Source organism: Triplophysa rosa, linkage group LG15 (genome assembly GCF_024868665.1).
Source record: "Triplophysa rosa linkage group LG15, Trosa_1v2, whole genome shotgun sequence".
In the NCBI taxonomy this organism is placed as follows: domain Eukaryota; kingdom Metazoa; phylum Chordata; class Actinopteri; order Cypriniformes; family Nemacheilidae; genus Triplophysa; species Triplophysa rosa.
This window is the reverse complement of record NC_079904.1, coordinates 6182011-6242958: the sequence shown is the minus strand read 5'-3', so window position 1 is coordinate 6242958 and position 60948 is coordinate 6182011. Positions and strand designations below refer to the sequence as shown.

Below are 60948 nucleotides of genomic sequence, written 5' to 3'. Positions count from 1 at the left end.
AAACTGGTGTCTTAGTTGGCGACAGATTAATGCCCGTTTCACACGGCGCGCATAGCAACAGAAATGTAACGGCGCTTTCACATCAACGGCTATTCTGCAGTGAAATTAAAGTCGTTTCTGGGTTCCAGCATTGAGTGTTTTCTTTAATACCCATCATAAAATATAAGATGGTTATCAGGAGTGGGCCATTGAGAATTATTACAAACTTAATCGTGGAAGAATTTAATTTGTACATGAGGAAGGGACCCACATTTACATTCAGATGGTAATTAATCCACATGAATGGAACACAAACCACAAAGTGTAGCTATAAACTGCTCTGGATGTATTGAGGAAGTGCTGTTTGCATGTCTGTCACAGCGAACTTGCATCAAGCAAAACAGCCTTACATACTCTCCATTATTACGTTGCGTTTTAAAAACTTATAATGCAAAACGTTTCGTAGATAAATACTTTGAAACCACTTTGGTGAGTTCAGCACACTACCTGCAGCAAACACAAGCTTCATATGAGCTGTGAAATAAATACACCCTGCTTATGTATGCCACGTGAAACAGGTGTTACACTTTTCCTGTGCTTTGAAACTGACATTATAAAAAGTACGAATGCTATTGCCATGGATGTATAGCCCTACCTAAAAAAGGTGGCAAAGACTGTTGTGTTTGAAAAATGGATGTGAGAAAAAACAATATGAACTTTGCAGCACATTATTGCTCTGTATGGGTGACCTGAACATGACAAATACTACATACTAGTGTTAAAAAGCAGGTGCAAAGCCACACAGTAAAATCGCCAGTGTTAAAAAAGGGTCAAATTAACACTCACGGTGTAGCCTATATATAATCCACACTCTCAAAGTGTGGATTATACAAACACTGTGAGAGTTAATTTGACCCTTTTTAACACTGGCGATTTTGCTGTGAGACACAGTGACAGGTTTAACGTTGAATAAATGTTAAATTGGTTATTTGCAACACTGATTCAACATTAAATCAATAAATGGGAAACTTCGCTCAAAAATGAAAATTCTGTCATTTACTCACCCTCAGGTTTACTGCCATAGTAGGGAAAATAAATACTATGGGAGTCAATGGGGCATGGGATGTGACATTCTATTCAAATATCGTCGCTGTCGGGCGGAAACCTCCTATGTCCAAATTTGGTCAATTTCATATTTTTTCACAAATCGATGGGTCTGTTATTTTTACAAATTATTAACCAATCTAAAGTGTTGAAAATAGCTTGAGAGCAAATCTCTTAACTCCATTGGACACTTCAACTGTCTGAGAAGTCTCGTAACTCCACCTCTTCTTCACTCCGCAGGAGCCTCTCGGCATTACGTCTCCTGATTGAAAGTTTTTTAGACAATAACGAGTGAAAATAGTTATGTTAGATACATTTGAGTAGGCCTGTTTTGTTAAAAATCGATAGCTGTAATGCTTTGGTGCAGAAGGAAGCCGTGAGCCACGAAGGTAAGTTTGCGAGCAGATTCGGCTAATTTCCGCCTATTAGACAGCCTAGTCAGCTCATCGTTTTTTGTATTACATCACTTATAGTTCTTAAACCTTTAAAATAGAGTTTAGGAAGATGTATGTAAGTACAGTCGTTAGCTTTGGTTAACGATTGAACCCTTTTCTCTTGTCAAGAGGCTCAACGCGACCGCCGACTTAATTTGCGTGCAGATTAATTTCCGCCTATATTAGACAGCCTGTTTAACGTTTTATTTTGGTATTACATCACTCATAGCTCTAACGTTTAAAATAGAGTTTAGGAAGATGTATGTAACCACAATCGTTAGCTTTCATTAGCTCTTAAAGCCTCGTCTCTTGTCAAAAGACTCAATGTGACGGCAGACTTTGATGAACACTGCTGGCAGCAGCGACGTCTGTGTCCGTACCATTCTTATCAATAACAGCGTAATCTCGTATCTCCCAAGTCATAAACCTTGTATCTCCGATTAAACATGGTTTTGGGGAAATGTTGTGTTAATGTTGGTACACAACAGTATATGATAGCAATATAAGGTATAATACCAACTTTAACGATACAATGTTTAATAACTCAAAAAATATGCAGTTTTTTAATTTCTTGAAAAATAATGGTTTTGGAGATACGAGGATTCCGCCCGACAGCGACGATATCTTCCTGCGTGTTCAGCAGAACAGATCTGAGGGTGAGCAAATGATGACAGAATTTTAATTTTTTGGTGAAGTACCCCTTTAAATGTTGAATATTATCTGACAGATGAGTGAGTTCCATTTAAAAATGTATATTGCATTGACCTCATCCGTGGCAACGCAGTTTCTTAAAATACAGTTTACACAAGTCAATAGAAAGGCAGAGATGTATACTGTTATTTGTATATGAAAGCAAACGCTTACATGACAAAACAGCAGCTAACTGGGACAAAAAATGTATTTGGACACTTAGACCACAGTTAAAAATGCTTCAACTTGTGATGTGTGACAAAAAAAAAAACAAGCAAGAAAGATTTTAACAAAACAATAGATATATTGTTCAAAACTAAGTATTTGTACAATTTATGGTTTTCAAACATAATGGTCACATCATCTGATGTCAGACACTTGCTTTTATGTTATTATAACGTGTGAAATTCATGTATGTGACTTCAGTGTCTAACAATGTGGACGTTTTGGTGCCAATGTTTATCGAACAGTCTTCAAATACAGTTTGATGCTTTGCTGTACAGGGTGACTGTCACTTTCACCTGTATCAGTGAATGAATGTTCCAGGGTCCACAGAGCAATGAACAATCTCATGTTTGACCTCTGACACTGCATTTAACATGTGGCCCTAAACAAATTTGTACCCTGTGATGAAAATGATTCACATATATTCCTTTCATGTTCAATCATTACACGTTTATCAGATCACAGTCTCAGCTGGTGAAATCTAAGATCACACGCTTGTGTCATAGCAATTTGAGCCCCAAAAGTGCATATTTGATTTATGGTCATCAGAAAACATAGCCGCTTGCCTGAAGTCAGTAGTTTCTTTGAAAACGGCAGTGACTTTGCATTGACTTTGATTTGTGGGCCACTTTAAAGTTAAATAAAGCAGATAATAAGGATGTCGACTTGGTGATTTATGGCCTGATCCAAGAACATGCATCACAACAAAAACAACAGTATACAGATTTTCATCTATGCAGCTTTAACTCTAAAGATATAACCAGCGGTTTAGTAGATACAATACTGTTGGGTTACGTGATTAAAACTGAATTGACAACATAGTTATTTGGTGTTTTAATAGCTTTATCATTGTATAGTTAGCAAACTCTACACCTATGATTACGTTGCATTATAATTAGATTTCTAATTAAGATTCAGTATTGGCCACCTATGAAGAAATAGATTATAAGTGTCGGAAAGCCGCATAGCAGGAAGAAATGTCATCTCCGGTAAAATCACATTACTATGGTTTTATATAGGCTACTATTGTAGATATGTTGAATTGACAGTGAAGCAACTATTATATTATAGTGAGAAAAGAACTGATTCGCTGAGGATGCAGCAACACATTCCATAAATTATTACCGGCATACTGAGCTTAGAATTTATCTGGGTTTTTTTTCTTTATTGCTTTTTATAATAATATGACTCATCTTAAAAATGTTTTCTTTAAAAAATTAGAAAATTCTATACATTTATTTTACAATTCAATATTTTTCCACTGGCTTAGCATAACCGAAAAATTATTAAAACACGAATGACTAAAGATGGAATCAAGTATGCATAAACCCAAACGTCTTCTACAGGTCTCAAAAAGTCAAAGTAAATTACGCACACTAACCAAACACATGCATACAGTACATACAACACATGCATACACAGTAATTCTGGGAAATATATGATTTTCATCATTTTCATTATGCATCTCCTACCTATTTTTAATTTTCATGCCCTCTTCCAACACAAATATTTATGTATGCCTGTCTTACAAAATGTGGGGAAGACAACACGCTCAAATGTTTTACTGACTTTTAGTTACGAAACCTGTTTGGGTTGGAATGTTGCGTCTAACAAAGTGGCCATTTAATAGAGGTGCCCGATATCTGTAACAATTTGTCTTTAAACAGCCTACAAGAACATCAGCTCACCAAGCGTTAATGAAGCGTTTTCCATTTGTGGTTTGTAATGGATTCCGTCTCTTCTTCCCATGCTAATCTGCTTCAAGACCACGCCAAACATTTGGTCCATTTATCTCAACCTTTCGAGTAAACTCTGGTTACCTTCAATAAAAGACCCTTTGCCTTTGGAATGACTCTACAATGAAGCCAGTGATTTTACTGGATCAATAAGGCATGTCATGGGCTAACAAACAAAAGTTTAGCACAGTCCAACGATTATGAACTGCGTACAATATACAGTACATGCCAGGGACAAAGCATTTTTTTAAACATTTTAAGAAAATAATATTTGGGGTTTCTCACAAATACTAAAAATGTTTGGCCAGTAGTGGGTTGAGGCATGTTCAACGACTGACCTGCAGATTAATCCCTCATGAACCGATGACAACATGAAAGGCACAAACCAGTTGTGCTGCATGAAACCTTTACACTGTTGATTCTGACGCGTTAAATAGGACAATTAGAGGTTGATTACAGATTTATATTAAATATTTTTAATCTGTGATTATCAGAACATTTAACAAGAGAGTTCAGGATCCAGGGGGTCAACATCTGCAAACGTTCTCCATCTCTTCACTATTGAACTCATTTAGCTGTGCGTAATCATTCAAGAAGCATAACATTTTTCAACATTACCATTTGTGGTGCAGTTGGTGCAATATGTCCCATTTCTGTTTTAACAGCTAATTCTAGTATTTACCACACATACTGTAGAATAACCCATAGAGCAAAACTGTGACACACAACATTGCGAAATGTGATGTCATACATGCCTGCGAACAAGAGGATCGACACTTCTAACATAACAGACACACTCCTTCCACCAGTGTCTCTATTTCTTTATGTTGATTTGTGCAAGATATTTTCTTCAGCGTGAACACAGTGTATATCATCTGCACTGCTTATCCCCACAAAAACACACAAATACAGACGCAACACATGCTACATTGAAAGAAAACCAATACCTCCCGTGTGACATATATTGTTAGACAACAACCATCAGTGAATGGGTATCTTTTCCCGCTGTGCAAAATAAAAAAGCAAAATGTTTTAGTCTCGTCATTTTTTTACTTTTATGTTTCAGTTAGGGGAGGTGTATGATTTTGTAACCAACAAACAAGCAAACAAACAAACAAACTACAGAACAGACCATATCAATGCAGCGTTAAAACATGCTACAGTTTTTTCTCATGAATGAGAAGCTCGGGTGTTTTAGTAAATCTTTTTTTTTTCAAATGGGATATACACTTTAATATTATGAGTAAAACATTTTAGTGGTGTCATATTGGCGGCCTTTACACAAAGTACCTTTTATCAACACAACCCTGTTTGTTTACTCTGAAGAGAAAAATAAAACGATCTGAACATCAGCTAAATACTTTTGTTGAATATTAACAAACCAATTAAAGCAAAAAGTCGTTAGAATGAATTCTATGTTAATGCTTTGCCTGTCTGAGGATATTTTTCACATATTATTATATTTAATTTTAGTAGGTTAATACTTCTACCTACCTCTAACTGCTACTGGAGAAATGGCAAACATACTAATAGATTTTGCTACAGGATATTTGTGATAAATGCATGCCAGCTGTTATTTGTAGGAGAGCGTTGCATAATTTGATAGACGCTGAAAACCGCTACTTCCGATTGCTACACGTTTTTCTTTAAACAGAATCGGTCTTGATTTATAATGCAAGCGCAGGGCGGACAGAAAAACACAGATCAAAAGGAATCATGTTGTTGCTAAATAAGAGCAAATGAACCAGGTTTTCATATCTGCTCTTACAAAACACGCATGAACACCTTTGGGAGAACCACTAAAGATATGCATACTACCTCCTTGCATCAAAAACATGGCGTGGATCTAAAAATAACGTAGGAAACAACCTACTTCATGCTAGAATTTTTGGAGTGAAACATTTTAGGTCTTCGCGTATCTGAACAACCTTCTCGTGTAAACTGTTTTCTAAGCCTTTCACATCAATGGCCAACATACGCTAGCAGCTGCAGATGTTATACACTGTTCTGGATGAAGAGTGAGGAGGATCTTTTTTAACTCTGGACAGCACATCTGTTGATCGCCGGGGTCGCCCCAGCAGAAAGAGAGAGCGTCACAGCTCGGACACCTTTCGGGCCTGTGCTGCGTGCCGTCGCCCCCTTGTGGACAGGACCTGCCCTCTTAGTACCTGCACTCACACGTGCCTTTCAAACGTTGGTCACGTGGTCGGGGTTTTCCCTGACTTCGATGCACTCGATTTCCTCTCTCTCCCTCTCCCGTTCGCGCTCTTTCCGTTTGGCTCGTTTCTTTTTCTTGTGCCGTTTTTTTGAGGGTGGGAAAAACGTCAAAAACACAGGCAGGATGACGAAACAGTGCAGCACTGTGCATCCGACAGTGAGCAGGGAGCATTTGAACAGTGTGTAGGTCAGGTTAGAAGGCACAAAGAGAAGGGGCATTATCCCGATCACAAAACACGAGGTGTTCTGCAAAATGGCCGCCCCGTGTTCCTCCAACGAAATTTTGATGCACTGAGTCCGCGTGTGCTCGGTGGCCAGTACGAACGTGTAGAGATGGGGGACACAGTGATCCATGGCAAAGTTGAGAGTATAAATAAGGCACAGGATAGAGATGCTGTCCATGTCTACATTCCAGAGCGTCATGAGACCCAGGACGCCCAGCTCCACAGAGGTGACGGTCAAGATCAACCAGAAGTTCCCCAGCGGGTTGATGACCAGGAAGAAGGTGAGGATGAGAATGGTCAGCACGCTGAAACCTGACGTGAGGATGGGGGAGATGATGGAGGAACTGTAGCGGTCCATGAACACGAAGGTGGGGTTGAAAACGATGAACTTAATGTTGTTGACCAGGGACAGAGGTCGAAGTTTTTCTAGCAGCTCCACGACCTCCTCCCTGGTCTTCTCGGTCGTCCTGGCGACCAAGTACAACTTGGACGCGATAATGTCGTACTCGTCTCCATTTTTCGAGAATATGATGTCGTCCACGAAGTGTTGATATTCGGGGCTTCTGAGAAACGAGGTTTTGAGGATGTTGATGAAATCACTTTTGGTTGACGCGCTCACGTTGACCACCTTCAGATAGTGAACGTAGTTATCGATCCACGAAATCGTATTGAAGCCTTTTTCCAGTGTCTTGAGTTGGTCGTGCACTGAGGAGTTCCAATACTCGATGGGTTCGTAGATGTAAAAGCCGATCACCGGGCTGTAGTTGCTGAAGTACTTCTGTTGTGTCAGAGCGAACGACACGCTGGGCGAATTACTAGCTAGCAGATTAATTATATTAGATCCGTCACTGATCTGTAAACATCCCATGAACGAAAAAGAGGCGTAAATCAGGTAAAGGATAACCACAAACGGCTTGACGTAGGTGTTGGTAATCCATTCTGTGTAGTGCTCCCGCAAGAAGTGCTGAATGAAGTGGTTCTGGTACGGCACGCTGTCGTGATGCGTGGAGAGGTCGTGACCGTCGCTCATCATGGTCTTAAACCAGGTGGGCTGGCGGTCGAGGTACTCCACGGACGGGATCTTACAGCAGAAGACGCTATGATAGCGATTCTGCTCCAACTGCCCGGCAAACACCAGGCAGGAACCGTAGAAGGAGAACACGTAGAAGTAGTTTACCAGTATTGCTACGCACATGCTCTGGCAGAAGACTTTCACGGATTCGATGTTGGTGAACGGACTGGCGCCCATACCGAATGTGATGATGTAGAGAGAGCTGGTCATGGTGTAACATACCATCACGTCGGCAAAGGCGTCTGCCACTCTCTCCTTGAAGGGCAAACTCTCTCGGGTTCTTCTCCAGCCTGCCAGAAGTTCAAAGACCCCTTTTGTTCCATGTCCTGCAAAGAACAGAAAAGACGATATTTTGGTTTCATAGAAAATTCACAGAGAAAAACGAGATTACACAGAATAATTGATCTCAGTATAAATATAAGAATTATTTATATACAGCAACTTTCTGTTGTCAAATTAAAAATATTACATAAATATCTTAAAAATATTAAATACATGATAAAAACTATTTGTTTTTTCTTTTATCAAATTCTTTTTGCATTATTTTACAAAACTTTATACATTATACTGTAATTAGTGTTCAATTAAATTAACTACAATAGTAGTTGGTAAGTAGGTGAAAAAATCGTTTTTGTTTTCATTACAAAACTTGTGTTTGAAAACAATGTTTTTGAAATGGATGGCTTAGACTGAATAATAAAGAAAATGCAGAATACATGGGAACTACTGTCTAAAAAGTCATCTCAGAGTTTACCCAAGTTTATTAATATTTGAAATTTGAAAAAATATATGTAAAGAATGAGTGCTTTAAAACTTTTGAACCGTTGTTCAAACTTCAAAAATAGAAAACCATATTCCTTTATTTTTGTATTTTGGAAACTTTAAAAGCCATTCTCTATAATTAAACAATTATTTTCTTTTCCCCAAAAGAAAGGTTACAAAAGTTCCAAATGTGACAGATACTAAATAAAGAGACAGACAGACAGACAGACAGCTTCAAATAATTGATAATTGAACAAAAACGATAAACAAACAAACAAATAAATAAATACGTTGAGAACCGCTTGCGTACACAAGAGCTTTGCTAGTCCTGAGGGACTGAAATTCAGCTTCTAAATGGCAGTTAAAACCGAAATTTCTAGTTTGCTACTAACAAGCCATTGAGGCATCTGAGTGCATACATGGGTCACTTCATGCCAAATCGTAGAGCAACAAAACCACCACATAGGGAATTTAATGTGTGCTAAGTAGTTGACCCGGTCATCTCCTGAATATCACTGCTGAAGCAATTCCTTTTATATCCACCAATTAAAAAGATGAATAAAATGCATGAAGTGAGTGCCACTTATTACTTGCAAGATCTCCAAAGAATGTTAACAGTGCCTCTGCATGGTAAATAAACTTTAACTTCATTTCTTGCATTATTCTTTACACTATTCACTCGGTTGTTCATCCGGCTAGTTCACCTTCAGATGATCCAGAGGCAAAGCTAATGCTTCAAGCTCCACTTGACTTCAGTCTCAAAGATCTCATCCACGAGAACCTGTGAACCTCACCTTGTGTAATGAAGATGTAAACACAGATAAAACTGCAGTGACGTCTTCTAAAGAATGCTTAGAATGCATAGCCTGTTGGCACCTTAATGATTTGATAAATATTTACAGAATAAAAAGTCTGATAATATTTGATAATAAATCAATTGAATGTGTGAGCTTCAAATGGTGTGCATTGAGTGTATCAGAGATCTAGGCACAAGAACATGTGCACAGTTCCAAAGAACACGTGAATAGCGCAATACTAACAAGTGCTGCCTATATTATTATAATATAATAGATATTATCATTTAAAAAATCTTGATACTGTAAATCTGTCATTCTAATTTTACATAATGTTCTACTATTCCTATTTAAAGAATACCTGAATTCTGCATTTTTCTGACAAGGATTATTTTTGTTTTTGAGCAGTGGCAATCCGAAAGCAAGCTTTCTCCTAAAATAACATCTAATGTACGATCACGTGATTCCGTTTCAAACAAGCACTGTCAAAGGGTTCCATCTATTGAAGGGTGTAAATTAAATTGGGACCACCCCAGGAGTGCATGTGATGTAAAAAACCCCAGCAAACTGACATCGCCGAAAAAGACTGACATTCTCTGCAGCATCAGCTGTGAAGTTTAAGGAGCGCAACATCAAACAGAGTGCATTAAAAACAGAGAGCACAAATGCGTGAGCTGGCATGAGGCGATGCCTCCTCCTGTCGCTTATAAATCACAGGCTGGGACAGAGATTATTGAGGCATTCGAAATAAAAACATTTCAACAACATCTGAGATCATTTCACTGGACCAGGCGCTTGTCTAATAGGGCCGCTGGGATCCCAAATGCCTCTGGACACACAGAGGGGGATGACCTGTGGCCGACTGCTGACTGTTTATGCAGGGTTATGTGCCATACAGACATGGACTGAGAATGCCTATTATATTCCAAGTCTTGAATCTAAACTGATGTAGTGAAGAGGATGCAGAATTTTTATTTAATTTTGGTAGAAATGCAATGAAATTCATCATTTTAAGCATGAAGCACGGGACAGTTCGCCCAAAAATAAAAAGGATAGCATCTATTGCATTTACTCACCGTCATGTCATCCCAAACCTTGACTTTCTTGTGCAGAACACAAGAGACGATATTTTGAAGGACGTTGGCAACCAAACAACATTGGCCGCCATTGACTTCCATTGTATGGACACAAAACCACAGAGATATTTCTCAAAATATATTTTCTCGAGTTCTGCAGAAGAAATAACGTTATAGGCTTGTTTAAGTTTTGGGTGGAAAAAAAACAATAGTATTAAACTTAAAAATAAATATGTCTGTCAATTCACTCATGAAAGACAGTCAATTCTGAATGCAAAAGGGAAGGTAGGCATACAAACACCCAATATAAACATATACTTTAATATTCTCCAACCATTATCAGAATAAAACCTACCAGCAAGATTCAAAACTCATTCTTCTATGCTTTTTCAAAGGTACACCCGGGGAATTTAAACTGCAATGTTCCCTGTGAGTCTCACAAGGGCTAAATCAGGAAATAAAGGGCTGTAGCTCATGTCTATGTGTGCTGGTGGACAGGTACAACATTCCACCTAACTTAAGAGGGCAGTTTGTCACAGGCCTCCTGTGAACAGTTTCAGCCGGCACAGACCGAAGGCACGCGGCTCTGAGGCAGTGCCTTCGATACAGAGAGCAGCATCACCTCTCTCACTGCAGTAAAGTGCGTCATTAAACAAAATTACTGCTTTAAAACTTCAGCAGCGTGCAGCCGCAAACATATCAATCACCTGCAGCAAAACATCCTGAGGACGCCACTCATAAAACATGTCCAGTTGTGACAGAAGATTAGAAAAATACTACGCCGATTTCCATACTGTGACAACGACACTATAATTCATACAATGACATGTGAAACTACAGTAAAAATCTTGGGTTGCAAAATGTCATTTAAAGGGATAGATACTCCACCCAAAAATGACAATTCTGTCATCATTTACTCACCCTCAAGTTGTTCCAAATCTGAATACATTTCTTCGTTCTGATGAACACACAAAAAGATATTTGGAAGAATGTTTGCAACTAACATTTCTGGGACATCACTGAATACCATAGTAGGAATTTTTTTGTAAATTATTGTTCCGGGGAACTTTCGACTACCATTTAGATTTTTCCTACTATGGTGGTCAATGATGTCCCAGAAATCTCAGTTGCTAACATTTTTCCAAATATCTTACTTTTTTATTTATACAGGTTTGGAACAACTTGGGGGAATTAATTCATGACAGAATTGTCCTTTTTTTGTCATTTACTCACGCTTCCGTTGTTTGAATCCACTATTGCTTTCTTTGTTCTACTAAACAAAAACCGAGATTTAAAAAACAGAGTTGTTTTGCTTTTTCTGTTTGCAATGGGAGTGGTTTATGACCCCTCTTCGCAAGCTTCACAAGGACACAAAAGCATTATCGAATAACTTCCCACGACTCGTGCCGTACTTTAAAAATGTTTCGAAGGCATGCAAATAAGATTTAGTGAAAAACAAACCAAAATCTTATCCATTATTTGATGAAAGTCTTGACCTGTTCCTCTCTCTCCGTGTGCATTCTCCGTCTAAACTGTGTATTGACGTTTATTTTTTAATAAGGTGTAACAACAGCGATATCCACAACAGGAGAAGAGAGGAGTGGACTGCAATGTTTGAGTACGCTCGCACACGCAGAGAAGAGAAACGGTCAAGACTTTCATAAGATAATCTATTATTTGTGTTTCAACAAACCATTTATATGCCTTCAAAACACGTGAAATAAACAGCACGAGCCACATGGAGTTATTTTATAATGATTTTGTGTCCTTTTGAAGCTTGATACAATCTACTACCTTTGAAAACAGAAAAAGTAAAAAAGATTCCGAAAAACAAATTAAGGGGGGGTTAGACAAACATGATGGTGAGTAAATAATGACAAAAATGTAAAAAAGTAAAGTAAACAAAGTAAACCTTTAAATAAAATAAAGTAAAAAAAAACCATGAAGCAACGTTTGCTGATGATGTAAAATGAAGAAGACCGATCGTGCATTCATAGGTCAATAATAAAATAAGCAAATTGGCGGCATAGATCACGTTCACTCCTTTGTACAAAAGGTCAGATTTCTTTGCTTCCATTGAAGCACGCATAACTCCAAATGTCAACAAAAATAGCTTGTTTTAATGTGCTGCAATCTGCGTCTGAATATTTTGTTTATTTACACATGCTGACTGAACACATTTCAGAAATTGTCTTAAACCTATGTCTTTATTTGTGACCCTGAACAACAAAACCAGTCTTATGGGTCAATTTTTCGAAATTGAGATTTTTACATAATCTGAAAGCTGAATAAATAAACTTTCTATAGATATATGAGTTGTTAGAATAGGACAATATCTGGCTGAGATACAACCGTTTAAAACTCTGGAATCTGAGAGCGCAAAAAAATCTAAATATTGAGAAAATTGCCTTTGAAGTTGTTAATCAGGGGCACTGTGGCAGACCATCCACTCACAAAAATAAAGTTTTTATATATTTAAGGTAGGAAATTTACAAAATATCTTCATGGAACATGATCTTTACTTAATATCCTAATGATTTTTGGCATAAAAGAAAAATCGATAATTTTGACCCACACAATGTATTTTTGTCTTTTACTAAAAATGTTCCCGTGCTACTTAAGACTGGTTTTGTGATCCAGGGTCACATTTGGTTGCATGACATTTTATCAACAAAAACTAGAGCCAGTGTTACTCAAAATAAAAAAACTTGTTAAAAACGCTGCATTTATAAAAGAGCCTAAAATTAGCATCTCCATTGACAGCGAACATGTTGTTATTTTACACACACACATCACAGCCTTGTTAATCCCCCAGCACAGGATTAGCTGTGCAATGCGCACAAAACTCTGCACAACACAACAGTATGTGTGTAGAAAGCGAGGTGTTTTTCAGAGCGGTCGAACGGTTGCAGACAAGAGATGTAGTGAGTGGTCTGACACTTCTGTCATAGTGAGAATGATCGTATTGAGAGGTTGTTTCTTCTTGTGGCGCCACATCTGCGGCTCGTAATGAAAAAGCCTGCGCTAATGCACCGCGTGTAAATCTCGCTCGAGTAGAGGGCTCGGGGTGCCCGCGTGTAATTTCATTAAAATGGACCTTATCAATCCTGCTGGTGACTATGAACAATCCTGAAGTGATGCGTGGAGATTGTAGAAGTTTGACTTTCTCTTTTCACGATTGAATTAGATCAGAATCATTTCAAATGAATTGATTTTTGTTAGGGTTGTTTAGATTTATAATGTGATGTTGGGGAGAACATACTGTATGATTATTGCATTTACTGTATTCTATCAAATATTTTTATACCAAATAAAAATGAAGAAATAATTGTTCCGTTCCAAAACTTCGTGAGCTGCCTACAAATGTAACATTTTTAACATGTGCTCCAGACCCACCGATTGTCCAGGGGATTGTAAATATTTATTCTTCAATACTACATAGTAAAATGTAAAAAAAAAAAAAAACAGATAAGCTAAGATTTAAAAATGATAGACGAGCGAGTCACCTCACTAGGTTTTGGAACAGAGCTTATTAAAGGCCTATGATAAAGTTTGTAAAGAGTTTGCAGTATGAAGAACCTAAAAAAGAATCTAAAAAAAGACAAGAGAATCTAGCTACAAACAAAAGACAGCACAGTACATTAAAAGCAAGCTAATAAAAGCATTTGGACTTTCTATCCGTCTCATTTGAATACTTCAAACTTTAAGATCTTTCTTATGGCCTACTTTACTGCTGAGAAGTCTAAAATGGGCTGAACGAAACGGCCTGCATCTATTGTGCCACAGGCTGCACAGTAAAATGAGTAAACGCTGCTCTGACTTCATCTCATGACTTCAACCCAACAATACTTGAAAGACAATATAACTGTGTTTATTTAGATTATATCAAAGTTGCCTCTGTTGTCTGATAGTAATGAGCTCAGGTGCATAATATAATGTGAATCCAACTCATAATCTTAAGCAATATCAGGGAATTTAAACAATATTTTAGTCTTCAAAGGTAGAGTGTGTAATTTTTGGGAGGGCCTATTCACAGAAATGCGATATAACTATGTCTTCAGAGGTGTATAAAGACCTTACATAATGAAGCGTTATGTTTTTATTACCTTAGAATGAGCTATTTCTATCTACATACACCGCGGGTCCCCTAACACGGAAGTCGCCATGTTGTTTCTACAGTAGCCCTAAACGGACAAACTGCTCAGAGCGCTTTTCATAAATACTTTATCTCCTTCGGCAAAGAAGCGAAAATGTGACAACATCTTAGTTCTGTGCCAGCCACCGTAGTCCTTTGAAAAGGAAGATTGAAGTGAGCCGCTGGTTGCAATTCGCAACCTCACCGCTAGATGCCGCTAAATCTCAAACACTGGACCTTTGATGGAAAGAATTTACAGTACACATAACTGTCAGTTCCACTGGAATTGGGTGAATAGCTCTCGATCGTCCATTGCTGTCACTCATTTTCTATATGCTTCGGCTTCAGTCATGAGAACTCATGGGAGAATATACCTTACCATCAATCACGCCATATTTCATGGTATTGTAAAGTTCAAGGTCTTCACCACAGACACTCCTAACAACTGCATTTCCACACCAAAACCCTTTTTCAAGCATTTTTATTACCATAAAATAAGAAATGAATCTGTAATTATTTAATAAAAGTCCAAGCAATATCCTGTAAACTAACCACAAAATTATGCAATCTATCCTTATATCATTTTTTATCTTTCGTACATTTCAATCAGAAAACCTGCGACCCATAAATCGCAAAACTAGACTTTCTTCTTATTTCTATCCATCCGTACACCTTGGCAATGTTCTCATGGCACGCCTGACCAAAGTACACTATGCAAATTACATTTTCCCCCTAGCTTAGGATGTCCACCACACCGCTTGAGCACCCCCATCCTGATTCTTCCTCCTGACAATGGCAAATTATCCAGCCACGGGCCTAATGGCATGTAACGTGTGACGCTTGAAGACATCTGTGATAAGTAGTTCGTTGGTAAGACCCCTAATCTCTTCCCCAGGACTTCCCTTTGCCTTCTGGCACAGTGGCTAATCAATGGCATTCAATATGGCCACACTTCAATCTTCCAACACCCCATCATCTATATTTTCCAGTGGGAGACAGCGAAAGGTGGCCGGGTCTAAACGTCGGCTTTGTGTACGTGTTTGCTCGCGGAATGGATGCTTGAGACGGGATACTGCTTCCCGGGCGCCATATGTGCATTAGCCGTGACCAGACACAATCATGCCTGTGTGGAGAGAATTGCAGAGAGACGGCCTGAATCTCAGGGCACATGCTCTTCCACAGTCTGTGGCCCTAAATGAGCTCGATCAATAGGACTGACGTGCCGGGGAGAGACTGCGCCATTGCGCACATACATAAATACAAGCTTACGGTACGCTCGGAGCAGACGCACGCACAGGGGTTGGATTGGGGGTTTGGAGGTGGGAAACCCAAAATATTTGCCAATTCAACACAATGAGAGACAAGTTCATGACATTAAACCACTGTGAACTATAAAAAGAGTAGGTCCCTGTGAGTTTAGCTTTGCTTACTGGAATGTATAGCGTTTAAAGGGACAGTTCACCCAAAAATAAAAAATCTGTCTTCAACACTCTTGAGCTGTTCCAAATCTGTATACATTTCGTTGTTCTGATTAACAAAGAGAAAGATATTTGGAAAAATGCTTGTAACCAAACAGCTCTGACTACCATAGTAGGAAAATACCAAGGGTAGTCAAAGTGCCACAGAACTGTTTGCTGACCTACATTCTTTAAAATAAGATACAATAAACACATACTGTTGAACTTATAAATAGATAAATACTGTACAGCGTGTACTGTAGAATAAATGTAAAAATAATTTAATAAAGTAGAATTTATATATCATGTCTGTGACAGAGTAAAGCAATGCTTTTTATAAACACTGTTCAAGAAAATCATGAAAATCGTTACAACACCAAATAGCTTTACGTACACTGAGATCAGGAGGTGAGTGAGTAATCTGACATTGATTTCCCATCCTGTCCCACAAGAACAAAGCATTCGCCACTCCGCCTCTAAGACGCGTGGCAGAAACCATGTCCTTCTATAAATAGGTCCTATGCTGTATGTGTCTGAATAAAAATAACCATCAAACTTATACTGAAGGTGTATACTGCTGTCCATTTACTGTCTCAGGCAGCGGTATTAAACATTGATTTCTGCTAAGCATCCATCTATGCTTTGGAGCTTAAAGGGATAGTTCACCGAAAATGAAAATTCTGTCATCCTTTACTCACTCTCTTGTCATGTCAAACCTGTATGACTTACTTTCTTCTGCAGAACACAAACGAAGATATTTTGAAGAATATTGGTAACCGAACAATGGTGGTGGTACCCATTAACTTTAATTATGACACGAAACCAGTGTAAGTCAATGGGTACTGCCATTGTTTTGTTACCAAAATTCTTTAAAATACAGTATCTTCTTTTGTGTTCTGCAGAAGAAAAAAAGTCATACAAGTCTTATGACTCATTCATTCATTCATGCTTCACTTCATTCCGTCAAGCCATCTTTACCTTTAGAAAAAAATCTCGCAGGTCAACCCGACAGAACCACCCTGAATCCCCGGGGACACCTGAGCACATTGTGGTACGCAGTGTAGTGTGTAGCCATTCATCTTTGCTGGCGGGACAAAATCTATTTTTCCAGATTGTCCTTCCTGTGAAACTCAAACTCGGAGTAAATCACAGGTCCGCCGGTATTCAGCACGGGGTTCAAAATCCACTGGTCAGGGAGCGATTAATCTTTCACGCTGGGCTAGCCCTACAATAAGAGCCAGGGTCTGTGGGGTTTACATCATTAGGGACACCATAAACGGCTGGCTGGAGCTTAAGAGGTGACTATACAACGCCGAGCAGTATTACCTTTGATCCACAAGCTCCACTAGGACATTCATGATCATAAAATCCAACAAGTGTTTACTTACAATACTAGTACTGTCTTTGTTAAACAGAGAAGTCATGCAGAATTGTTGCGCTTCAACAGAAACCAATCAAGAAATGCAGTGATTTCCTATTTACAGAGAACAGGAATGCTGTATGCGGTGATTCTCTGCAGGTTGTAATTGTGCGTTTGCACTCTGTATCCTTTGTTTTCGGGAATCCCGAATCTTCCTCCACAGGAGCAAACGAATCTACACGTTTTAAATTTGAAGTTAATTAGTTCCACTCAGTTGAGGGTTGCGACAGCCGTCACCGAAGGGCATCTAATGCAGCCTAGACAGGTGTAAAATCTAAGGGTGTTTTCACACCTGCGAGATGTGTTGATTCCGTGTTCGTTAAATTTCCAAGTTTGTTCGAGATCGCAAGATTCGATTCCCGGGGGTCCACAAAACAACAGAAAAACACACCGCCGTTGGAAATTAATGACTGTTCCATGTCATACGCTCAAAATGCACGAACGATAAAACTGAACCCTTTGAAAAGAAAAATTCAATAGTCTTAAATATTCCGTCACATTGTGTGTCAGTTTCACACTATAATTATCAATGACAGAGTTCAATGACAGGTTTTCACCTAAAAAAAATCTTGGATTTACATACTTTGATATACATACATAGATATGATTAGCTCTGGACTGAGGAAAAGAGAAGAGCTGAACTTGAGAGATGACAGACAAGCATTTAAAGGATGTTCATTTATTGTTTTTAATCATTTATTATATAATTAATTTATTGTTTTTGATGTAGTGAATGATCAGCGTTCTCCTCCACCTTCAATACCACAGCTGAGGAGAGACCCTTGAGCAAGGCACCGATCCCCCCAACTGCTCCCCGGGTGCCGCAGCAATGGCTGCTCACTGCTCTGGGCGTGTGTTCACGGTGTGTGTCACTCAATGCTGTGTGTGTGCACTTGGATGGGTTAAATGCAGAGCACAAATTCTGAGTATGGAACACCATTACTTGGACTCACATCACATCACTTTCAAAAGAAGATATTTTGAAGAACGCAGGAAACCAAACAACATCAGACATTGACTTCCACTGTATGGACACCAAACCACTGAGACATTTCTCAAAATATCCCTTTGGTGTTCTGCTGAAGAAATACATATACAGGTTTTGAACGATGACTGATGGAAGTTTTTTGGGGGGGAGTGAACTATCCCTTTAAAGTCACTATGAAACGGAAGTTGCGATTGACTTCTTTTCCGCATCGTGACGAATGTCCGAGTGAAATGGCTTCTGAAATTAGAAAAAAATGTAGGGCGGGACTTTATTTTGCCCTTCCCTTTTTGATTGGTTTGTTGTAAGGCCTGGAGGGGAGGGCTAAAAATGCCTGCCCATTGGACAGTCAGTATAGTCCTACCTCTTTTTTGTTGCTTATGTCATGTGGTGAAGCGTTATTGTTGAGAGGGGCAGAGGAGCTTAACGTTTTTGATTAAAGATTACAAGTGCAAATTAATTTAAAAAAAATTATGGTGTGCATAGATAAATCATTTATAACAACCGCTGCAACATTGTGTAAGACACTTAGAATTTTCCTCTTTGATTTCATGGTGACTTTAAGCTGTGTGTTATAGACATTTTGTCAAACCCATTTTTCTACCACAATAGAACAGTTTTCTATGTAAAAGTCCCATCAAGTTTCTCTGTTATTTATTACTTTATCATAAGCAACACACAATGTAAGCCACCAATCTGATCTACATGTTAAGTTATGCAACATTCATTTATATTCATACAAATTTGACATTTCTCCACACCGTAATCGCAGAATTGAGGCGAAGGTGCAATGATTTTTATTGTAGCACAATTATCTTCCAATTCCATTTACGGTATCAGAGATTCTCCGTTTGTAATAACAAAGCCCATTGCTGCACAAGCACTGACCTTGATGACTGCCGTAGAAAACAATTACACCCCCCCCCCCTTCGTCTGAGCAGTCACACAGCAATTACTGTAATCCCGCATACAATCACCATCGCTCTCTGCACACTTACCCATGGCGAAAAAGGGGATCCCGAGCAGCGTAGAGTTAAACTTCCCATCTGAGATGAAAAAAATCCCAGCTGCCGTCACGTTGGCGATGCAGATGGTAAGGACGCCCAACAGGCCCAGGAAGGGCTTTCCTCGCAAGCAGTCCCGCATGGAGCTGGAGATGGTCGCTGCCAGGAGGACCAGCACCAAGCTGACCAGCACCTCGCTCTTGGCCAGCACGCCCGTCTTGTGGAAGTCCCGCCATAAGCTGAAGGAAGTGAGCGAGTGAATGTGTAGCTCCTCGCTGTCCGTAGCCAGCTGGTGCACCAGCTTACAAAATTCGCTTTCCCACTTCTCAGCAATGATGTCCTGTACCACTGGGCCAAGGTTGCGGAGGTAGTAGGTGATCTGGATGGCGCGGGCAAATTTGACCTGTTGGTCGGAGTTTTTCGTGGACAGGGGCACGCCGCCCAGCTGATGGCCGATGAAGGACACTCTACCATTCTGGAAGAAAAACAAACCAGTTACTTGTTTGGTTTATTCATTAAGAGAAATGAGTGAAGTTGAATTTGAGCTTAACGTGAATGTAATCTGACAAGTGTACTTTGCAATCAGGGAAAATCAACTGAGGTCTGAAAATATGTTGAATAAAATAATTGGTACGTTTGGGACATCTGTGGAATATTACAGTTGGTTAACAAATGAGCTGAGATCTGAGATATGGGCTTCTGGTAGAAATGGGAATAGAAACCTGTGTTAAAATAGATGTCTAATAAAAATGCAGCAACCAAGCAAAAATTCTAAAACATTAAACAAACAGTGCCAACTTCCATAATGTCCTGTGTTATAGCTATAAATTCACAATCTTCAATATACATTTTTATGCTATACACTTGTACAGTACAATACAGTGTAGTTCAAGAACACTGAAATTACTGTAGCTTACACTCATTTTGATTTCTTCTGGCGATTGAATAAATTTCACACATTTTAACAAATGCATTAAAATAGCCATCCATAACAAGAAACTAGGCTTCAGCCAGCTAGGCTAAATTCCAGCATGCCAGACAATGAAGCAATTGTGTACTTTTAGCTAAATATCAGTCAGACAGACAAGCGAGAAGATTTTAAACCACGGCATAAAGCTTTCTAAATGTGTTAGAACAACCTCCGAAGTTGAACGGCATTGCTTTGACATTAAAACGATGTAGAATTAATAAAACAGAAGACAGACACGGGTAACAGCTTGGGAAAACAATATGATATTTGGCTTTGTGCGCTCTTGTTATGTTTAGTCTTTGGTCTGTGAGAGTTGCAGCATTAACCATTGTGCAATTGACCACACACACACACACACACACACATACAAGGTACATCCTTTAACATACCCCTGGCAAAACTATTCATAGAGTATGTGAACAAATCATCAGGGGTATGTAATAAATTCATATAATAAATCCATATCTTGAGGACCTATACAGGTATGCAGCTAATTCAGACAGACTACACACAGCAACAGCGGAGTCTATTCATAATTATGAGGGCTTACCCGGTATGAACGGGCGACATGAGCCGCGTCGCGACGCAAGCGTCATAACTGTTGTCGGGGGTTAGTGTCGCAATATACCGAGATGCTTGTGCAGTTTCATTGTTTCAACCTTAACTACAGATCCAGCCCATGCAAACCTCGATCTAAACGCTCCCGTGTCTAAACATCGCTAAACCGCTGCGCTCCAGCAGCAGCAGTCACTGCATATACAAAGAAAACATACGTGCACGAATGCGTATCTTACCTTTAACGTTGTATTCGGATAGCTCACAGGGACCTTGGCAAAAGTGCTGTTAGAGAGAACAGCCAAGCGAATGTCTTCAAATATCGTGATGATATCATCCAGAAGGCATCTCTTGTCCCGGTGACTCAGGACGCAGAGATGCGCGAAAGTGTAATTGAAGCCTTTGTAATTGACGCGCATATCCAGGACCTTCTTGTGCACCTGGAGCACCTGCTCGGCAAGTTCCAGTATATTTCCGGATTTGGCCAGCAGGATGAGTCTGCCATATCTGCCAGGGGTGTGCAGGTCCGAGTACAGCTTGTGTTTGGACTGGTCTATGGGGAAGAGACTGTTGGCGAGACTCCGCTCGATCTTCGCGAGGCTGTGCGTCGGGGCCACCAGGATCTCCAGGTCCGTTTCGGGCTTAAACCTGCTCAGCACCGTGGATCCGAAAATGATGGTCAGCACTGCGGGGACGGTGAGGAAGAAAACCGGATGCCTGCTCACGAACAAACCCAGCCAGTAGAAAGAAGCTTTCAGCCCTCTGTGTATCACTTGCCGCAGCATCCTCCTCCAGATCCGGCTTGCAGCAGACGATGCCCCGTTTCTTCCTAAGAAGCACATGTGACATGTGGCTCCAGTTCAGTCAATCCGTATGAGAATACTCGAGTCTACACCTGTGAAGCACTGCGGCGATTTGCAACAAGACGGTCAGATATTGATCACTATAGAGGCTTTTTGGTTGCATCTCGAGCCGTCCATCCCTCCCCCTTTCAAAGCACTGATATCTCTCGCATCCTTTGCTGCTGCAACAGCAGCCAACCCCGGTCTGATGTGCATGTGTGCTTCATTCCGACTATTAGATCGGAGGCGTCTGATTTATGGGCTTGATTGTAACCATGTGCTGCTGTGTGGATGGAGGGAGGCACGACGTGGAAATGCTGGGAGGGCGGGGGCTTCGGCTCGTGCGCTTCGGAGCCTTTAGTGATCGCGGACCCACCACTTGAAATAGCCACTCGATTACTAATGAATGAGGTTTTCCCATCAAACCTTTAAGACGACGGGCTGCGATACGCGCCCGCGAGGCCGATGCGTTTGCGACGCGGATTTGAACGCGTCCCAGAGTCCCAGAACTCGCTGCAGAGCGGGGGAGATAAGAGGCTTCAATAATGTTGAATAAAGTCCTCGAGAGTTTGCTGATGAAGTGACTGGGCACCCCTGGAGGGCAGGATGCTGCTTATTCAAGTGGGAGTGGATGGTGATGTGAACGAGATCGTGTCTATCCATGTCCTGACACGAAACTGCATAGAATAGATCATGTTGAACATTACATTGCACATACTGTACTACAAAATGTCATGTTTTCATACATTAAAATGTTAAATATCATTTTACCACAACATTTCCTAAAGAAAGCACACAGGCAGTGTTCTTTATAATGGAACACAATATCAGCCTTATTTAGCTAATACCTAATTTACTTAAAACGTTTTTTTTTTATGGCCAACCTGCATAAACAGACCATTATATCATCAGTTTTAATGGGTTGCTACACAAAACACTGACAGAACCAAAAATAGACTCTGTGACTTACAGTACAGATTCTTTGAGGTAACAATTTACCTTTCTTAGATGATGTAATCACAGGTTTTGCTTATTTTGGATTTAGATTCATGCTTAAGGAAATGCTTAATATCTTACTGTATGAGAAATGTTTCTAGGACAACACTATAAGGTGCCTCAAAGAAGCACATCTGACTTCAAACAGTGGCTTAAAATATCTCTTCCAGAGTCAAGAAATGCAACGTGCAAAAACTGGGACAATCCATAATAATTCATACTCTATAAAATAACTGGCAGCATGATGAACATTTGTTGGAAATGAATATAAGGTCAGTTATGGATATAATCTCTTGAGTTAGAAAATAAAGAATACATTTACAGTGACCTTTAGTCATGTTTTCTTAAAATGGCAGCTATCGAGGCAAAGTGAATCTATCGTTCTAAAAGGCCGCCTGTACTTTTAATAACCAAACACAGAGCAGCAACCCTTAGATTACTCACTACACATTGCTATTATTCTATACGTTGTGTTTTGTGCATTTATTTGAACTGAAGTCCCTGATAAAATAATGACCCGCTTCGCTGATCATGTGTAACCGAAGTGATGACGTGTAATCCTGTTTACATTACTTCTGTGGATGATGGTGAGTTTACAACTGCTGAATGTAATTCGGTGACTTGCTGAGAACAGCAAGAACTATACGACCTTTGAGCACAACTAGAACTTAAGAGATATGTTGGGACTTTTCAATTTAACAACAATAATTTGTTTGATAAGCTACTGTATATTAAACTGCACTATTGTGTGATATTGATGCTACACCCAAGGAAGTTAAAAATTCTGGAGAGCATTCCCAATAGTCTCAATAGCACTTTTTTGGAAACCAATCACCTGGGCCGTAAAGGTCATGTGACCTCTCCAAATAAAGGAGCAGTAAAGCATCAACATTGATATAGTGACATTTTGTGCTTTATATTGTAGTTAAATGTATTTCATAAAAAAATGCATGGGTGCTTTTAAATTGTCTTGAATAGGCACGTGGGTTGTGTGAATGTCTGAGAAACACCACACCTCCCATCTAATGTAAAACTGACATGGCAGAAAGCAGCGTGCTCCAATGGGATACGATGGAGAGTTAATATAACATGTCCTCACTGTAAAAAATGTCTGTAGATTTTACGGTGAAAAACTGCTAAACCATGACAGTAAAAGACCGTAAAACGATAAATGGTTTAATTCAGTTTTAGTAACAATGAAACACAGTAAATGTATATATCAGCCAAAGCAGTATTTTTTACAGTTTTTTGGGGGGGAAAATACATTACTCCACTGTAAAATGCACTGGCACCGTGTTTGTAACAAAAATATACCGTAATATATATACAAGCCATCATTGTGATTTTTGCATTTATTTTTTGTAAAAAATACATTTCCCCACTGTTAAATGTATTAAACACCGTATCTCTAACAAAATATACCGTAATATACATATAAGAGCCATCACTGTAATTCTTGCATTTAATTTTTGTAAAAAATACTTTTTCTCACTGTTAAACGTATTAATCACTATATATCTAACAAAAATATACCTTTCTTAGCAAGACATTTTAACCTAAATCGAGAAGCTCAGTTTTCTTCTCTAATTCTGATCATATCTCAGCTTTTGTAGTATAGCTTCAACTCACAGTTATGAGAATGGTCAATCTCCAAAAATGCTAAACATTTAAATTTAGAGATGTTTTCAATTGATTAAAATAAAATGATTACACCACTAATATATTTTTTCAATGAAAGTGACAAACAAAGGAACATTAAAAACATGTCAATAAATGAAAGTAAATGTTAGGTTTATAGAATGGCGCCTACAATTTTTTCATGACTGACATGTCGAGGGAAGTATATTTGTAATCTTTTTTTTTTCTTTTTTTTGAGAATGACGCAGTAAAAATAGACCTAAATCACCACAAGGGGTTTAAATAGGATGTGTAGTTTCTCAGCAAATCCATTTCTCGCCAGCACTGAACGATGGAGGCATACAGTATAGGCTCTGACAATGTAAGAGCAAGTACTATCCTACAGGCCACAGAGATGACTGGCGAGAAATACAGATAAAGTTGAAGAAGATGCTGGAAATAGAAAATGGGACAGGGTGTTGCGTGTTTGAGAGGAATCCCATATTTTTGCATCTCACTTCCTGCCAATCGCAGTGGCCAGGTGGTGGGCTCTTGAGAGAGTAGCAGGCCATACACACATACATTAAAACACCGCTGCCGAGGAAACACATTCTGAAACAGCCACAAAATGCAGAAATACATAACAGACACTACAATAAATTCAAATATGATCACAGTGTTAAAACTGTGTGAGTTTTACATGAGTCCTTTCTGCCACATGGCCATCACATGGGACGCTTCTACGGATGAGATGGGATAGCCCCCTAAATTCAAAAAGTTAACAGTGATAAATTGTTTGGCTCCTCTAATGCAGTTCTATTTAATGAAAGATATAAGCGCTGTTTCGGAAAATAGGTTCTATCAAAACAAGACGTAAATTAAGATTATTTCAATTATGCGACTTCACACCAGGGCTGGACTAGGAAGAAAATCTGCATCGGTTAATGGGTGCATGCATACGTGTCTTTTGCATTCGCGTTGCGTGCATTCGCATTTATAATACGTCCGTCTAAGCGGCCAACGCCTCCGTTACGGAGTACAGAGGTAACAGGCACATTTCTGCTTATACAGCAATGTAATATTGCAATAAAGTACAGCTTTTATTTCTCCAGAAATATAATTGTGGTCGCAATACAATTTTTTATTTACTTAAAAAAAAGACTTGGTTTTATATAGTCCTCTATATTCATCCTCTATTACTCTTAGTTTTACATGAAAAAATTGAATAACTGACTCTCATTAAGGTGAATACACACATGATGCCTGTATTTGCTCCAAGGGTTATGACCAGCAAAACAGAGCTGCTAAAATAATCTCATTACAAGTCTTTTGTGTTTGCCTTTACTTTCCCTTACCAAACATTCTCTGTGCAAAGCTTTGGCCAGCGGCCCATAAAGCATATACTGCAAGCGGACGCAAGGTCTCATCTTAGCATCCAAGAGAAAATGAATGACCCGGCGTAATTAATTACTTTCCATTAGAGAGGAGCCCTCATGATATCGGCTGCTGTCAATACATCCATTTCATGAGAATAAGTAATCCCATGCATTATAAATAGCTAAATGGGTTTAGAATCAGCCCCTGGGGCCTGGATAGTGGGATGGAGAGGTGTTATGTTCTGTAAAGTACATTACTGAATATAAAGATAAGCTATCTGCCAATCAAAATGACTGCAAGTGTTTCAAGATGGAGTGAGTTAGTCTTAAAAAACCTGTTCGGGTCATATCAATCCAACATTTAATGGAAGAAAATTATACATATAAATTATAATATAATTATTTTGCTTACAGAAAATAAAAGATCATGTTAGGACCATTGGGGTTCATTTTCACCATATAGTCCTCTGGGGCGATCACATAGAACGGCGCGCTGCTCTTGACTCTTTGAAAAGAGAAGCGCGCAGCATTTTTTATGTTGCTAGGTAACCACCAAAACAGCTGTCCTGTCAGTCAAGGATTATAGCGCGAACGCTCTAGTTGCTGTTGTCTTATTATCAGAAACTTAAAAAAGGTACAAGCAGAGGGCGTTTGCTCGGACCTTTCTCGGTTAACCCGTCAGTCAGCACAAGTTTCTCCTTCATCATTGCAGTCTCCGGACGTTTCAATCAACTGTAAAGTTCGGTCACCGCATCGGAAGGCCCGCCTCTCCACTCATTCGATTGGACAATGGAAAAAAGCGCTTTTCTATATATATAAATACATACATATACACTCACCTAAAGGATTATTAGGAACACCATACTAATACGGTGTTTGACCCCCTTTCGCCTTCAGAACTGCCTTAATTCTACGTGGCATTGATTCAACAAGGTGCTGAAAGCATTCTTTAGAAATGTTGGCCCATATTGATAGGATAGCATCTTGCAGTTGATGGAGATTTGTGGGATGCACATCCAGGGCACGAAGCTCCCGTTCCACCACATCCCAAAGATGTTCTATCGGGTTGAGATCTGGTGACTGTGGGGGCCATTCTAGTACAGTGAACTCATTGTCATGTTCAAGAAACCAATTTGAAATGATTCGAGCTTTGTGACATGGTGCATTATCCTGCTGGAAGTAGCCATTAGAGGATGGGTACATGGTGGTCATAAAGGGATGGACATGGTCAGAAACAATGCTCAGGTAGGCCGTGGCATTTAAACGATGCCCAATTGGCACTAAGGGGCCTAAAGTGTGCCAAGAAAACATCCCCCACACCATTACACCACCACCACCAGCCTGCACAGTGGTAACAAGGCATGATGGATCCATGTTCTCATTCTGTTTACGCCAAATTCTGACTCTACCATTTGAATGTCTCAACAGAAATCGAGACTCATCAGACCAGGCAACATTTTTCCAGTCTTCAACTGTCCAATTTTGGTGAGCTCGTGCAAATTGTAGCCTCTTTTTCCTATTTGTAGTGGAGATGAGTGGTACCCGGTGGGGTCTTCTGCTGTTGTAGCCCATCTGCCTCAAGGTTGTGCGTGTTGTGGCTTCACAAATGCTTTGCTGCATACCTCGGTTGTAACGAGTGGTTATTTCAGTCAAAGTTGCTCTTCTATCAGCTTGAATCAGTCGGCCCATTCTCCTCTGACCTCTAGCATCAACAAGGCATTTTCGCCCACAGGACTGCCGCATACTGGATGTTTTTCCCTTTTCACACCATTCTTTGTAAACCCTAGAAATGGTTGTGCGTGAAAATCCCAGTAACTGAGCAGATTGTGAAATACTCAGACCGGCCCGTCTGGCACCAACAACCATGCCACGCTCAAAATTGCTTAAATCACCTTTCTTTCCCATTCTGACATTCAGTTTGGAGTTCAGGAGATTGTCTTGACCAGGACCACACCCCTAAATGCATTGAAGCAACTGCCATGTGATTGGTTGATTAGATAATTGCATTAATGAGAAATTGAACAGGTGTTCCTAATAATCCTTTAGGTGAGTGTATATGCCTATAGATATAGTGGATATACTGTACAGTATTTACTGTATGTTGATTTTCAGTAAATTAATAAATAAAGTGTTTTAGTGCAGCAATAGAAAAAATGTCTGTATACATCAGTGAGGGTCATCATTGGAAATAATATTAATAGTAAAAGTGCAACAAGACAGGGCTCATACGAATCGGAGAGTGAAATATGCTTATTGTCCTAAAAACATGCATTTCAAACATCCGTGTGATATTCCCTGCCACCATGTTTACGCCTACATTTCTCTTCATATACTGTAAAAAAAACCCACACATGATGAACACCACGCACATCCCCAAACCTCAAAAAGACGAGCATCACGCTGCAGCCGACATCACCGAGTGTGAAGTCAGTTCCCGGCTGTGATAAATTAATCAAATCATAAACGACTGCTGAAAGAAATGGGGCTCCTCTCTGAGGTGACAGTGCGCTTTGCTATTGTTGTCAGTATTATGAATGGCCCTCATATGGTTCTGCTGCAGTATGTGCCTCGTGTCCAGCAGAGCCTGTTCAACCTTGAGTCATGAATGGCTTTGGCTCCCACTCAGAAAAACAGGAAGCACCACCTGCTGTTCAGATCTGATGTTAATTTCACTGAGTAAGACTTCATTGAAGAGGAGAGGCGGTAACCGACTGTAATGGTGAAAGACAGCATGGGCGTCCTCTCTGTCACTGCCGCTCTGTGTTATATGCAGGATTACTATTGCGTCAAAACTGAAACTGAACTTTCTACCAAGCCATATACTGTATACTAACTAACACTCATTTTACAGAATTTTCACATGTTTTTGAACTGCGGTGAAACACCTTCAAATTACAGAAACAGACAGCAAACTTGTCGGGTGTAGAATACCATGAAAAACATACTGTACATACATGTTATTTTACACTGTAAAAAGCCTGTAATTTTACTGAATTTTACAGATTTTTAACTTTTTTGATTACGGTCAAAAACTGCAACTTTACAAGAAAAACACGGGGAAACTGTAATTTTCAGAAAAAAAATGCAGTGCTTTTTTTCTGGTGCCCCAGCTGCTGGATTATTAACATTTAAAAAAATTAATAAAATATTGCAGTATACTTATTGCATACTATTCTATTAAATACAATAGTATGTGCTTCTATGCACTACTATGCTAAACTATCCTACACTACATAATACTGCACCATACTGTATATCATGCTGAACTGTTTTGTAATTAGGTCACTTTGTGCACAACCAACACAACTTTCCCAATATGAAAGCACCTTTTTTTTAAATTGTAACAGTAAATGCACTCCAAAGCACCCTCATCAAAAATATTAGCCCTTGTTAACTGTCTAAAATGGCCCTTCAAAGCTCATTAATCATTCCACTTGTCACAGTGTGTTTGCCACAATGCTGACATTGCTTTTCTGGGAATATACTACCTTCAGCCAAGGGATTTCACCCACAGCTCCTCCCTGCCTCGCTACACTGCCTCATGAGAGGCTGAATGTAATTCATTGGCACGGGTTTCATATTTTATTGCCCAGCATCTAACGCCACCAGTTAAATGTTGGTGCACTTGGCCCAACCCCATAAGAGAGTTCTGCTGTATGATGGTGACTCATCTGACTGATCCGCTTTTGTAGAACTGCTGAATCAATCGTTTTAGATGAAGGTCAAACAGACCCTTAAGGGCATGTGTTCCAGCCTTTAATGGTCTGGAGACTCCACGGCCCAAGATCTTCACACATCACTGTGACGCATTTGCTTTCGAACCCGAGGGGGAAATCTGGTGGCGATAAAGTTGTGGAAATCGGAACATGTTTGCAAAAATGTGAAGAGAGGAAATCTGTCAGTCTTTATCTGTCCTGTTAGAAAGCTATCAGAATGTGACCAAGATTAAAAAAGCACAAGGTCAAAAAGGCTTTGAGGTAAATTCAAGGAACTGAAGGAAATTACCTTCACAAGATTAACACGTACTGCTTTTCTCTACTTTTTTCTTTTTTTTTACAGCTGATTCAAAGTACTGCAAGTACACAAAATCTAATTTGGACGAAAACAAGGAGGACTTTCTGAAGTATTCATATTTTTTTCTTCTTCTGTTATCCAGTGATACATTAGCTGTCATGGTTCTGCCCCACCTTGTCTTGCTTTTCTTGGCCTAGTGGCAGAACCATGATAGAACCTCTTGTTTTATGTGGAGAGTGACGTTTTGTCCCTGTTGGTCTTCCACTCTCCGGTGTGGCGTCTTTTTTCATTCTGTCATGAACGGTGGGTGGTGAGAGACACAAAGACAAGGACAGAGGACCCAAGTGCAGACAGCGGGTAAGCGGTTAACAAGACATTTAATAAAATATAAATACAAAACAAAGACCCACGTGGGGGTAAAGTAACAAACATGGACACAGGAACAAGACTAACTAAACTAACAGGACTAGACTAAAACACATCACAACTACAAAATAAAATAAACTAACTCAAAGACAGGAACTCACCACATTACACAATCACGACAGTACAATGAACCAGCACGAGACAGAAGACACAAGGGCATTATAAAGGGGATAAATCAAGAGGGGACAGGTGCAGGACATGAACTAATTAACAAACAATAACGAGACGAAAGGGCGGGAACAGAGACGCCACACCGGAGAGTGGAAGACCACAGGGACAAAACGTCACTCTCCACATAAAACAAGAGGTTCTATCATGGTTCTGCCACTAGGTCAAGAAAGCAAGACAAGGTGGGGCAGAACCATGACAGAAGCCCCTCCTTAAGGAGCAGCATCCTGATGCTCCTCAAGGAACAAACAAGACTAGACAGACTGTGACAAAAAAACATTATACAAAACACGACCAAAAACGTGATACATAGAAAAAAAAGTCCAAACAAAGACATGGTGCCGGCACGAAGGCCGGCTGGACAACACATGGGCGCCGGCTGGAAGGGCCGGCTGGACAGGACATGGCGCCGGCTGGAAGGCCGGCTGGACAGGACATGGCGCCGGCTGGAAGGCCGGCTGGACAGGACATGGCGCCGGCTGGATGGCCGGCTGGACAGGACAGGCGCGGCTGGATGGCCGGCTGGACAGGACACGGCGCCGGCTGGATGGCCGACTGGGAGACCAGCTATCACCGGCTGGGCAGGCCTGGATGTCGACATGACGACAGGACAGGATGTCGGCGGCTGGGCAGCGCTCTCTGGCAGCTGGGCAGCATCTCGACGGCTGGGCAGCGCTCTCTGGCAGCTGGGCAGCAAACAAGAACAAACACACACAAACAGTCAACTCGACAGGCCTGGGCACCAGCTGGGAGGCCGGCAGGGATCTGCAGCGGGAACAGGACACCGGCGGCCTCAACCCTGGAGGGGAATCCGACGACCTCAACCCTGAAGGGAGCCCGGCGGTCTCGATCCTGGACGGGGTTCCGGCAGTCTCGACCCCGGAAGGGAGTCCGGCGGTCCCGACTCTGGACTGGAGCCCGGCGCCTCTACCCTCCAAGGGAGTCCGGCAGATTCAACCCTGGAAGGGAGTCCGGCGGCATCGACCCCTCCCGCTGAGATCCCTCTGTCTGCTGGGTCCAAAATGGCTGGTTCATTCTGTCATGAACGGTGGGTGGTGAGAGACACGAAGACAAGGACAGAGGACCCAAGTGCAGACAGCGGGTAAGCGGTTAACAAGACATTTAATAAAATATAAATACAAAACAAAGACCCACGTGGGGGTAAAGTAACAAACATGGACACAGGAACAAGACTAACTAAACTAACAGGACTAGACTAAAACACATCACAACTACAAAATAAACTAAACTAACTCAAAGACAGGAACTCACCACATTACACAATCACGACAGTACAATGAACCAGCACGAGACAGAAGACACAAGGGCATTATAAAGGGGATAACTCAAGAGGGGACAGGTGCAGGACATGAACTAATTAACAAACAATAACGAGGAGACGAAAGGGCGGGAAAAAAGACGCCACACCTGAGAGTGGAAGACCAACAGGGACAAAACGTCACTCTCCACATAAAACAAGAGGTTCTATCATGGTTCTGCCACTAGGCCAAGAAAAGCAAGACAAGGTGGGCAGAACCATGACATTAGCACTGAGAAAAAATAATTAAGACTACATTAGGGGCAATGTTAAAGTTTAGTGGAGTTCTCCTATTGAAATGTCTGGGTTTGGTTCAATTCTGTGGAATGGGAAATGAATAACTTTTGATCTTTCTAATGAGGTTTCATCAGCTGCAGTGTAAAATAGGGCATCATTTGCCCGTATGCAGTAACCCATGAATATTTATAGAAAAGTCTGAAGAAAAAGTTGAGGCGTGTTTTTGATAAAATGCCATTTCAAACGGATAACTAATGGCTACAATCAACAGATGCATAAAACCCTCAAATTCTTCCAAAACTACATAATCTGATCTGTGCAATGCACACTAACTAGTATATAGCTCTAGTCATAATCTTGTGTCAACAAATGTCTCACTATTTTATTACGAAACAAAGCATGAGGAAAGCTTGATGCTTGAAACCTAAATTGAGATATGAAAACATGAGACTGCCAGTCTCAGGTCTCTCAGTATTTGAGAAACCTCGGAGCAATAGAATAATTTCTTTTGGGAGGCATCTGTCGCTACAAATCTCACAGGCCACCTCGCAAGTACAACTGAATGTTAATGTTGGCTTAATTAACTGTAGTTTGGGCCTGTAATACAGAAATCACACTTAACAATGTAGCCTGCATTAAATTACCTCTTTCTTAAGATGATGCACATGACACTTAAGTTGAGAGGCACTTGTTAGAGGGCACAGCATCGCTGCGTCTTTTCAACTGACAATTAGAGAAGACTCGGTGTGTAGGAGCCGGAGAGAGATACAACACAGCAGATGCTACGAGGCCTCTTGAGAGAGCCTGCGTTTGCTGTGTGTGCGCATGTGGGAACATCTCCTCATCGCTTAGTAAAACAAAAATGTACTTTCAAGAGTAAATATATTTTACACTCATTGGTATTATTTGATCAGTGTTCTTATTCAAAAAGCAAACCACGAATAGACCTACGTATTTTAAACAAGGTTGCAACTCAGCATTTCTTCCTAGGTGGACATGAAGGCTGACCTATTTTTATTAGTACAGGGCATTAAAGGGATAGTTCACTCAAAAATGAAAATTCTGTCATCATTTTACCCTCAGGTTGTTTAAAACCTATATAAATCTCTTTGTTCTGTTAAACACAAAGAAAGATATTTGTAAGAATGTTAGCTATTTTCAGTTCTGTGACATCATCCACTACCATAGTAGGAAAAAAAATATTGCTTTTTTTTGTTCTGTTGAACATAAAGTGATATATTTAGAAGAATTTCGAAACACAAACAGTTCTGGGGCACCTTTGACTACCATTTAACGTCCCCTACTATGGCAGTCAATTAAACAAATTTCTAACATTCTTCCAAACATCTTTCTCTGTGTTCATCGGGACAAAGTAATTTATACAGGTATGAAATGACATGAGGATGAGCAAATGAGGACAGGATTTTCATTTTTGGGTGAACTATCACTTGAATGAGTGCTGCGTGCTTATCTCCGACTTTATTCTTGTGTCTGCAGAAAAGTATCTTTGCTCTGTTTTCATAAAAAGCTTACATTTTTAAATAAGTGTCTTTGTGCAATTGTTACCTGCACATTTCAGGTCTACCCTGCAGCTGGAGGGTATTGGTTCAGCTTCTGCAACTTTCAAGCGGAGTAGAGTCAGAAATTTTGTGCAAATGAACCGCATTTACCAGTGAGAGCTGTGGGGTCAAAAGGGGGTGTGGCCACTTGAATGATGACAGGAGCTCCTGTGCAGTGTGGCAATGAATCTCTGCATCTGAAATCACATGTGACAGTACATACTGAATTAAATTAAGTAACCACTTCAAGACAATTAAGTACATCATACATCTGCCATGTGTTCATTGTCATGTGACCGGCATCGATGACCTATGACATATAAACAATGGAGTGCTGCAGGGATGACGTATTTTTGTAGGCCAACCTGGAAGTTAGTGCCGCAATGGTTCCCTCGACTGAAAGCCTATGCATTTTTCCCGTAGACTTTTGGAACATTTCAAAAAATAAGATCTGTGATTAACAAAGGTTTATGATGTTTACACGTTTTGTCTATCAAGATTATCTTTACAAGTTAACACAACATTTGTTACTTTGGAAGCCTAAATACAATCGGCAGAAGTAAAAAGCTAACATGAGGCTATAAACAGACTACACTACGGTCGCTCAATATCAACATCACCACTACTAAGCCTCCAACAATTCTTTCAAACTTTATTCAAAAATGTGTTCCCTGGTAAGTAGTTACTCCATGAATGCATCCCCATCCAGGTTATAACTGGTGTGTTTTATGTCATAGATTAAAACATTAAAATATTTAGAGGTTTCGTTAACCACAGACCTTATTTCAGGCGATTTACCAAAAACACATAAAAAAAACTCATAGACTTTGGGGCGATGGAACCGGAAATGCTAATGCTAAGTCTCTTCTGGGGTTTGCATACAAAAATATGTCATCTCTCATCTTGTGAAAATAATGTACTCAGGTGTTGGTAAATAAACAATATTTGCATATTGATATTTACTTACTGTATAGTAGAAAAGTAGGCAATTTCTTATGTCTTTTTTGATAATATGAATCAGTACACAATATAAGCTTACGTATAGACAGGGTTTATTGCCAAGCATTTTTAAATGGAACTATTTTTTGTTTAAGAACCATTTATAAATAAATCTATGTTATGTAAACATGATGCTGTGATGCAAAGATCTGTTTAAGCACATATTAACAACAGAAAAAAGTGCCACAGTTATATACAGTACTGTATGTTTACTTTGACGTGTAATGTGTATAACAACAGCCAAACAAAGACCTAGAAACCAGGCGTACTTAAAGGTAGCACTATGTTCTTCTCTCTCATTTTTAATTTTAGAAATAAGATGCTAGGCAATTATTTCCTCATATACAAAACTGTGCTCAACTGATTTTTTATTAGCAACCAGCTGAATGTAAGAAATTAGAGTATAATGATATTCCTTGATAGGCCATGCAGCCATTTTCCACTATAGCAGAAATTCCTTTCTTTGTTTCTAAACACTTGATACAATTTTCTGGCGCAGCCTCATCAATAGACATCACACTGATTAACACATAATAGCTCACGGCTCCTGATGGCACATCCAGTGTGTGGATCAACTTTTCAGACCCATGATGGATCATGTTGTGCATCCCCTTAATTGATCTTGCAAAGTTAACGCTACGTATGTTCTGGATAATGTCTTTTCTCTCCGGGGTAAATGGAAGCGGCTGAAAAACATGTCGCAGGGTGGGTTTTGCATGTGGCTTCTGCCAGTTATTGTTTAGCAAACCACTTTCTGTTTTGGCGATTATATCTAGCAATAATTTACAAAGTATTATTAGCATGGCAATGCCGGACTGCATTGAACTTTTCATTATTAAGAAGAACACCAGCACTTCCAAAACCATCACACCAGACTGGCTAGTTTTGCATTTAAACTATTTGGGCAAAAGTCTATAAATAATACTGAAACAACAATGCAGTTTGTTAAGAAAAATTGAGAAAGCTCTCAGCAATAAAGCCAGACCAACTTCTGTGTCCCGTGCGCTGAACACAGGCTTTTAAGGTCAACGGGGGATTTAGCGCACCTAAATCAGCACATTTACAAGGCCAGAAATGATGTCATGCATATTGATAAGGATGAGTCAACATGCAGCAGTTCTCCCTGCTATCATTAAAAAAAATCTGTGCCACTGCTGCCTTCTGATCTCTGCTTCTTACTGCCCAGTCACCACATACACGGCTTTGCCTTGTCAAAACAAGCTATCTGGCACATCTGTGGTTTTCTTTTTTGAGGGGGTTAAGTGTGAAGAACGTTGTAATTATCTAATTGAAAGAATTATGGGATGGGGAGTAGCAGAAGTGTTTTGTTTTGATGTGCATTTAGCCTACGGTCTTTTTGATTTTCTTACAGTACAGTTGGGTGTTTCTCATGTAAATACAACTATATAAAATATGCAGTCTTCTACATCCAAGCATTGTCTCAATATTTAATCATATACGGATGCTTGATGAGTCCAACAGTGTGTTATTTTTTAAATGTTATGCGTCTCATTATTTCAAACTCAAAGAAAATGTCTTGAATGCATAAATTGGATGTTTTACACATGCTGACTATAAAAAGACCTCCACCCATGCACATTTCATTCACAAAGTCTTTTTAAAGCGCTTGACATATGTTGGCTGGAAATCACTAAAGCATGTAGAAATATGAATGCATTTTTCTTTAAACGCAGATAGCACGTTACACAGAGTCATTCAATAAGTCACCATAAATTTGACCTAATTATTAATTAGTCAAAGAAAGAGACAGGCATAGCATTTTTCGTGTAGATTTACATGCCAGTGGACCCTGTGGGCCATTCAATGCATGAGGCACATTCGGCGTATCACGAGAGCCGCCCTTCCTTGTGAATTTTAATTAGGAGGTAGAAAGTGGCTTGTCAGAGAACTCCAATAGGAAACGGCTCCCCCCCATGTAATCGCTGTCTGATAAGGATGTTGGGCCCATCAAACTGATCTTTTGCCCTTGAGATAAGGAATGTATTTCATTACAGGGCGTTTTTAGAATTCTTTGACGCATTGAAGTCATTTGAGGCATTGAAGCGTTTCATGCCACAGAGTAGACAAAAATGAAAGGCGACAGTCAACCATAAAACCAGTAAGAAAGAAATCGATAATTTATCATATTATAAAATTAACTACATAGTACAACTAAGAAAATAATATGCACTGTTCTGGAAAAATACTTTAAAAGAATTTACCTTTAATGTAAGTAAGACTAACTGAAACACCACAGTTTTAAAGGTCCAGTGTATGAAATTTAGCAGCATCTATGGGTGAGGTTGCAAATTGCAACCAATGGCTTACTACACCCATCCCCCTCCCTTTCAAAGCAAACAGGACTCCATTTTTGCTTCTTTGCCCAAGGAGATACAGTATTTACCAAACACGCTCTGTCAAGGAGTTTGTCGGTTTAGGGCTACTGTAGATACAACATGGCGGATTCTATGCAAGTTGATTTCTGTCAATAGATCCTGAACATTAAAAAAAAAAGAAAACCTAAATACTTGTACTGTACTGTATACTGGTCAACACCTCAAGACATAATCAAACAATTGGAAGACCAATGAATCACTCTTAATAGGTTCAAATATTTGACTTATTAAAACCTTGAGTTTAATCTTTTTAATCTGTAATCTATTTTATAATATTAATAATTATATTTAAAAAAAACTATTTACTTGACTAACACCAGTGGTTAAAGGAGTCTAGTAATGGCATCACTCACCTTAATATGGTATCAACATTCTGACAGAGAGAATGTAATTGAATTTTGCTATTTTCTGTGCATATGATGTTCTGTTATTCACCACTTATCCGAGACTCACTTGAAATTCAAAGACTTATTCATTCTGTTAAATGAGCTGGTTATAAAAGAGCCTCTGTGTATGTGTATATAGTCTATCATTGTACTACTCATGAATCAAAACGCCGCTCACAAATACAGAGGCCTGGACTGACACTCCATTTATATTTGAAACCTGTACTTGTACAGCAAAACTCATGCTAGTTTTGGAGACTGTAAGATGGGAAGATGCTTATTACTATCTAAAAAAACTAAAACATTTTTACACCTATTTCCCTGATACAATTTATGTTTTTGTATTGTAAGAGAGTCACAATTTCAAAAGAAATCAAACCGAATCACATTCAATTAAACAACTGTTTGAATAATATTTCAATTCACAGTAAACAATTCTGCTATGTTTGAAATTTCTCCTGCCTTTGGCAGCTGATAGTAAAAGCAATGTCACAGAATACTGGTTTCACAACACGATACAGTTTACAGGGCATGGTTCGATTTGTCAATATACTGCTAAAATGCAAGCAATTCTGCTCAATAAAAGCAGACTTTGTGCTAAGCATTTGGTAAAAATACCTTTGGGTACTACACGGTGTGATTTGACACTTGCTTGAGAGAGATGCATGCTGGGTAGGGGTAGATTAGTAAGGGTAATGTAGCTTGTAAAATGCCAGTTATTTTGATGGACTTTTCAAATGCGGGACCGGCCAACGACTTTTTGAGTCTGACCTTGATCCATCTAAAATAGAGGGTCACTGGACAAGAGAGAATGTCCAGGATGAGAGATGAAATGATTTACCAGCTTCAGGTTTTAAATCATGGTGGGAAGTTAAAGTAATTTCATGCTCTGTGAACAGTTGAATAAACTGGATCTCATTGGGGGTCACCTGGGACAAGGGCGTGTCAAAATTTATTAGTATAATAAATGACAATCAAAGGTCATTGTAAACCATTTTCACTGGGGATTTATGACATTTGTGTATTTGGCAGACACTAAAATATTACAAAATGGTTAACATTTGCACTTGTGTTTGCTTGTCCACTTTCATTTTTGCCAGGGCACAGGACAAAGTCAAACAATTACTTTACTCAAAATGGAAACTTTTCTCGTTATTTGCTCACCCTTGTATCATTCAAAACCCGCAAGAATTTGTTACACTGAAAAAAAAAATGTAATGAATATCCGGTTGGATTAATTCAGAACAATGACAGGCAGTACATTGTGACTCACTTAATAATGTGATGCTCAATAATGAATAACCCCATGACATGAACATTTATTCTCTGTTATGAATGCTATCGTTATCAGATGTAGCGTAAACAATGCAAGTGACGTCATGGCCATCTTACTGTGAAGCTGTTTCAATGTTGGATTGTTTTTCAATACAGTAGCACAATGCCTAACCGCTTTCTGTTACAGGGCATTGACAGGTCTACACTCACATTCACTTGCTGAAAATGCTTATTGGTAAGAATAAGCAAATTGAGGCTACTGCCAAATAAATGCTTTCGCTGATAGTTGGAAAAGAATTAAGATGTCAGAAAAACAGGTGGGAAAAACAGGCCTACTTTCCGCGCTTGTTGTTTCTTTTTTGTGGCAAGAATATACAGTACACTGTTAGACATTTCAAAGGGTTTTTACAGTAACTTACTGGCAACACTGTTGCCAGTAAGATACTGTAATTAAGATTTACAGTACCATAACTGTATTTCACTTTTACAGTAATTAAACACTACTGTAACTATATAATACAGTCCAGGTACTGTAAAACCCTAGATTAACAGTACACTACTATATTACTGTATCATATTTATTGGTTTATGTTTTTAGTAAATATAAATTCGATTTTAATCATATTTATATAGAATTTACTTTTATCCAACACATGTAACTCCACATACAATATTGAACAAGTATACTTTATTTAAATTATTTAAAACATTACATTTACGCGGCAGACGCTTTTATCCAAAGCGACTTACATTGCATTTTTTTATACATTTGTTTCTGACTATGTGCAATCCCCTAGATCAAACCCATGACCTTGGCATTGCTAGTGCTATGCTCTAACCACTGAGCCACAGGAAAGCTGTTACATCACAAATGCTTATAGCACTTGAAAATAGAAATGTGCACAAAAATCTATTTAACCTCTTATTCATGTTACACAATTCATGTTATTTCATGCAGCGATGCATGAACCCTTCTGTCATTCAAACCGTTGTATCAAATGTAAAGAAAAAATACAGAACTGATTTTAAATGGAATTCACCATTAACTTACAATACGAAATGTAAAGAAATAAATGATTGCATAGAATTGTCTATGGACTGCATACAGAACTGATTTTAAATGGAATTCACCATTAACTTACAATACGAAATGTAAAGAAATAAATTATTGTATAGAATTGTCTATGGACTGCAAACAGAACTGATTTTAAATGGAATTCACCATTAACTGCATCAAACAGCAGTTAATCAACAGCAGTTAACAGCAACAAATGTGAAGAAAATAAATATAAATAACAGTAAACATACTGTATTTTCGGTATAAAATCAAAGTGGCATTTTGTTTAATGACAATTCTAAGTTGGTGTACTCTAGTTCAAATTAAGGGCAATCAGGAGCCACCAGCTACATTAGTAAAACAAAGCATTTTATTAAGCGATGAATGTCTGTTTCCTTGGAAGGGACTTTGGAGATAAAGGATGGATGGTGAGCAGAAGGACACAGGAGGGGTGTGGTTTGCAGAAGGTTACAAGTCTCTTTCTGATGCTGTGTTATCAGGCAAACCCTGTACATCAAATACGACCACGTTGCTTTACCTTGTTCTCAGAGTATATCTAGCTATCACATCTCACGCTCAAGCCTGCTGTGTTCACAGAGTAAACTTCCATGTTCGATGAGGTCCTGTAGGAAAAGAAAAAAAATCATAATTGACTAGACAGAGGTTATTGGCAGAAATGAAACTTAAAAAAAGGTTTTATGCCTTATGAGAGAGTTGGTATAACAGTATGTTATGCATTAAATTGCCAGTTTATTAGGTAGATCTAGCAAAACCTATGCATTAGTTGTACCGATAAATCCACAGTAAACTGAAAACTATCTGATACATATCCTATTGAGAATTGAGCAGTGTCTCATCTAATCCAAGTTCCTCCACTCAAATTCCGTGAGGTGGCGAAGGAAGGATGATACCCTGGTGTTAATAGCTGTTGTTCTTCTCTTCACAATTTCGCCTGTCTTTCGACTCACTCCAGTCTTGCGGTGCACTTTGTTCCATCCTCTGGATTTATCCTCACTAAAAATCTTAAATTAATAGGGAAATAATTGAAGAACAGGAAAATAAGTAATAAAAATCCATACGTTTCATACATTTTCTCACCCTCTTGTCATTTCAGACCTGCATGACTTTCTTTCTTCTGCAGAACACAAATGAAGATATTCTGAAGAATGTTGGTAACTGAACAGCAGCGGCACCCATTTACTTCTATTGTATGAACACAAAACCAATGCAATGAACGGGTGCCAGTTACCAACATTCTTCTAAATATCTTCTTTCGTGTTCTGTGGAAGAAACAAAGTCATGCAGGTTTGAACTGACAAGAGGGTGAGTAAATGATGACAGTAGGTTCATTTTTGGGTAAACATTATCAGCCACATAATGACATCCTTGAACACTGCATTTGTGCTTACCACTACACTGAAATGTGCTTGGTTTCTGTGACAGGGCAGGTGTGTGATTTCTGAACATGTGAGACTTCAATGCAGAAAACAATGTTCTATGCCACATGAAAATCTGTAATTAGCTAGGTTTCTATGACTTTTTGCATGAGCAAGTTTTAAAACGGGCAGTATGGTGGTTGCAAACCTTACAGAAATACATATTGCTAGCAGTCTTTCACGGAAAATGCTTAAACAAAGTAACTTAGTAATAATACTTTACCTTGCTTTTTGCTCTCATGGGAATAAAAAACTTCGTTGGAAATGTGCGGTTCTCTCAGCTCCGTCGGGAAAGCGCGGTTCTTTCGGCTCCGTCGGGAAAGTTCTCTCAGCCCCGTCAGAAACGTGCGGTTCTCTCAGGTATAAAATATTAGCTGAAATGGCAATGTCCCTCTCAGCTCCGCCGAAAACACACCATTACATCTTCAGCTCAGGTCAGGTGTTTTCCAGAACTGTGTCTCTCAAATATACTTTCCCGGTAAAAACCTTCTCCTTGCTGCTGTGGGGTTCCTTTTTCAAATCGCAGGGCAAAGCCTATATGCTATCCCTCAGAAATGAGCAAAATAATTACTTTCTATTTAAAGACCGTTATGGGAAATACAGTAAAATACATCAATTTTAAAAAATACAGTAAATCACTGTATTTAGTGTTTGACCTCACACAAAATTCCCACAATGCAATGGAAATTACAGTTATTTACTGCATAGAGAAATTGCTGTATCATACATAAAGTAAATAACTGTAAAAATTACAGAAATGTCTAACAGAGTACCTACAGTTTGGATGAAAATAGCTTTGTTATCCTTTGGAAAAGAGAGCAAAAAAGAGAATACAGAAAAGTAAGGAATGGTAAAACTGCTGCTCGAACCATACAAATAGAGAATAAAGAAAACAAAAAATTACTTATTTTACTTGGTGATGTGTAAATGTGTAAAATGTGGTTACCAGTGAGCAGAGACTCAAAACAGATTCATCCTAGTCATAAAATTAGGCATGTGGTTTCTGTCATCATTTATTCACCTTTATGTCATTCAAAAGGCTCTTTTTTCTCTATACTGTATTTTCAGAAATGGTTTAGTGGTTTTGTGTCCATACAATGGAAGTCAATGGGGGCCAATGTTATTGATTATCAACATTCTTCAAAATATCTTCTTATGTGTTCTGCAGAATGCATGTTTGGAATGATGACAGATTTTTTTAATAAACTGTCCCTTAAGCTCTTGGTGATGTTTAAAGCAACACTTTGTAGTTTTTTCGACCTTAAAATAATGTCTCTGAAATTATTTCAGTGGTAGAACAACTTAACTGGACGAATTCTACTCACGCTGCTACCTGAGTAGCCTCAGAGCGGCTACAACCACACTCTGCAAGTTCTGTTTTCGGGTCGGTACACACAGCCCCGCCCATCCCCTACCAGTGGAAGACTGCGAAATGGTTTCCAAAGAACGTTGCTGCATTTGCCGGTTTCATCACTTTAGTCAACAAATTCACGTGTATTGCGCTACCCATGGGGAAGCTTATACAGTGACATTATTTACGACACTAGTAACAGACACACTGAAAAAATGTTTTCATTCAACCAATTAAAAATTTTAGGGTAAGGATTCACATGTATATTTTATAACTAGAGCCAATGAAAAGCCAACAATTTTTCATTGGCTCAAGTTATAAAATACAGCTGTGAATCCTTACCCTAAATTTTTTTAATTGGTTGAATGAAAACCTTTTTTTAGTGCAATTGCGCATATCAACGACATGGGAGAACCGTGAGCAAAAGTTCAATAGTGTGGCTTTAATTTTTCCAGCTCACAAAAAGCTATTTTTACCAAGCAGAAAATATGGTTTCTTACAATCCGGAGGTTGGGCATCAAATGTTCCAACTGAAGGGCATCCAGAGAGCACAAAGTTATTTCCCGTCATTGTGCATTATTAGACACTGCCCTTCTTTTTGAATCCTCAAATGACTGCATCTTTTGACTTCGCACACCCTAAAAAGTCCCACCCAAAAATAGACCTGTTCTTATTCAGTCGAAACTCATCACGATCCCCCTTTCCAAAGCTGGGGTTCAATGTCACACTGGATTTGATGGGGCTTAAACAGGGTTTAGGCAGTACTTAAAGCCATACTTCACCCAAAAATGAAACTTCTGTAATCATTTACTCACCTTGGCATGGTTTTATTGGATTCACCTGGTCAGCTGACTATATCCTTTGCATGTTTATTATGATTAAATAATTTTATAGAGCTTTGCAGAAAGTTCCCAGACAAAGTCCCACAGGAGTTTAAATTCAGGGCAAAATGTACTAGCCATCACTGACATCATCATCACTGAAAAAGCCACATTAGGATATTCTGACTAACTGCATTGAACAACACATGCCTCCTCAGTCCCTTTTTTGATATGTTTAATGTTTCTGACTGTTGGTTGGCATCCGAATTAGTACAGAAGCAGTTAATGCAATTTTATTTTCATTAATTGGGCCTATGAATACTATTCTTAAGAGCCTGAGAGCTATTTTTGTTTTATTTCATGTAGAGATACTTAAAACAAAATTTTCATTCAGGCTACAATGAAACAATAGCTTGGCAAAGCGACACAGTGTTCTATTATTTTTACATTCCTTAGTGGGATGAGTGCGACAGGCTGCCAACTCTAAAGCTGTCATAAGTTATTGAAAACAAATAAATAAAAAATAGATAATAGAGAGAATAATTAAAAGATAATCCTAATCCACATGCACACGATCTGAAGTGCATTTCCCAAATCACTTGCATAATTAATACACAAAACAAACGGAAAAAGAGGATTATATTAAGACAATAGATTCGCCAGATCAACTCTCTAAATCACTCATGAGGAAAAGAAGCCACACAAAGCATTTTACAGCATTCAGTGGCTCGAAATCCGATCAGGGAAAACAGTCTAATAAACTCTCAATATGACAATTGATTTAATCGCTGGAGCCTGCTGTAATAAAATTAAACCTATACAAGTAAGCAAACTTGAAGTTTAAAATTTTTCATTGGCCACCAATACCTCTTCTGTTCAAAGGGTTGATTTTAAAAGCACAGCATCTGTCCTTGAGGGACTTATCAGTTTTACTAGCATGCCATTCATTCTTCATTTCTGTCCGGAGCCTCCTCATTATGTTTTTTTAATGAAATGACATTTGGCAAGTGCAACGACATACCCATGAGCGCCAAACCATGGCAACTGTTTGCTCTCAAGGAGCGAAGGAGACCCCAAAATGAAATTTTCTGGAATAGCAGGAAATGATATCAGCCTTGGGTAAAGCCGTACTGGAATCTACACAAGCACACAAAACACATGCCAAGTTTTACAATAAGTTAATGAAGGGGGGTTGTAAAGTCACCTGTGATAAACATCCTGGGGCAAATTCACTATAGATTTACATTTATTAATTTAGCAGACACCTTCAATCCAAAGCGATTTACAAATGAGAGGGTTGAGTTAATTTCTCTTGGACAGGGAACTGGTTAAAGATGATTGGCTGATTTTATTGCACCCTTTCTATACCAGGGGTGATTTACATTTACATTTAGTCATTTGATGATCTCTAACATGCGTAAATAAATATGTCACACTACAACACATTTCAGAGAACCCGTTTAATATTTACTCACTTTAGTAAGAGGAATTTTGTACAGCTAGCCTAATTAATTTATTATGTTTGCATAAATGATAAAGTACCTGGCTGTCATGTATGTAGAGGCTTGGGGTTTTAAATTAAATAGATTAAAAAAATTATGCAGAATTTTTAACGGTCTACAGCAATAAAGACCAAAAGCGCTGACCCTCTTGCATGTTAGTAGCTAAATCAATACCATGAAAAAATTGCTGCTAAGAGTTGAAATGGCTTTCTTATCAATAACAGTACTTGTCGGTTCCATTATGGGTATGAAAATGACCTTTTGGTGTGATCTGGGGCACGCTCCCAGCGGCTCCCTGCAGAGATATAAATGCAGGAATCACACTTGTCAAGTGCAGACATATTTTTTAAATCTGCCTGCCTTTGATGTCAAAAATTTCCAACCTTACGGAGAGCAATAATGTTAATGTACAAATTTTAACATTTTGACTACAAAACTGATAAATCGAGAAATAAAAATAGCAACAGAATTGAATATTAGAACAAGAATGTATAAAGTCATGTAACCGTCTGGCTTGTAGTGAAACACCGAAAAATGCTTCAGTACATAAAAAATGCAACAAAAAAAAGAAGAGAGCGATGATAGGAATGTATTTTACCAAGAATATTTCCACCAGGGACATTCAATTTTCCATGTGAGTGTGTCCATCTGTTTCCAGGCTCTTCCGCAGCTAAGCAACTTCAAAACATAAACCCATAAATGGAGCCCACACTATATCTGCAAATACAATCTGTCCTTAGGCATCCTCGAAACACATTTAGTGTAAACATACTTTCGCTGGAGTAATGCCACACAGTATGACTTTTCTTCTGCACAAAGCGATTTGAAAGTCTTGCAATAAAAAATCTGAAAAAAATACAAAAAATCTATGCATTTAGCAAATGTTATAGAGAAATAGATGCATGGTTCCAAACAACACATTGATGTGTGGCAGAAACCTTGAATCTCTATATTTTGTGATGTTCTTTTTCATTTTTTCTATTGGACACCCTCATGTTTGTTTGTGTGTTTTGCAAATATTAAACCATTGTCAAGTATTACAAAGAGCTTGTCAACTTTAACAACATAGGGATAGTTCACCCCAAAATTAAAATATTGTCATCATTCACTCACCTTCTTGTCATTTCAAGACTTTCTTTCTTCTTCAGAACACAAAAGACGATATTTTGAAGAATGTAAAATAACAACGGCGGTATCTATTCACTTCTATTGAACGGACACAAAACCAAGGCAAGTGAATGGGTCCCACTATTGTTCGGTTACCAACATTCTTCAAAATATCTTCTTTTGTGTTCTTCAAAAGAAAAAAGTATTTTGAGTAAATGATGACACAATTTTCATTTTTGGGTAAACTATCCCTTTAATTATTGAAAAAAAAACCTTTTTATTTCCTGAAAAGTAGCATACACGTTACTGTGCAACTGCAATTATCAGCAATCTCATCCCCCAGGGAATACTATGGGGGTCGATGGGGGATGAGATCTGTTTGGTTCCTAACATTCTTACAAATATCTGTCCTTTGAAGAAATTCAAAAAAATTTGGAACAATCTGAGGGTCAGTTAATAAAGACAGAATTTTCATTTTTGGGTGAACTATCCCTTTAAATCCTTTAAAATGGATTATTGTAAAGATGCATCTCTACGTTTATACATATCTTGGGAACCTATTCATCAGTTAAATTCTTTCATCAAACATTTCAGTCGCCCAAAAAAACCCAATCCTCCTGGTTTCCCCAAACCAGTTCACGTTTACAAGCACAGGCTCGATTAAACCTTCTGTCCATCAAACGGCACCTTTTTCCTCTCCAGTCCTGTTTTTACAGTCAAACCATCCTCACAACCTGTGCACATTTGTCGAACCCAGATGGGCTTGATTGATCATCTGACTTGGGACCAGTATGTCTTGTTGATCGGGTGGTGCCTTTGAGTGATGGTGTGTTCTGTGGTCAGAGAGTGTTCGTGTGAAGCACGTGTGGAGAGAATGGCTGACGTTACAACCGAAGCCACATGAGGTTTCCTCTGTCAAAGGGTTGATTCACTCCATTGAACTATGAAGTACAGCAATTTGGTTTTACTGTGAATTGATAGCTTGTGAATGAGCACCGGGTGGGGTCAGATATGATACATGGGCATTCCTTGCTCACCTTGGGATCTTCTTTGCAGACTCTATTGTCTCATTAGTTGGGCTTTTCTTGTTCTGCTGATCGGGTATAAATCTGCACAGTAAGTCTAATACCTTTGGTGAACCACAGCTAACATTAGCCAAAGCCTGTTGTAATGGAGTTTTAATGACCAAACTTGAATATCACTTTTTTATTTTGAATTCAAGAGAAAACGAGTGCTTTTCTTTTTCTTCTAGTAAATTTCAAGATCTTGCTGCCACAAATCAATACTTCTGTGGTAACTCAGTGTGGGCTTTCTTTGTTGTGTCTTTGTTTTCTGTTGTTATCCTATGGCATATATTTGAAGCTCATCCTAATGATTGTGAATTTCCCTGTGACAGCGCTACACCAAATTAAATTTCAAATGCAGACCGGTGCAGCAATTGTTTCACATAAAAAATACTTCGATAGAAGAACAATAAAATCTCAACCTCAACCCCACCCCGACCTCAAAACCACTGTCATTACTATAATGGCTTTTAAAAAACAACTCTTTACTATTTCTGATCATTTGCTTAAGTGAAAATTCTTAATGTCTTACTTGCATCACTGAATGACTCAACAGCGGGCATTTGTTTTCATCCGGCCTGACCGAGCATGTTGATATAGAGTTGCAGAGGTCTACTCTTAAAAGCATTCATGGTAAGCAGAGATTTCTGTTTATGGTTCCATTCATCACTTGTCTCGCTGTGAATACATTAAGGGTCTATTGGAGGAGGCTTGAATATCTGTAGCTTTACAGAGAACGTCTGTACATATAAGAGTCTTCAACCAAGAAACGGAGTTACACAGTGCTGTAAAAAAGGCAAACTGATATATTTCAAATCAGAATGTTATACCAATCTCCACAGTAAGTCTCAGAAAGAGAATGCACATGATGAGGAAAACCATTCTTGTATGCCGAGTAGAAATATTAATGGCAAGCAAGCCCTGTGACAGTGACCAATGTAGCTAAATATTGAGAACATTTGTCTCGCTGGGGAGGCAACAAACCACACAAACTTCCCGGGAAACGCAAGCCGAGCCTTATGAATACTAATGATGCACGCCAAATGTGAACTATTCTTAAGCAGAGGGTTTTTCCTCAGTTCTAGATAAATAAGCCTCCTCCACAAAGTCCTAGTGAAAGTGTTGAGTAGCGCAATAATGCATCACCATCTGCCGTTTTCTCATTAACGTGAGGAATATGTTAATGCCTCTTCGCAGTTTTGCAGAGCTGCTAAGTCAAGGACAAAATTAGATGCATCCAACATGGTTATCCATATGTCATGGATTTCTCTTTATATTAGGTGAATGAAGCTTCCTATCTGTGGTATTTTTTAGCCTTTAAAACATTAATGAATGCCCAAATGGTCAAAGCACTTAAGAATCGTATGAACACTGCAAAATTTGTACAGTAATAAAAGTGGAATAGTAATTTTTTTTACAATTGAGTAAGATATTAAACAAGATATTTTGCACTTAGAACTATTTAAAGGGGTAGTTTACACAAAAATACACCCTCATGTTATACAAACCCTGTATATGAGCTTTTCTTTGATGGAACACAAAAGAAGATATTTTGAGAAATATCTCAGTGGTTTGGTGTCCATACAATGGAAGTCAATGGGGGCCAATGTTGGTTGGTTGGTTGGTTTTTAAAAGAAAGAAAGTCATACAGGTTTGAAATGAGTTGAGGGTGAATCAACGATGAAAGAATTTTCATTTTTGGGTGAACTATCCCTTCAAGGCATTATGTCAGTTAAGTTTGACTTTTTACATTACAGCATATATTTGACACAAAGCAGTTCCGCTGAATGCTGCTAGCTTGTATATCTTTATCCTTTGGTGTTTAGAGGTTTAATGTAGCTATATATATTTAAGGTTATTGTCAAACTGGGAAATCTTTGTTGCTTATTGTCAACAAAAATCCATTGACAAGGCCATCTGGCAATCTGGTATAGTTTGTTGTGTTCATATTGTTTCACGTACATTAAAAATATGTCAAGCTATTAACTTTTATTATTTCAGCAGTTTATTTTGTGGGACATATTGTGGCTCTACTATTCGTTTCTGTTTCGCTCTAATCTACTGTAGGCCAGTAAGCCAAAATAAAGGTGCTTCACGACGCCATAGAAGAACCTTTTTTGTCCAAAGAACATTTAACATCTGAAGAACCTTTCTGTTTCACAAAAGGTTCTCTGTGGCGAAAAAAAGTGTTTTCAGAATATAAAAAGGTAAGAAGAAAAGGGGTTCTTTAAAAAGTTTTTGACTGAATGGTTCCTTGAAATGGTTCTTCTATGGCATCGCTGAGAGGAACCTTTAGTGTATCTTGCAGTGTTGGAGAATAATTTGAAGTTGTGACACTTCTGTCTTGACTCTATTTTCAGAAGCATGACAGTACTTCAGATGTTTCCAAAACAGAGAATTTTTATCAGTAACAAGCTGCATTTTCTAATAAGTAGCAGTCTACCATGACAAAACGTTTTGTTGCTGTATTTTTAATATGGTTTTTTTGTGTGTCTGCAATTTTACAGCACAGCGAGCTGAAGCCATAATTATGAAACGTGTCTTATCTTTGTAAATGTATTGGGAAGTCAGATTTTTAGTCAATCATTTCGTTTGCATGGTTTATGTAAATAAACGAATAACCAATTAATTTCAAACCCTCTTTGCTCCATCTTGCTCTGTAAATTAATGTTAAATGTTAAACTAATTTTAATAACGCAGTCACCAGTAATTGTTATTAAATTAGCTTAGAAAAATTGTGTTTAGGACAGTTTAAAAATGGTGGTAATATCTAGTATTTAAAGCACAAGTATTGTATATACTTCATGTCTGAGTGAAAATATAGTATATCCTGCCTATAGGCATCTTGTGGACGGATGGATTTGCCGTTCTCCGGTCGATGAATTTCCAATGGGTTCTTAAAATGATACTGTCAGACCATTCAAAGCATCGCCAAGGATAGGATGAGATGAGAGAAACAAACAGAGCTCAGAGCCGGTTATGGCACACTTACGTCATAGACCTTCTGCAGGACAATGCGATGTATGAGTCACTGGGAATTTTACCCATCTGGAATTCTTTCCAAGCCTGAGAACCTTCTAGCTGTAAATCTTTGATGTTGCTCTGAATAAAATTCAGTGTTCAAATCAGATAAAACGATAATTAAATTGTTTTGGTGAGAAGTGGCCTCAAATCAACAGCTCTTGAAATCTCTGATTGAATTAATAATACATGACGACCCACTTTTTGGTCTCAGATTAAGACTACAGCAGAACTGCCCTTTTGCTCTGTCAGGGGTGATTTTAAACATTGAAAATTAGTCAGGTTTTATATTTCTATATTGACAGTTTTGAGCTGGATTTGTTTTGCAAATCCTTTTTGTTTAAATCAATATTGGTAACACTTTACAATAAGGTTGTATTTGTCAACATTAGTTAATGTATTAGCTAACATGAACTAACAATGACCGATACTTCTACAACTTTATTCATCTTAGTTCATTTTTTAAAAGAAGCTGTTAACATAAGTGTTAAAGGTTCATGGAATAGTTCACCTTCAAAATGAACATTTTGTCACCATTCACTCATCCTGTTGTCATTTTAAACCTTCGTGATTTTCTTTCTTCTGCAAAACACAAAAGAAGATATATTGAAAAATGTTGGTAACCAAAACGTTGGTCCCCATTGACTTCGATTGTACGGACACAAGACCATTGCAATTTAATGGGGACCAAAGGTTTTCTGTTACCAACATTTTAAAAAATGTCCTCTTTTGTGTTCTGCAGAAGAAAGAACGTCATACAGGTTTAAAATGAAAAGAGGGCGTGCAAATAATGACATAATTTTGAAGGTGAACTATTCCTTTAATGCCCAAGTGGCATTAACTAACATGAACAGATTAATAAATGCAGAAAAACGAGTTCGCTATTGCATTAATGTTAACAAATACAACCTTATTGTAAAGTGTTATTGAAGCATCCTACAGCATAACATGCATAAATAATCTGCTATAATGACAATGGCAACAGAAACATTCCCATTCCGATTAAAGAAGTATAAAAATCATTAATACGATGTCAGCTTGCCTTGCGCAATCTGAATCTTGTCGTGCAGACTCAGTGATCCATTTGATGAACTGTCCCTCTTCAAGGGGACGTTATGAATATTTAAGACATTATAGCACCATTTCCATTCTTCTGAATTGAAATGACACCTCTCTGGAAGCACAGGTAATATTACTTGCCAGAACCAAATGAGCCAAATATTCTTAGACAACATTTCACTATAGTTTCACTATAGACAAGTTTCACTATAGGGAATGATGTTATGACAGTTTATTTGCTGCAAGCAGTAGTGAGACAACAGCAGTGAGAGTTTCTTTGCTATTACAGCAGAGCCATGTCATTAAATTTGTCCGTCAAAAGCAATTTTCTGAATAAGGGAGTCTTTTTTATTTATTATTGATTAAAATATGAATAGTTAATTGCATTGCATTTTTTACTATAAGGCTACACTGCTTTTAATTGTGCTAAAAAATGCAAAGCACATCAACGGCCGTGTCCTTCTTTTCTAAAAGAAACCCGGCCTAATTGCATTCACGGCATTCTAAAGCGCAAAGATAACTCAAGGGATGCTCGTCTTTTATGCGACAATTTAGTCTTGCATTATTGCATGCATGGCACCATAAACAGGCCATCATCCCTGAACACATTAAGCGCTCTATCTGCCTGTAAATCAGGTAATTAGTGTATGCAAGAAATAATGCATCTAATACCTCCTGGTGCATGCACTTCATCTCAGGGACAAAAATGAATCTATTCCACACGGACCATTCAAACAGTAGGTTGCTCGAGCACTTAACAGTCATTTATAGATGCAAACATCCATTGGCTCTGACTCTAAAGCACATTATGTAAACTATTCGGATATCGTCTCTCTCGCCATGTGTTGGAGGAGATATTACAGCAAGGAAAGTCTAGAGGCTGCGGCAGAACTAATCTAGTTTGTTCCACCAGTGAAAGAGAAGCTATTTCGTACCACAGTCACCAGCTTGGGAACTGCCAGATAAGCATATGCACGTTTCTTGACTGCATCAAAAGCAGTGGTCTCACGAGTGAGGCGTTATGGGAAAACGCGGCCCACTTTTGTAACTCAGGCTTTTGACAACAGCTCATTTAGGCTAATTGTACACAGTTAGGATGTTTATGTGAAAACTGAGCTTGACTACAGCAGATATGTCTTAATAACTCGAATGCGATCAAACTATCTGTGCCGATGATGTGTAAGATTCTGTCCCCCTGTGGAGTCCTATCACAACTGGACCTCAAGATATGTTGTGTAATGCCCATTCAAAAATGTGCAGCATTCTTGCAATATCTTGTTTACAGTAGATATGAGTAGTTTACATTCTTCTTTAGCAATGATAGCTACAAATACTAAATAGAAAAAAGTAAAAAACAATTTAATTCAGTAAAATTTCGAAAAAAAATTCCGTAAGGGATGACAAGCATTTTGTTAAAAGTTCTGATCAGGATTTAAGCTTAAAAAAAGTTTAACACATAGAAAATACAGTTTACAATAAAGGAGTAATAAGGAGATTTAAGTGGCATCTAGCGATGAGGTTGTGAATTGCAACCAACGGCTCATTCCACCCCTCCCTTTCGAAGCACTATGGTGGCTCTCAGGACAAAGATAATGTCACGTTTTCGCTTCTTTGCCATAATAAAAACATAACGCTTCATTATGGAAGGTCTTTATACACCCCTGAAGACATAGTTATGTATGTACTATATTGTATTTCTGTCAATAGATCATCCTAAATATTACACACTTGATCTTTAACACACACAGCGATTTATAATAGCAATATATATGCAGAAATGAATTCATATACCGTGCCTTATTTCTGCTCAGCGATAATTTGCTTCTCAACCTTCTAGACAGAGTTTAAACAAACAGGGAAAGTCATTGGAATGAATATCTACAAGAGGTACTGTATGCTAAGCATCTTATTGAAATAGCTTTGCTGCGGATGTTTTCTTTATTCTGAATGAATCAAGAAAATCTTGTATGACAACACTGACATTCCCTTTTTGCAACTTTATGAAAGTGATGAACTGTGCCCTGACCTGACCCATTCTTGGTCTAGACTTACCAGAAGATGGATTTTGTTCTTCCGTTCAGTCGATGCTGGATTCCCTCGGCTATTTGTTGTCATTTATCTTGCAGCTCCTGATTCCTGAGGACAGTCTACCTGTGCTCATGTGGGAGTTTCATTGAGAATAGCAAGAACATTTGTCCTCTGCTATCTCCTTGTATCACAAGTTCAATCCTCTGCGAAATGTTGTCAAGGAGCAATCTGTGCATCAGCCTGTGAGATTGAAGGTGGATGTGGAAATGGCAATACATTTCTAAGGATAAATCTGAGACAACATTGTTTATTCGGTTCAAATCGTACTGTATATTTGAATAATTCTTAATACTGTTCTTACAGTAATCATTTACTTAAAAAAGAAATCAATATTTACTCACTCTCATGTGATCTAATGTGAAACACACACAAAAATGTAAATAATGTCAAAGGAAGAATGAAATTGTATATTGCGTACAATATTTCATAAAAAGAATATAAACAATAATAATTTATTTGACATACATAGGTTGTTCCACTATACAGTTCTTAATGTTCCAATCTGAGATTTAGTTAGCCAACCAATGGTAGTCAAATGCAATATAATAATAAAAAAAATCTTCAAAATATCTTCTTTTGTGTTCAACAGAACAAGGACATTCATAAAGCAAATGATTACTATGAAAGTCAATGGTGGCCAAGAACTGTTTGGTTACTAGCATTCTTCCAAATATCTTTCTCTCTGACATTTATACAGATTTGGAACAACTCGAGGGTGAGTAAATCATAACAGAATTTTTACTTTTGGGCGAACTGTTCCTTTAAGAAGATCTAATATTATGTGTTTTGCGAGACTTTTGTTTTACCTGATGGTGGATTCATTATACATCTGTCATACTAACGGAGGATGGCAGACTTATTAGCAGGAATGTGGAATCATCCTACAGGAACTGCCATTACATGGTACATGTGGTCCATTCAACACAGAGATCATTACAGTTTCGAATTAATCCGTCATCCCATGAGGACGATGGCCATGTGCATATATTTCATAAGTCTCAGCTCATGGTGTTAATGCGAAATAACTGGGCAACCTAAAGAAGAAACTTAGGTGACAGCGACATCAACATGTCAAAGCAAAGTAAAGCTACGATTTTCTAGAACACTAAAATGTAATAAATGCAATTCAGTTGTATCATCGTTGCTTTCTTCCTGAAACCTCGGATGTCCAAATTCGCTGTTTTTCAGGAAATGGAACAAACACTGTAGTTTTTAAATGATTAAGTACTGTGTTGTCTAAGCTGACAAGCACTTTTTAATACTTTTTATTGGTTAGTTGTTTGCGAAGCCCGGTGACAAACATACAAAGGGTGATTATTAATAATGATGGATGCAAAAAAAAAAACATCATGAAATATGGAGATACATGGTTTTGGAAGGAGCAATATTTGATTTAAGATGGAGATGCTTTACTTTACAGTACATGTAAATGTCTATTCTTTTAAATAGAGAAGAAGCCTTGCCAGCATAGCAATCATGTGGCTTTTCGTACATTCTCCATCATAAATATATGAATAAAACAAATAAAGTAATTGCATTTCTTTCCAAATTTGAACCATGTAGAAAACTCTGTCACACACAACACAAACTTCTGCATTCTGTGAAGAACCGAATAAAGCAACTGAAGCAGCACATGTAGAAAAGCTTCACGCATTTAATTGAAGGTAAAGCACTATATTCCTTAGCAATTCAACACCACAACTCCAGAAATAGCCTGAATTGACTCTGCCAGGGGGTATTATTGTGTAAGACACCGTACAACAGAAGAATATTATTTCAACAATCAAGCATCAAAGCAGCAATTCTGAAGCGAACGCCTGGGCCTCCCAGGAACATTTCTTTTACCACACAGCTTTCTCTTTGTGTAAAAGCGGATCGTGTGTTCTCTTCTTTCTGCACAATGGAATCAAGTTACAATGGAATCAAGCTATTTATCAAACCACAACATCAATAATGGCCTCCCTGCTTTTGCAAGTGCTTTAGAGAGGTGGGTGTGATAATGGAAAACATTGCAAAGCAGCAAGGAGTTAAGTTTAGATGTAATCTCAATGCATACTTACGGCACTGAACAAAGGGAACAAAGTATTTTTTTTTAATCAAATTAAACATCATTGATTTTTACAACCGATATGCATGTACTGGACGGGGGCCTTTGGAATATTCTTATAATTCAAGTTCATTGATTTCTGTTCTTATTCATGTAGGAAGCGTGTAGAGATGACATAAATTCTTCATCGAGAGGCTTCAATCTATTGATTTTTTGTCTGTTTTTGCATTTGCATATGTAATAAATTAAAAATAAAAATAAAACGTACTGTGGTATTGAAATATAGACAGACAATCTTACAATCCATTAAAGTTGAATCTTTTGTATATTGTAAACTAATAACATCTATCTCCGATATTTTTATTTTCTAGGATAAGAAAAATATTTTTTCACATTTTAAAACATAATAATCACATAATGGGTGGTTTCCAAGATATCATGAATTTATACATTTACATTTACATTTAGTCATTTAGCAGACGCTTTTATCCAAAGAGACTTACAGATGAGGGAAACATGAAATGTTTGATGAAACATGAAATATGAACAATATAGCATGAACTATGTTCTAACTATTGACACACTGAAGGTTATGGTAACAATTTCAACCATTGCAGTCAATGTAGATCTCTCTTAAATTCTGTTGTGGATCAACCCTCTTGAACGCTCCCCTAGGCTAAGATTATATGAATAGAAAACAATCTTTCACTCGTGTCATACATACAGCAACAGAGTGTGACATACGCCCGGAGCAGGTCTGCAGTATCTGCGATGACAGCTGCACATCAAGGTCACATCAAATGATGATAATGTTTCATTATTCAGAGACACATTAGTCAAGTTCATTGCAAAAAAATGTTTAAAGTTCAACAGTTAATCTGAGACTGTTTTTTATATTCATGATGTAGAAATATTTCAACCTGCATTCAGGTCATTTGAGGGAAGAATAAGTAAAGGATGAGTAAGAAAAGGGTGCAAAGACAAAATCAAAAATTTGTCATCATTTACTCACCCTCTTGACATTTCAAACCTGTGTGATTTTCTTTCCTCGGCAGAACGCAAAAGAGGATACATTTGAAGAATGTTGGTATCAGAAAACCGTTGGTCCCCATTGACTTGCATTGGCTTTGTGTCCATACAATAGAAGTCAATTGGGACCAACGGTTTTTGGTTACCAAAATTCTTTAAAATATCTTCTTTTGTGTCTTTCAGAAGAAAGAAAGTCATACAGGTTTGAAATGACAAGAGGGTGAGTAAATGATGAAAGAATTTTAATTTTGGGTGACTATCCATTCAAAACATTTACACCTTATACACTTACAAGTATAAGACTTGAGACCATCAACACAACTTACAGTCTAGAAAACAATGCCAATTAGAAAGATCATCCACAATGGTCTCAGTTTTTTTAAGTTACCTGGAAAAAATTTGACAGAGGGGAGGTTGCTTTTGACAAATATGTTTACACTGTAAAAATATTTGCTGTAGTTATGCAACTAGTTTCCTGTAGACTTACACTCATGTAATTTACTGGCAACAGTTTGTTCAAAGATAAATAAACATTAAACATTAACAAGTCTTTATTCTTTACAGAAAAAACTATAAAATAACAGCAAAGCATTCTGTGAACCAGAAATCCTCAACAACCTTTTTCTGTTTTTTTTCTAAGTTTGGTTCCCAGAATGCTTTGCATGAGGCTGTTATTTTATATTTTTTCTGTAAAGATAAAGACTTGTTAATGTTTATTTATCTTTGAACAAACTGTTGCCAGTAAATTACATAAATGTAAATCTACAGTAAGCTACTGGCAAACTGCTGCCAGTAATACTGTAATTACAGATATTTTAAACAGGGTAGCGAGAAGACATCTCCAAGCATGTAGCTGGATTTGCTGACCAGGCTTTGCCAAACCTTCTGGGTCATCATGTATTCTTAAAGGCCTTCAGCTGATAAAACGACAAAGAAAAGATGAAGTCAATCAGATAGAGACGAGAGCAAACCCCACATCAGTGTTATTAAGAGCAGGGAAAGCCCATTGGGGGGAAATTCCACGTTGCAGAGAAAAGCGCTGGCTGAGATTTGTGCATTTAATAAAATACCCATTATTGAAAGAACTCAGACAGTTCAGAGAAAACAATTCCCTGAACTCATTTCGTTTAATTGTGTAGTATGTGAAGTGTGTCTTGTGGTATACATGATAAAAATTCGTCAAGTCAGTCATTTCTCCATAAGCCTTTTAAAGCTTTAGATGGAGTATTGTTTTTAAAACAATCAGTATTTTGCCATTCCGTTTGATAGATACAGTGTCACATATTCTTAAAGGAGCAATGTGGAGATTTTAGCGGCATCTAGCGGCGAGGCTGTGAATTGCAGCTCACTCCACCCCTGCCTTTCGAAGCACTACAGCAGCTGACACAGCACTAAGGGTGCGTTCATATTTCTAGTCTAGTTCTTTTGGTTCTTTTGGTCCGGACCAAAAAATAAAAAAAAATGTAGTCCTGGTTCGCTTAGCGTTCAGACTGGCACTTTGACAGCGAACCTAAAGATATCAAACCTAACAGCTTACGTACAAAGTCGTAACGTGATTAGACAGCTTTAATGATTCATATTTTAAAACGGAACTTACCGGACATCCAAAACAATGCTGTGTGCACAGTGCTGCATGGGTTACACATGCTCAGTGTATGCCTGCGCATATGAGGGTATTTTTAGCAAGCCGGTAACTCGCGAAACCTCATGAAGTGTTTAAAGCAGTCAAAACGACGCCAGGAATTCTGGAATTCAGGAATCTAAACACTCCTTTTATATTACCAAATCACAAGATTTTCGGGTCGTATATTGTTATCACTTTCTGTTTTTGGTTCGGTTCGATGCCTTTGGTCCGTGTTGCATTCATATCTCAATCAAACCGCGCCAGAGTTCGTTTGAAAGTAGACCGAGGCCCATCTTTTCAGCGGTCTCGGGCCACTTGTTTGGTGCGCACCAGGGTTTGGGGGTTTTTTGGGCTTTAAAATGGTGCAATATTTTCATTTTATATGCACAACAACATTAGTTAGAGTCATCAATGGACATCTCAAATGACACGGACTGTGTCACGATGACTAATTTGCTATCAAAGTCACTTCTTTCAATTAAGCCATTAAATAGCACTTTCTGCACTACTGCCAATTGGCAGGAAAAGAAAGCGCTACATTTTAATGCTGATAGGAAATCAACTCTAATATTGCCTGCACACATGCTCAGATTATGAATCAAGACTTCGGCTCCCAACACGAGACTCCGGGAGAAGCAGCGAGACAGATGCATGCGAGACACAGTAAGGGGCTGTGACAGGCCACTATTACATATTGAAATATTGCTCCATTCATCCACAGGCTTTATAAGCTCGATGTATTTCTGTTCTGCCTGCTCGTACATCACTGTCAGCCGCGGTCTCGATCACAACTTCAATGACTGCGGTTTTTAAAATCTCAGCTGAATTGTCCTCTATTCCGCAGGCTATAAATTGTACGCTGGTGGCCATGCTGTATGTTCTCGTAACTGAACGTGATCGTACAGTAGACGAAGGACAGCTCTACCTTCTCCTAGTACAGGGCCCTAGACTAACTTTTTGCACTGGTTGCACTGGTACGCCTAACTTTTTTTCTTAGGTGCACCAGCACAAAAGTTAGGTGCACCCAAATATTCGACCGCATCGCATTTAACACCGCAATTTTACAAGTTCACTATTTTTTTTAAATCGCTGTCCATAGAGGCAATATTGACTTGTAAATGATTAACTAACAATCTGGTCAACATAAAGTTCTTTATTTGAAGCACAATTCTACAAGAAAGCAGGGCTCTAGACTAACACTTGAGAGAGGTGGCACTGGTGCCAAGTTATTCAGTTGGTGGCACCAGCCCTTAATTTGATAGCACCAGAGTCGTGGGGTGAGGTAAGAAAAAAGAATCACTAAAACTTCATTAAAATGTGTTTAATACATTAATAAATCAATCAGAAATTAATACAAATCATTGTTTAAGATTGAATTAATTTTATTGTATATGTAAACTCTCTTTCAACACTTTACCATATTTAAAGCACATCTTTCTTAAAGCTACTTTCTTCCTTTATTTGTTGTGAACGACTCCTATAAGAGAACACAATTCCTTTAATATAAGTGAGTGTTTTTGGGCCCGTCCGTTGTTGTTGGATGAACATTATAAACAGAGATCTTTATTATGCTGCTGCCCCTTTAAGAGCTCGCGCAATATACTGGAACACGTGTTTTGTTTCCCAACTGTTTGGTCACGAAACAAAATGAATACCTTTACAAGGTTTCTTGTTAATATGGGAATTTTTAGGTTATTTTGTGTTAATATGTCCGTTTCAGAGTAAGAAGCGCGCGCATCTCAAACAACCCGCAAGACCTGAAGGCATTTTGTGATTATTCTTCATGAAAGCTGCATTGATACACGTTTGGCTTCTATCAATAGCGTGATGTATAACGTTTTGTATGCTTTGCAGTATTGTTAGAGATCTTTATACAATAGTTTAGTGCATAAAGTTTTAACACATGTTTCCTGCATTAGCTTCACATGCATATAATACTTGCAACACATTTCGTTTTCTTTGCTGTTTTGTACCTTAGCAGGGGAAATTCTTGTATTTTGCATATTTATTTAAATTGCAAGATTGAGCGCTTCACTCGTCTGCTCTTTCGGTCCTTCGCCTCTTACCCGTAACCCGCGAATTACGTCTTTGGGGGGCGGGGCACTGATAGATAAGCGAATGGTTGAAGGAGGGGAGACGAAAATAAGTGACTGAATTGCGCAGCTTGCGCAATATAACATTTCTGCGCATTAATTTTATAATACGCAAAAATTATATATTGATCAGTTTGACAGTCGCACCGGTGCGACCATTAAGAAAAACTGGCACTGGCAGGAAAAATAGTCGCAAAATGAGACCATTTAGTCTCAGTCTAGCGTGTCAGAGCATTGGTTATGATTTTCGGACGGATCAGGCCTTAACTTAACATTGTTAACGAAAAAGTTGTCAATCGTTCTTTTCATCTTCTCTCATCATCCGCGGCTACATCCACTCTGTTTATCTGACGGCCCTATAGCTACTCACCTCTCTGTCCGACTGCAGCACAGCATTTTCAAAGGTACACACAGGTACAGGAATATCTGGACCACGGCCAATCAGAGGGGGGTCCGCCCATTCATTTATTTATTAGATATTATTTATTATAATGATCTATAAACACCATGCACTGTGCTGTGTTTTACGTTTCTGTGTTTTTCTTATTTGCTCCTGTAAAGCTGCTTTGGAACAATGCACATTGTGAAAAGCGCTATATAAATAAAATTGAATTGAATTGAATTGATTGGTTTAGACCACGATATGGGCCTAATGTGTCTGTTGTTGAACCACAGGGAGACTCTCGCAGAGACTTTTTCTGTCAAACGGCTGGTCGCACCGGTGCGACCTCAGATTTTTTTAGTCGCACCATTGAGAAATTAGGTCGCATGTGCGACCAAATTGGTCGCAATCTAGAGCCACCTCGTAAAATAGTTACAAATTGAGATCAGGTTGGATATTTTGAAGAATGTTAGTAACCAAACAACATTGGCCCAACTGAATTCCATTGTAATGACAAAGCACTGAGACATTTATCAAAATAGATTATTTTGTATTTAACAGACGAAACAGAGTCACAATACAGGTTTTGAATGACATGAAGGTGAATAAATGATGACAACATTTTTGACAACGTATTTTTGGGTGAGCTATCCCTTTCAAGGGCATTTCTTCAACTAGACTAACTGTATTATGTCCCAGGAGTTTAGATTGTACGCTCATTTCTTCATTAATGTCCATTTATATATTTTATGTCCTGTCATGTCATGTTATCATGTCATGTTATAAGTTTTGAAAACTTCATTTATTTTTTCTGTGCCA

General features: G+C 38.5%; 1 protein-coding gene across 1 annotated transcript; it reads right to left on the bottom strand.

Moving 5' to 3' along the window:
• Window positions 1–885: 885 nt before the first annotated feature.
• Window positions 886–22994, bottom strand: ptchd4 (patched domain containing 4). The gene is made up of 3 exons (XM_057353527.1): window positions 21079–22994; window positions 19309–19789; window positions 886–8007 (listed from the first exon to the last, which is right to left on the bottom strand). The coding sequence occupies exons 1-3, from the start codon at window positions 21679–21681 to the stop codon at window positions 6356–6358; spliced, it is 2736 nt and encodes a 911-aa protein (XP_057209510.1). The 5' UTR covers window positions 21682–22994; the 3' UTR covers window positions 886–6355.
• Window positions 22995–60948: the final 37954 nt, after the last annotated feature.

What these genes read in the sequence shown, in the direction of transcription:
- ptchd4 (XM_057353527.1), bottom strand. Translation starts at nt 21,681, where the DNA reads ATGTGCTTCTTAGGAAGAAACGGGGCATCGTCTGCTGCAAGCCGGATC. An exon ending in ATCCGAATACAACGTTAAAG is followed by an intron (nt 19,790 to 21,078) that starts GTAAGATACGCA and finishes TTTTTCTTCCAG; the next exon opens with AATGGTAGAGTGTCCTTCAT. An exon ending in GATCCCCTTTTTCGCCATGG is followed by an intron (nt 8,008 to 19,308) that starts GTAAGTGTGCAG and finishes TGTTCTTTGCAG; the next exon opens with GACATGGAACAAAAGGGGTC.